The following is a 54111-nucleotide window of genomic DNA, read 5'->3' on the forward strand; positions in this document are numbered from 1 at the left end:
ATATTATTAGTTAGTATTAGTAGTTAGTTCACAATGGGCTAGCCCCTGTCCAGTTTGGCAAAAAGTTATGTCTGTGTGACCACCTAACTGAAATAAGTTCAAGGTTTACTTTAATCATCCTTTCCTTTCAGTACAGAGGCATCAAAGCTGGGGGCGAGAGACTGAAAAACAGCTTCAAGGCCATCAGACTGTTAAACAGCCATCACTACCCGGCTACTCATCCCGCACCTTCGAGGCTGCTGCCCCCTATACATAGACATGGAATCTCTGGCCACTTTAATAATGGAACACTAGTCACTTTAATAAATGTTTACATACAGTTTACTCATTTCATATGTACTGTATGTACTGTATACTAGTCAATGCCGTTCTGACATTGTTCATCCTAATATTTAGATATTTCTTAATATAGTCTTACTTTTAGGTTTGTGTATTGTTGTGACTTGTTAGATATTACTGTACTGTTGGAGCTAGAAACACAAGCATTTCACTACACCCGCAATAACATCTGCTAAATAAGTGTATGTGACCAATAGAATTTGATTTGATCAAGGCTTTTACTAATTCCAAGTTTATTATCAAGTTCTTAGAAAACATACAAATGATGTCACAGCTTCAGGTCTTCAGGCACGGGTCAGTCATGATAGACAGGTACACTGACCAATTAGATCTTTTCTTCTGGCCCTTAGCTTTCGAAGAGTTATGGCAGATGACAGGAAAGGTATTTTACAGTCACTCAGAGACCACAGCATACACATTTGAATGTAATGAACTCAGAATCACAGGTTGTCTGTGTCTCCCGTGTTTACAGCTACATTCATTTCACCAGTATACTAACTGTTATATGATCGTGGGTCAGGTTCAGTAGGAGCCATTTCAAACCCACTGCGTATGTCACAATGAGAGAACTGTCAGTTCTTTTTTTGGGGGGTTGCAACAAATGCAGATTTATGTGATGTCAGAAATAGGTGTGACGTTGTGAGGTCACAAGAGAGAATTACCATTTTATGTGATGTCACAGAAAGCATTGACAGGAGAGTCTGGGTGCATCACAATAGTCTGAAATAGCTTCCTCAACTCCTTTCAGATATCTGCACTTGTTACGTAGTAGCAATCCAAAGCCACATGGTATTGCTTTCTCCAGTATTCTCTCATCAGTGTAGTTGAAGGACAGGAAGACACTTCAGACCCTTGAGATTCCATGTCTTAACTAAATACAAGTTACATCAAAAATCAACATAAGGGATTTGGCCAGCTTCTGGTTTCCATGCTGTCACGCCACCCACCCACCCACCCACCCCCCACCACCACCCACCCACCCACCCACACACACCACACACACACACCACACACACACACACACACACACACACACACCACACACACACACCCACACACACCACACACAATAACTGTTTATAACACACTACTTGTAAACAATACAAGAAAAAAAGGGGGAAAAGTATATTTAAAAAACAAGCCTTTTCTTTGTAAAATGAAGAGGCGGCGGTGAAAACACTATTTACAATGGCACTTTTTCCTGCAGAGGAAAGGTACAAACCAATGTCCCAGACAGGGTGTTTTTGAGTCTGTGTCAGTTTGCAGATACTTCTGAGGCCGAGGAGGTGGCAAAGCTTAGAGTAACAGAACAACTGGTGCAAAGCTTAGAGTAACAGAACAACTGGTGCAAAGCAGAGTAACAGAACAACTGGTGCAAAGCTTAGAGTAACAGAACAACTGGTGCAAAGCTTAGAGTAACAGAACAACTGGTGCAAAGCAGAGAGTAACAGAACAACTGGTGCAAAGCAGAGTAACAGAACAACTGGTGCAAAGCAGAGAGTAACAGAACAACTGGTGCAAAGCAGAGAGTAACAGAACAACTGGTGCAAAGCTTAGAGTAACAGAACAACTGGTGCAAAGCTTAGAGTAACAGAACAACTGGTGCAAAGCAGAGTAACAGAACAACTGGTGCAAAGCTTAGAGTAACAGAACAACTGGTGCAAAGCTTAGAGTAACAGAACAACTGGTGCAAAGCAGAGAGTAACAGAACAACTGGTGCAAAGCAGAGTAACAGAACAACTGGTGCAAAGCAGAGAGTAACAGAACAACTGGTGCAAAGCAGAGAGTAACAGAACAACTGGTGCAAAGCTTAGAGTAACAGAACAACTGGTGCAAAGCAGAGTAACAGAACAACTGGTGCAAAGCAGAGTAACAGAACAACTGGTGCAAAGCTTAGAGTAACAGAACAACTGGTGCAAAGCTTAGAGTAACAAAACAACTGGTGCAAAGCAGAGTAACAGAACAACTGGTGCAAAGCTTAGAGTAACAGAACAACTGGTGCAAAGCAGAGAGTAACAGAACTACTGGTGCAAAGCTTAGAGTAACAAACAACTGGTGCAAAGCAGAGAGAGTGAAAAGAAACAGAATCCAGAAGACTGGAAGAGGTCTCTGCTTTCTGCTTCCAAACCCTGCATGTCAAAGACGAGGAAGACGCAGTGGAGACAGCAAAGAGATTCCATGGCCATCTCTTTGTCTCAGTCTGTCCTATACTGGGACGATTGGCATATTCACAGACCTAGTGGCCAACTCTGCCATTACTCATGACTTTCAGTGGGTCCTGACCAATAGGGGCTACAGGAGGAGGGTTCCTGCCCCCCCCTCCGACCCATGGAAAGTTGGACATTGTGTGATGGGCCAAGTTTGATTTTTGAAAGTGTAGTGCAGCCGATATCGGTGCTCTGTTCTGCTGACGTGTGTTATGACGACGTCACAACAGAAGGCAGGTTAGGCTCTGCTGATGTCAAAGTGACAGAGGGTTGTTGTGTTGATGTCACAATGACACAGAACTCTTTCACTGTGATGACGCAAGGAGAGAACAATTCTGAAACTCTGGCATCTTTCTAGAACTCCGACTTTCCGTGCTGAAGATCACAGACATCATGATTTGACCCAGATTTGACCTAGCTCCTCCCACAGGATCATGATGTAATAGTAAGATGATGTAACAGTGGCACAACAAACAGGAGCAGGAGGAGCAAAACTGAATCTCAAATGGCATTCTATCCTCCACATATTCGTATAATAGACCAGTGTACTATATGGGGAATAGGGTGTGATTTGAGACTTGGCCAGAGCCTGCCGTGCCCTCTCTACATGATCTTCAGAGTGCTACCCTCTCCTACATGATCTTCAGAGTGCTGCCCTCTCCCTACACATGATCTTCAGAGTGCTACCCTCTCCTACATGATCTTCAGAGTGCTGCCCTCTCCTACGTGATCTTCAGAGTGCTGCCCTCTCCTACATGATCTTCAGAGTGCTGCCCTCTCCTACATGATCTTCAGAGTGCTACCCTCTCCTACATGATCTTCAGAGTGCTACCCTCTCCTACATGATCTTCAGAGTGCTACCCTCTCCTACGTGATCTTCAGAGTGCTGCCCTCTCCTACGTGATCTTCAGAGTGCTGCCCTCTCCTACATGATCTTCAGAGTGCTACCCTCTCCTACATGATCTTCAGAGTGCTGCCCTCTCCTACGTGAGCTTCAGAGTGCTGCCCTCTCCTACATGATCTTCAGAGTGCTACCCTCTCCTACATGTTCTTCAGAGTGCTGCCCTCTCCTACATGATCTTCAGAGTGCTGCCCTCTCCTACGTGATCTTCAGAGTGCTGCCCTCTCCTACGTGATCTTCAGAGTGCTGCCCTCCCTACGTGATCTTCAGAGTGCTGCCCTCTCCTACGTGATCTTCAGAGTGCTGCCCTCTCCTACATGATCTTCAGAGTGCTGCCCTCTCCTACGTGATCTTCAGAGTGCTGCCCTCTCCTACGTGATCTTCAGAGTGCTACCCTCTCCTACATGATCTTCAGAGTGCTACCTCCTCCTCCTACATGATCTTCAGAGTGCTACCCTCTCCTACATGATCTTCAGAGTGCTACCCTCTCCTACGTGATCTTCAGAGTGCTGCCCTCTCCTACGTGATTTTCAGAGTGCTGCCCTCTCCTACATGATCTTCAGAGTGCTGCCCTCTCCTACATGATCTTCAGAGTGCTGCCCTCTCCTACGTGATCTTCAGAGTGCTACCTCTCCTACATGATCTTCAGAGTGCTGCCCTCTCCTACGTGATCTTCAGAGAGCTGCCGTAGGTCTGCTGTACCACCACCTGCACGTTATCCAGGATGAGTTCAAAGGCCATGCTCCATACAGACTCCACAGACTGCTTGCAATCAACCTGCCATGACATAGATATGGCCTTAGGCCTAACACACTTGAATCTAATAAACTAAACACACATGAGAAAAAAGAGGAAAGCACTAATTGAAATGGAATCTCAACAACGGGGGTAGAATGATCCTCGATCCCCAAACAGGTCCTATTTGACCATGGCCGAGTGGTTCCCTCACTGAGACAGAGGTGAAGAGGGAGAGTTAGACCACAAATGGGACTGTACCTCTTCATGTACTTGATGATCAGGTCAATTTTCTCTAGGTTTTTGTCGTTGATCAGATCAGTGCAGTACTTGATTTCCTGCAGAATGTCCTCCTCCATGGGGTCTGAGGGGGGGAAAGTACTTAGAAAAACGCAGTACTAACATCTTCAACACAGTCAAAAACACAACTACAGTTGTGGCAAAAAAGTTGAGAATGACACAAATATTAATTTCTACAAAGTTTGCTGCTTCAGGGTCTTTAGATATTTTTGTCAGATGTTACTATGGAATACTGAAGTATAATTACAAGCATTTCATAAGTGTCAAAGGCTTTTATTGACAATTACATGAAGTTGATGCAAAGAGTCAATATTCGCAGTGTTGACCCTTCTTTTTCAAGACCTCTGCAATCGCCCTGGCGTGCTGTCAATTAACTTCTGGGCCACATCCTGACTGATGGCAGCCCATTCTTGCATTAACAATGCTTGGAGTTTGTCAGAATTTGTGGGTTTCTGTTTGTCCACCCGCCTCTTGAGGATTGACCACAAGTTCTCAATGGGATTAAGGTGTGGGGAGTTTCCTGGCCATGGACCCAAAATATCAATGTTTTTTGGTTCCCCGAGCCACTTAGTTATCACTTTTGCCTTATGGCAAGGTGCTCCATCATGCTGGAAAAGGCATTGTTCATCACCAAACTGTTCCTGGATGGTTGGGAGAAGTTGCTCTCGGAGGATGTGTTGGTACCATTCTTTATTCATGGCTGTGTTCTTAGGCAAAAATTGTGAGTGAGCCCGCTCCCTTGGCTGAGAAGCAACCCCACACATGAATGGTCTCAGGATGCTTTACTGTTGGCATGACACAGGACTGATGGTAGCGCTCACCTTGTCTTCTCCGGACAAGCTTTTTTCCGGATGCCCCCAAACAATCGGAAAGGGGATTCATCAGAGAAAATGACTTTACCCCAGTCCTCAGCAGTCCAATCCCTGTACCTTTTGCAGAATATCCGTCTGTCCCTGATGTTTTTTCCTGGAGAGAAGTGACTTCTTTGCTGCCCTTCTTGACACCAGGCCATCCTCCAAAAGTCTTTTGCCTCACTGTGCGTGCAGATGCACTCACACCTGCCTGCTGCCATTCCTGAGCAAGCTCTGTACTGGTGGTGCCCCGATCCCGCAGCTGAATCAACTTTAGGAGACGTCCTGGCGCTTCCTGGACATCTTGGGCGCCTTGAAGCCTTCTTCACAACAATTGAACCGCTCTCCTTGAAGTTCTTGATGATCCGATAAATGGTGATTTAGGTGCAATCTTACTGGCAGCAATATCCTTGCCTGTGAATCCCTTTTTGTGCAAAGCAATGATGACGGCACGTGTTTCCTTGCAGGTAACCATGGTTAACAGAGGAAAAACAATGATTCCAAGCACCTTTTGAAGCTTCCAGTCTGTTATTCGAACTCAATCAGCATGACAGAGTGATCTCCAGCCTTGTCCTCGTCAACTCTCACACCTGTGTTACGACGAGAATCACTGACATGATGTCAGCTGGTGCTTTTGTGGCAGGGCTGAAATGCAGTGGAAATGTTTTTGGGGGGATTCAGTTCATTTGCATGGCAAAGAGGGACTTTTGCAATTAATTGCAATTCATCTCATCACTCTTCATAACATTCTGGAGTATATGCCAAATTGGCATTATACAAACTGAGGCAGCAGACTTTGTGAAAATTAATATTTGTGTCATTCTCAAAACTTTTGGCCACGACTGTACTATGGCAGCAAATGTCCCCCTTTTCCATAGATGGTAGTAAACGACCCACTCCCCCCATTCTGTACCTGATATGGTAGTGACCCATTCTCTGATTAGTGTTCGGATGTCCATGAAATCACAGGCTCCAGCGAGGGTGGGTTCGGGCGAGGGGTGAACTTGGACAGAGTCTCTGGGTCGTCCTGCTGTAGGGAGGAGGTGGAAGGTCCAGTCTCCAGCTGGATGGGGGTCAGTTCAGGCCAGTTCAATCACTATGCATCATTACTTAAACAGAAAACAGAAAACTTACCTTGGATAAGTGCTTAGGGGCTCACCTTGAGGCATTGGGTAGGTCCCTAGATCTGAGCACGTGTGGTAGGTCTTTGGCCGGGCTGTTTCCTGGTGGGCGGGGCCTCTTTAGAGGGGAGGGGCCTTTCTTGGCAGGGCTATTGTTGGCATTCTTCTTGTAGCAGCGCTTCATCCGACCCACCCCCACATGCTTCAGATGCAACAGGGGGTTCCTTGGTCTGCTACAGAGAAAGAGAGATGGGAGGGGTGGACAAGCAAGGCGAGGGAAGGAGTGAAAGGTAGAGAAGGAAAGAGAGAGATAAGGGGGCAATGCAATGAAAGTTTAATTTGATCATTAGTCGGTTTCTCCGGTTCTTTCCAGTGTATTGCTAAATGGCATATATATTTCTATATTATATTATTATATACACTGAGTGTACACAACATTAAGAACACCTGCTCTTTACATGTCAGACTGACCAGGTGAATCCAGGTGAAAGCTATGATCCCTCATTAATGTCACATGTTAAATCCACTCAATCAGTGTAGATGAAGGGGAGGAGACAGGTTAAAGAAGGATTTTTTAAGCCTTGATACAACTGAGACATGGATTGTGTATGTGTGCCATTCAGATGGTGAATGGGCAAGACAGAAGATTTAAGTGTCTTGAATGGGGTATGGTAGTAGGTGCCAGGCACACTGGTTTGAGTCAAGAACTGTAATGCTGCAGGGTTTTCACACTCAACAGTTTTCCCGTGTGTATCAAGAATGGTCCACCACCCAAAGGACATCCAGCCAACTTGACACAACTGTGGGAAGCATTGGAGTCAACATGGGCCAGCTCCCTGTGGAACGCTTTGGACACCTTGTAGAGTCCATGCGCGACGAACTGAGGCTGTTCTGGGGTGGGGGGGTGTGGACCATTCTTCTTAGGAAGGTGTTTCTTAATGTTTGGTAAACTAAGTGTATATTATTGGATAGATATACTGTATTCTGCACTACTTTGGTCTGCAGTCTTACCCATGATCCCCTGGGCCTGGGCGTCTCTCTACGGCCGTACGCTGAACGCAGCTCCTCCTGGAGTTCTCTGGGGAGTGCTGCAAACACCTCCGGGTCAACCTACACACACACACACAGACAGACACACACACAGACGCACACACACACACAGACACACACACACAGACACACACACACAGACCACAGACACACACAGAGAGACAATATGTGTGTGTTTATAGGGGGTGTTGGCGTTTAATGAGAATGTTTGTGGGTGTGTGTGTACCAGGGAGAAGTCAGGCAGTTCCAGGATGATGCCTGTGGAGCCGGTCTGCCCAGGCTGGTTGGGGATCTGAATCACCAGTGCTCCTACAGGAGGGGCAGCGAGGGAGGAGGAGAGGGTAGAGGGGAAGATGAACAGGAAGAGAGAGGAGAAGAGGGTGCCGGGGGAGGAGGGGTACGGGTGAAGGGGGTGTTGGTGTGACCTGTTGTGGGTTCTCTCTGTGTGTCTGTGGGTCCAGGAGTGCTCCACCTGTTCTCTCAACTCTGCAGGCAAGGCCTCCAACACTGACCGGTCCACCTGACATGGACACAGACACACATGGACACACATACAACATGTATCCTGGGAAACCTGTGTGTGAGGGTGATTTACTGGCCAAAAGGCTCCTTTCCAGCTTCTACCTCCAAGCCATAAGACTGCTGAACTATTCATCAAATGGCCACCTGGGACTATTTACATTGACCTCCCCCCCTTGTTTCTACACTGCTGCTACACTGTAAGGTCTATACCTGTGTATTCGGAGCATGTGACAAATACAATTTGATGGACTTGAAATTATGCTTCAAAAACATAGCCAACCGAATGTTTTTTTCAATAAGAGCAATGCACTGTTGAACTAGGGGTGAGGTACCTGTGAGGGGGGGAGACCTCGATGCTGAGGTTAAGGTGTGCGTTCATCCACCTCTGGCCTGCTCGCCTCCCTACCTCTGAGGAAGCACAGTTCCCGCTCAGCCCAGTCAAAAACTGTTCGCCGCTCTGGCACCCCAATGGTGGAACAAGCTCCCTCACGATGCCAGGACAGCGGAGTCAATCACCACCTTCCGGAGACACCTGAAACCCCACCTCTTTAAGGAATACCTGGGATAGGATAAAGTAATCCTTCTAGAGGGTGGCGGCTCTACTTTACTCGTCCCTGGGATTGGCTCAGCAGGCGATGTAGGGCAGGGAGTGGAGAAGGGGGGCAGGACTCTGGCAGAGGAACTCTTCTCCTGATTGGTGCATGTGTCTGTAATGGCGGTATTAGGTAGCGAATCTGAAGGGAGAGAGACAGCAGAGGGCGTTCTATGGCTCGATGACTGGCTCCTTGAGGTAACCACTAACAAGAGCTCACACACACACACACACACACACACACACACACACACACACACACACCTGTGTGGTTATGTTGGGCGGGGGGGCGCTGGGCCAGCATCTTGTCTCTGATGGAGCATGTTTTAGGACACGAGGGGTCCTTGGGGACGGAGTGGGCCCCCCTTAAGGAGCTGCACCTGGAGGCCCACCCTCATGTCCTGCACCTTCAGCCTCATTGTGTGGAACAGCTTGATGACCTCACTGGCTATCAGATGACCACAGTCTGTAAGCTGGGCCAGGGTCACTGACCTGAGAGAGGGGGAGAGAGGAGAGGAGGGTAGAGGAGAGGCAGGTAAAGGAGAGAGGAAGAGGAGAAGAGAAAAGAGGAGCGAGAGAGAAGAGGAAGACGCTCAATTATGTCCCCTCAGTGTGTTCCAGGAACAGTGTCTGAAATCTGTCTTGCCTACTATTTACTAAAACTACATACTGTGTACTAATTGTACTACAAACTATTTAGAACATACTTTTTTTTATAAAAACAAAAAACAAATGCAATCCTAGGCTGATCCATACTGAGAATGAGCAAAAATAACATCCTAGGCTGATCCATACTGAGAATGAGCAACAGATAAAATCCTAGGCTGATCCATACTGAGAATGAGGAACAAATAACTTCCTAGGCTGATCCGTACTGAGAATGTTGCAAGAAATAACATCCTAGCTGATCCGTACTGAGAATGAGCAACAAATAACATCCTAGGCTGATCCCTACTGAGAATGAGCAACAGATAACATCCTAGGCTGATCCGTACTGAGAATGAGCAACAAATAACATCCTAGGCTGATCCATACTGAGAATGAGCAACAAATAACATCCTAGGCTGATCCGTACTGAGAATGAGGAACAGATAAACATCCTAGGCTGATCCATACTGAGAATGAGCAACAAATAACATCCTAGGCTGATCCGTACTGAGAATGCCTCATGTAATATTCAACTGCGTTGATTTCCTGCCCATTCGTTATTTAGTAGAGCATGTCCTCTATTCTGATTATCAACTTGTTCAAATACACGTGAGGGTGAAAAGACGATGCTCTTCCTCAACAGTGTGCAGCTAAATGTACTAGATGAAGAGCTGAAATGAGTATGACATCCTGGTATTTAAAGCATACTTCATTTTACATACTATAAATGTAACATTTAAGAGCCTACTATTTATGGGCATTCGGACACGGCCACCGTGTCCATTTGTCTCGCTCACCTAGCCAAATTGTCACAGGTGCCATGACCACTGTACTTGGATGGCTCCAACGGGGCCCCTGCCTTACAGACCATGACCTTTAGGGTCAGCCTGCGACCCCTAAGTCCCGCCCACTGCAGACGCTTCTGCACCTCAATGGACAGGTTGGTCAGGAACGACTCCGCCTCGTCCACCTGGTGAGATAGAGAGAATTTAGAGAAAGAGAGAATGGAGAAAAGTGATAGAAAAGCCTGTCACTTTGAACAGGCAAAGAAGAATGTCTGCTCTTCAGGAAATATCCCATTCTGAACAATCTGAATATTCTGCCTCCTTGAATAAGCCCCAGTTCTGATCAGTATAAACCAGTTATGACCTGCGTGGACCAGATCAAACAAGCTCTTACCAGTGTACACCGGATTAAACAGGTACGGACCAGTGTAAACCGGATTAAACAGGTACGGACCAGTGTAAACCGGATTAAACCGGTACGGACCTGTGTGAAGCGGATGTTGTAGTTCATCTCAGCCGAGACAGACTTCCTCTCCTTCTCGCTACGGACGGGCCGGTCGTCCAGACCTCGGCAGAACCTGAAGAGGGTCTGACCGGTGCGAGGGCCAAACTCCTTCTGCAGCCGCTGCAGAGACACCTGCTGCAGGTCCCCACATGACCTCACACCCAGAGATGCCAGTTTACCACCCATAGAACGGCCCACACCTGAGGGAGAAGAGGGGAGAGAATAGAGGGATGGGTGGAGAAGGAGAGATGGAGGGTGTAGAGAAGGACAGTTTATATTTTGGAGATGCACAAGAAAGATAATCATCAGTTGCAGAGTACTGTGTGTGTGATGTGTGTGTGGTTGGTGTGTGGTGTGTGTGTGGTGTGTGTGGTGGTGTGTGGTGTGTGTGTGGTGTGTGTGGTGTGTGTGCGGCCAGCAGGTGCTGCTGTAGTGCCTCACCTGGTAGGCTGGTCACCGTCTGGTCCCTGATGAAGTCGTCCACTTCCTCTGACCTCAGGAAAGTACTGTCCGTTCGGCTTAGCCTTCCGGGTAGCCATTCTCGCCAACAGGATGTTGGACCATGGACAGGTCAGAGGTCACAGAGGGTTAGACAGGGTGTGTTACAGTGGGAGGGAAACATTTCCAAATGCTTCCTCCCTTGTTGTGCCAACAGAATCACTGGCATAATGCACTTTAACCTCCTCTGGTTTCCTATACGGAGTCAACCCAGACAGTCTTTCCTGAGATATTGTGCGTTACATGTCCATTGCGCTGCACACAATTTAAACGTAGTCTTGAATGATGCATGCCAAGATACACCAGAGATAAGGGACTGTTGATATTGTGATCACACAACTCAAACGCCGGTTCACCAGTATGAACCAAATCACAAACCTATTTTTTTCTTCAAACCCTCAAGAACTGTTGTCTGCTAGAGATGTTTCCAATTTGCCAATTTATTGGCTGTCCAGTATCCAGACGACCTGTCCCCAGATTCCAATACAGTTCACCTCTTTCCGTAACGTGTTGAGGCCGGCAATTAAGGAGAATGAGAGGCTGAATTAAAGATGTTACAGAACTGCTGTATTTGAATCACCACTCCCTCCTGTCCAGTTCCCCTGATACGGATATGACAATCTGTTTACCATCCCTGAAAACTGTCGCTTCTGTCCAGTTCCCTGATACGGATATGACAATCTGTTTACCATCCCTGAAACTGTCGCTTCTGTCCAGTTCCCTGATATGGATATGACAATCTGTTTACCATCCCTGAAACTGTCCCTCCTGTCCCAGTTCCCTGATATGGATTGACAATCTGTTTACCATCCCTGAAACTGTCGCTTCTGTCCAGTTCCCTGATACGGATATGACAATCTGTTTACTATCCCTGAAACTGTCCGCTTCTGTCCAGTTCCCTGATACGGATATGACAATCTGTTTACTATCCTGAAACTGACGCTTCTGTCCAGTTCCCTGATACGGATATGACAATCTGTTACCATCCCTGAAACTGTCGCTTCTGTCCAGTTCCCTGATACGGATATGACATATCTGTTTACCATCCCTGAAACTGTCCCTCCTGTCCAGTTCCCTGATACGGATATGACAATCTGTTTACCATCCCTGAAACTGTCGCTTCTGTCCAGTTCCCTGATACGGATATGACAATCTGTTACCATCCCTGAAACTGTCCCTCCTGTCCAGTTCCCTGATACGGATATGACAATCTGTTTACACCATCCCTGAAACTGTCGCTTCTGTCCAGTTCCTGATACGGATATGACAATCTGTTTACCATCCCTGAAACTGTCGCTTCTGAGGAGAAATTATTTTCTAAACAAAAAACTCCTAACTAACTAAAGAAGAATTAGTCTAATGCACTTTAGAACAGCCAAGTCAGCTCCACTCATTGCTCTGGCACCGTCGCTGCCTTCACGGCATTTAATCACCCATATCTCTTTCTACTTCAATCAGTTAAACCTTTTCTTTTCAAGGCCTGAGGCACAATTCATTCACATTCCTGAAGACCAACAAACACTTAGCTTAGCTTTCTAGTCCATATGGAAATGAAAAAGGTTCATGAATAACTTTTTGTAGGGTTACTGCCAAAAGGTTTTATTAAATAAATAAAAAATAGACATTGATGACAGGCGTATGGGCCCCCAAAGCATTGCAGGGGTCTACAGGGTTGTCCAGTACACCAGAGTACACAATGTGACTCAGGTGTGCAGAGGAAGGCACTACTTACCCATGCCCACTGAGGCGGAGCACCCAGTCCTCTCCCTGACGTCTGCCCGGATGGCACTACTCACCCAGTCCTCTCCCTGACGTCTGCCCGGATGGCACTACTCACCCAGTCCTCTCCCTGACGTCTGCCCGGATGGCACTACTCACCCAGTCCTCTCCCTGACGTCTGCCCGGATGGCACTACTCACCCATGCCCACTGAGGCGGAGCACCCAGTCCTCTCCCTGACGTTCTGCCCGGATGGCACTGCAAGTTCATCTGGTGTAACCACTCAACTCGGCCAGCAGGCGGGAGCTATCCACCCAACGCCTCGTCACAAACTCAGGGCCTCGATGTCGTGAGAATAACTACAGAGAGAGACAGAGAGAGACAGAGACAGAGAGATACAGAGGGCAGAGGAGAGGGAGAGAAGAGATAAATAAAGAGAAAAGTTAAATCAATTGTTGTCTAATAGATGAGATTGTGCTACAATCTACCAAGTAACTAATAGTCATAGCTGACAGGTATAGAGAGAGAGAGTGAGTGAGTATCTGTTCATCCATGCGTACCTGGCGAGGGTCTCGTACATGGCCAGGGTACCCTTCTGTAGGCCTGGAAGTCATAAGGACCTGACTGCCAGGAGGACACAGCTGTTTGGCCTGGCCAAAAAACATCCCGTTCCTCACCCCCGCCTGCCTGAAAGAACCGAAGAAGCAAGAGACCACATATTTACTATAGGGTAGAGTGTACGTGTGTCTCTGTGTGTGTGTGTGTGTGTGTGTGTGTGTGTGTGTGTGTGGGTGTGTGTGTGTGTGTGTGTGCGTATATGTGTTGTACCTGGCCTCATAGCTACAGGAGGCGATCTCAGCCATAGAGAGGGCAGCAGTACCCTGGTCAACACTGTTGCCATGGGAGATGTGACTCTCCGTCTCTGATGATGTAATTTCCTCCAGGTCCCCATCCTTCCTCTCTGACACAGCTGGATAGTCATATTTTTTCTGGTAGTACTGCAGCTCCAGCTGGCGGTCAACACCAGGTCTCTGGGCCACTCTGCCTGAACCACGGTTACTGGTCACCGCTACAGACTTCCCTGGGGGGAGGAGAGGAGGGGGTGCGGTTAGTGGGCACATAGGACTAGAATAGCAAATATGATAGAAATACTTGAGTTTTTGCGTGTATACCTTTGAGGTCTGGTCGGTTGTCTGATCCCCACGGATGACACAGAAAACAGTCCATGTCCACATGCAGGATACAGGACTGAGGTCCAGGAGCAGCTGACAAACCTGGTCGACAGACAGACAGACAGACAGACAGACAGACAGACAGACAGACAGACAGACAGACAGAAAGTGTTAATACCCCTTGACTTATTACACATTTTGTTGTGTTACAGCTTGAATTCAAAATTGATGAATTTTTTTCCCCCCCTCACCCTACACACATAGCCCATAATGACCAAGTGAAAACATGTTTTTAGAATGTTTTGAAAATGAAATACAGAAATATCTCATTTACATATGTATTCACACCCCTTTGCTATGAAACTCCAAATTGAGCTCAGGTGCATCCAATTTCCTTTGATCGTCCTTGAGATGACACTACAACTTGATTGGACATGATTTAGAAACATGTCAGAGCAGAAACTATACCATGAAGTCCCAGGAAGTGTCTGTAGATCGCCAAGATAGAATTGTGATGAGGAATATATCTGGGAAAAGTATAAAACAACTTCTAGAGTGTTGAGCTCTACAGCAGAGTCTCACAACTCAATCGCTGGTTGAAAACTGTTTTCTGCCCCTCCCAAAAGATAGAATTTGTAGATAATTGGCCCTCTTTCTGGGACTCACCCACAAACAGGCAGGAGTGACAGACTCCATCCTAGCTGGAGGGGTGCTCTCATCTTATCTACAAACATAGACAGGGCTCTAAACTCCTCTAGCTCCACAATGAAATCGGGTGCAGGCCAGGCAGCAGGCTGTCAGCCAGCCTGCCAGCTTAGTTGAGTCTGCCACTAGCACAGTCAGTGTAGTCAGCTCAGCTATCCCCATTGAGCCCGTGTCCTGTGCCTCGACCTAGGTTGGGCAAAACTAAACATGGCGGTGTTCGCCTTAGCAATCTCACTAGAATAAAGACCTCCTCCATTCCTGACATTATTGAAAGAGATCTTGATAGCTCACATCTCAAAATAGGGTTACTTAATGTTAGATCCCTCACTTCCAAGGCAGTTATAGTCAATGAACTAATCACTGATCATAATCTTGATGTGATTGGCCTGACTGAAACATGGCTTAAGCCTGATGAATTTACTGTGTTAAATGAGGCCTCACCCCCCTGGTTACACTAGTGACCATACCCCCCATGCATCCCACAAAGGCGAGGTGTTGCTAACATTTACAATATCAAATTTCAATTTACAAAAAAAACAAACACAGTTTTCGTCTTTTGAGCTTCTAGTCATGAAGCCTTCTCAATCACTTTTTATAGCTACTGTTTACAGGCCTCCTGGGCCATATACAGCTTTCCTCACTGAGTTCCCTGAATTCCTATCAGACATTGTATTCATAGCAGATAATATTCTAATTTTTGGTGACTTTAACATTCACATGGAAAAGTCCACAGACCCACTCCAAAAGGCTTTCGGAGCCATCATCGACTCAGTGGGTTTTGTCCAACATGTCTCTGGACCTACTCACTGCCACAGTCATACTCTGGACCTAGTTTTGTCCCATGGAATAAAATGGTGTGGATCTTAATGTTTTTCCTCATAATCCTGGACTAATCGAACCACCATTTTATTACGTTGCAATCACAACAAATAATCTGCTCAGACCCCAAACATGGAGCATTAAAAGTCGTGCTATATATTCTCAGACAACCCAAAGATTCCTTGATGCCCTTCCAGACTCCCTCTGCCTACCCAAGGACGTCAGAGGACAAAAATCAGTTAACCACCTAACTGAGGAACTCAATTTAACCTTGCACAATACCCTAGATGCAGTTGCACACCCAAATCGAAAAAAACATTTGTCATAAGAAACTAGCTCCCTAGTATACAGAAAAAACACGAGCTCTGACGCAAGCTTCCAGAAAATTAGAACGGAAATGGCCCCACACCAAACTGGAAGTCTTCCAACTAGCTTGGAAAGACAGTACCGTGCGGTATTGGAGAGCCCTCACTGCTGCTCGATCATCCTATTTTTCCAACCTAATTGAGGAAATTAGAACAATCCGAAATGTATTTTTGATACTGTCGCAAAGCTAACTAAAAAGCAGCATTCCCCAAGAGAGGATGGCTTTCACTTCAGTAGTAATAAATTCCTTAACTTCTTTGAGGAAAAGATCATGATCATTAGAAAGCAAATTACAGACTCCTCTTTAAATCTGCGTATTCCTCCAAAGCTCAGTTGTCCTGAGTCTGCACAACACTGCCAGTATCTAGGATCAAGGGAGACACTCAAGTGTTTTAGTACTATATCTCTTGACACAATGATGAAAATAATCATGGCCTCTAAACCTTCAAGCTGCATACTGGACCCCATTCCAACTAAACTACTGAAAGAGCTGCTCCCTGTGCTTGGCCCTCCTATGTTGAACATAATAAACGGCTCTCTATCCACCGGATGTGTACCAAACCCACTAAAAGTGGCAGTAATAAAGCCTCTCTTGAAAAAGCCAAACCTTGACCCAGAAAATATAAAAAACTATCGGCCTATATCGAATCTTCCATTCCTCTTTAAAATTATAAGAAACAGTTTTTGCACAGCAACTCACTGCCTTCCTGAAGACAAACAATTTATACAAAACGCTTCAGTCTGGTTTTAGACTCCATCATAGCACTGAGACTGCACTCGTAAAGGTGGTAAATGACCTTTTAATGGCGTCAGACTGAGGCTCTGCATCTGTCCTCGTGCTCCTAGACCTTAGTGCTGCTTTTGACACCATCGATCATGACATTCTTTTGGAGAAATTAGAAACCCTAATTGGTCTACGCGGACAAGTTCTGGCCTGGTTTAGATCTCATCTGTCGGAAAGATATCAGTTCGTCTCTGTGGATGGTTTGTCCTCTGACAAATTAACTGTAAATTTCGGTGTTCCTCAAGGTTCCGTTTTAGGACCACAATTGTTTTCACTATATATTTTACCTCTTGGGGATGTCATTCAAAAACATAATGTTACATTTCACTGCTATGCGGATGACACACAGCTGTACATTTCAATGAAACATGGTGAAGCCCCAAAATTGCCACGCTAGAAGCCTGTGTTTCAGACATAAGGAAGTGGATGGCTGCAACGTTCTACTTTTAAACTCGGACAAAACAGAGATGCTTGTTCTAGGTCCCAAGAAACAAAGAGATCTTCTGTTGAATCTGACAATTAATCTTGATGTTTGTACAGTCGTCTCAAATAAAACTGTGAAGGACCTTGGCGTTACTCTGGACCCTGATCTCTCTTTTGAAGAACATATCAAGACTGTTTCAAGGACAGCTTTTTTCCATCCACGTAACAAAAGCTGATACAGACATACCCAAGAGACTCAAAGCTGTAATCGCTGCCAAAGGTGCTTCTACAAAGTATTGACTCATGGGTGTGAATACTTATGTAAATTTGATATTTCATTATTAATACATTGCAAAATTTTCTAAAACATGTTTTCACTGTCATTATGGGGTATTGTCTGTGAGAATTTTATTGTATTTCATCCATTTTGAATTCAGGCTGTAACAACAAAATCTGGAATAAGTCAAGGGGTATGAATACCTTCTGAAGGCTCTGTACACAGCTATTTATGGTCTGCAAAATGCATCACACTCAAACAAACCCTGATGACATTAACAACATGCAGAATTTTCCCTATGACATTTAAGAGAGGAGAGCGAGAGGAGTGTGTGTGTGTGAGTGAGAGAGAGAGAGAGCGAGTGAGATAAGAGAGGAGTGTGTGAGCGAGAGAGAGGACAGACAGACAGATGGACATGACTGGACTGAGTTATCAGAATTCACATACCATCAGACAGAGACTATCCAATCCATCCCTTCCAAACACCAGCCTACAGCTCCTTACCCTCTCTCCTCTGGCGTCTGAGCCTGTCTCTCCCGGGGAAGGTGGTACCCCCCTGTGGCCCTCCTCCTGCTCTGCAACATGTTGACATACTCAGAGAACTCACTCCTCCACGTGGAGATGTGGTGGAGACGAGAGTGGGAGTAAAACTCTGAGATGATCCCCCCGGTCTTTACCTTTGCTGATTGTTGGTCGTGTTGCGGAGGAGCGGAGTTTGAGGGAAAGGGGTTGGCTGATAAGTTGTTGGTTTCCAGGGGGGTGGGGTTAGAAGGAAAGGCGTTGGCTGATAGGTTGTTGGTTTCCAGGGGGGCAGGGTTAGAAGGAAAGGCGTTGGCTGATAAGTTGTTGGTTTCCAGGGGGGTGGGGTTAGAAGGAAAGGCGTTGGCTGATAGGTTGTTGGTTTCCAGGGGGGCAGGGTTTAGAAGGAAAGGCGTTGGCTGATAAGTTGTGGTTTCCAGGGGGGTGGGGTTAGAAGGAAAGGCGTTGGCTGATAGGTTGTTGGTTTCCAGGGGGGTGGGGTTAGAAGGAAAGGCGTTGGCTGATAGGTTGTTGGTTTCCAGGGGGCAGGGTTCGAGGGAAAGGCATTGGCTGATAGGTTGTTGGTTTCCAGGGGGGTGGGGTTAGAAGGAAAGGTGTTGGCTGATAGGTTGTTGGTTTCCAGAGGGGCAGAGTTCGAGGGAAAGGCGTTGGCTGATAGGTTGTTGGTTTCCAGGGGGGTGGGGTTAGAAGGAAAAACATTGTGGTGGCTGCCATTCAGACAGGACAGGGGAAGGGGAGGGGTTTGGGTTAGCAGGGGGGAGTGGTTTCTCAGGAGGGAAATCTGATTGAGGCGGGAGATCTAGGGGGCGGGATGCAGAGGCAGCCATGGCCTCCTGATAGGTGGGCGGAGGGGGCTTGGGTCTCTGTTCATTGGCTGGTTGTGCGTGGTGTCTGTGGTGAGAGACAGGGGGAGGTCTGGGGGTGTCATGTTGGATAGGGGGTTTGGATAAGGGGCTGTCAGGCTGTGGGGGTATGGATTGGAGAGTATGGGGTAACCCCCTGTCTGTAGTGGGTGTGGGTCGTGTGGGGAGAGGTCCAGAGGCTTTATGGCACCATTCACAGGATGGGCGTGACCGTTGGTCAGAGTGGGGTCCTTCACCCCTCTGGGAGTTTTGACAGGGGTCCTCACCACCCAACTCTTGGACCCAGTTCATTTTGCCGCTACCAGTCTTTTCATAAGAGGTCAGTAATGATCCATTCCTATCGGACAGAGAGAGAAGTGAGAATTAAGAATCACAACATGGAACCAATGTTCTTTCTGTATTGGCTTTTGTATGTTATTATGCCAGGACAATACACAAACATGCACCAATATACAGTGCCCCCCACTTAATATTCATTCAATACTTTGTGCAACCTCCCTTTGCCAAGATAACAGCTCTGAGTCTTCTCCTATAATGCATAATGAGGTTGTAGAAACATCTCTAGATCGTTCAGATTCCAAGGTCCACGCTTGTGGACTATCCTCTTCAGCTCAGCACACAGGGTTTCTATGGGGTTTAGGCCAGGGGACTGGGATGGCTATGGCAAAACCTGGATTCTGTGGTCAGTGAACCATTTTTGTTTTGATTTTGAGGTGTGCTTTGGATTATTGTCCTGCTGGAAGATCCAACCATGGCCCAGTTTAATCTTCCCAGCAGAGGCAGTCAGGTTTAGATTTAATATCTTCTGGTACTTGATGGAGTCCATGATACCATGTATCCTAACAAGTTGTCCAGGGCCTTTGGAAGAAAAACAGCCCCACAACATAAAAGATCCACGGGTTCGTGCCTGTGGGGGGGGGGGGATCATCGTGGCTAAACTCAGCCTTGTCTCAGGATAGTAAGTGAGTGGTTTGAAGGTATCTCTCTAGTGGTGTGGGGGCTGTGCTTTGGCAAAGTGGGTGGGGTTATATCCTGCCTGGTTGGCCCTGTCCGTCGGACAGGGGCACAGTTTCTCCCGACCCCTCCTGTCTCAGCCTCCTGTATTTATGCTGCAATAGTTTGTGTCGGGGGGCTAGGATCAGTCTGTTATATCTGGAGTATTCTTCTGTCTTATCCAGTGTCCTGTGTGAATTTAAGTATGGTCTCTCTAATTCTCTAACTCTGAATGCTCGGCTATGAAAGCCAACTGACATTTACTCCTGAGGTGCTGACCAGTTGCACCCTCTACAACCACTGTGATTATTATTATTTGACCCTGTTAGATTGTTTTGAACATCTTGGCCATGTACTGTTATAATCTCCACCCAGAAGAGGAATGGCCACCCCTCAGAGCCTGTTTCCTCTCTGTTTCTTCCTAGGTTTCTGCCTTTCTAGGGAGTTTTTCCTAGCCACCATGCTTCTACACCTTCATTGCTTGCTGTTTGGGGTTTTAGGCTGAGGTTTCTGTATAGTGCTTGTGACATCGGCTGATGTAAAAGGGCTTTATGAATACATTTCCTTGATTGTTTGATCCACCACCATACTTCACAGTGGGATGAGGTACTTTTCTGCATGGCTATCTTCGGTCTACGTCAAACCCACCTCTGGTGTTTGTTTCCAAAAAGCTCTATTTTGGTCTCATCTGACCATAGAACCCGGTCCCATTGAAAGTTCCAGTAATGTTTGGCAAACTGTAGGCGCTTGAGTTTGTTGTTTGATGACAGCAAAGGCTTTTTTATGGCAACCCTCCCAAACAACTTGTGGTTATGTAGGTGGCGTCTGATTGTAGTTTTGGAGATTTTCTGACCCCAAGACCAACTAACGTCTGTAATTCTCCAGCTGTGATCCTTGGAGATGTTTTTGGCCACTCTAACCATCCTCCTCACTGTGCGTGGGGTCAATATAGACACACGTCCTCTTCCAGGCTGATTGTTAACATCTCCAGTTGCTTTAAACTTCTTAGTTATTGCCCTGATAGTGGAAATGGGCATTTTCAACCATTGAGGACATCTTCTTATAGCCATTTCCTGATTTTCTGCAGCTCAATAACCTTTTGTCGCCACATCATTTACTCTATTCTCAGGTCTTTCCCATAGTGCATGGATGACCATGGAACTTGGCCTGTATGTCACCTCATATTTATACCCAGTGAAACAGGAAGTCATGGCTTACCACTTAAGTGTTCCTAATCACTCAGGTGAATCTTAAAAACCGTTAAAATATGAATGGGAATAGAATTCAGTTAGATTTTACTCATAAGAATTTCTAGGGGTGCCAATAATTGTGGCACACATGTTTAGTAGAACAATATTTATTTCGCATTTATTTTTCAATAATTTTACTTCAATTAAAGGTTCGATTTTTGTGAATATTTTGAATGAAAGACCAAGGAGATAAACAGCAAATAAATAAAAAATTCACAGCCCGTTATGCTCATATTTTCTAAGGGTGCCAATATTAGTGGAAGGCATTGTACAAATATCAAAATACACCTAAAACACACTCACAGTCTGAAGTCCAGCTCCCGGTAGCTGTGCTGGAGGTGACTGGAGATGCAGAGGATGGAAGGAGGTTGTGCCTGTCCAGGTTTAGAGAGCTTGTGGCTGGGGTTTGCAGGGACGGGACCAGGGGTCTGTGGGTGGGTATAGGCTGAAGGAGGAGGCTGGATGCAGCCTAACTTGGGTTTCCCGTGCCTGGGTGGGTGGTGGGTGATGTGCCCTGGGTCAGAGTAAAGGTGGTTGGAGGAAAAGGGGCCGAGAAGGCTGGGTCCTAGAATGAGGTGGCTAGGCTGGGGGCCGAGGTGGCTGGGGCTGGGGGCCGAGGTGGCTGGGCTGGGAGGCCGAGAGTGGCTGGGCTGGGGGCCGAATTTGACTGGGCTGGGGGCCGGAGTTGACTGGGCTGGGGGCCGAGGTGGCTGGGCTGGGGGAGGGCACTGGGCTGGGGGCCGAGGTGGCTGGGCTGGGGCGAGGTGACTGGGCTGGGGCCGAGCTTGACTGGCTGGGGGCCGAGTTTGACTGGGCTGGGGGCGAAGTTGGCTGGGCTGGGGGGCCGGAGGTGGGCGGGCTGGGGGCCCGAGTGGGCTGGGCTGGGTGGCCGAGTGACTGGGGATTGGGTTCCGAGTTGACTGGGCCTGGGGCCGAGGTTGACTGGGCTGGGGGCCGAGTTGGCTGGGCGGGGGCCGAGGTGGCTGGGCTGGGTGGCCGAGGTGGCTGGGCTGGGGGCCGAGGTGGCTGGGCTGGGGGCCGAGTGACTGGGCTGGGGGCCGAGGTGGCTGGGCTGGGGGCCGAGGTGGCTGGGCTGGGGGCCGAGGTGGCTGGGCTGGGGGCCGAGGTGGCTGGGGAGAGAGTGGCTGGGCTGGGGGCCGAGGTGGCTGGGCTGGGGGCCGAGGTGGCTGGGCTGGGGGCCGAGGTGGCTGGGGAGAGAGTGGCTGGGCTGGGGGCCGAGGTGGCTGGGGGGGGCCGAGGTGGCTGGGCTGGGGGCCGAGGTGGCTGGGCTGGGGGCCGAGGTGGCTGGGCTGGGGGCCGAGTTGACTGGGCTGGGGGCCGAGTTGACTGGGGGGGGCCGAGGTGGCTGGGCTGGGGGCCGAGGTGGCTGGGCTGGGGGCCGAGGTGGCTGGGCTGGGGGCCGAGGTGGCTGGGCTGGGGGCCGAGTTGACTGGGCTGGGGGCCGAGGTGGGGCTGGGGGCCGAGGTGGCTGGGGAGAGGGTGGCTGGGCTGGGGGCCGAGTGGCTGGGCTGGGGGCCGAGGTGGCTGGGCTGGGGGCGAGGTGGCTGGGCTGGGGGCCGAGGTGGTGGGAGAGGGTGGCTGGGCTGGGGGCCGAGGTGGCTGGGCTGGGGGCCGAGGTGGCTGGCTGGGGGCCGAGGTGGCTGGGGAGCGAGGGGCTGGGCTGGGGGCAGAGGTGGCTGGGCTGGGGGCCGAGGTTGGCTGGGCTGGGGGCCGAGGTGGCTGGGCTGGGGGCCGAGTTGACTGGGCTGGGGGCCGAGGTGGCCGGGCTGGGGGCCGAGGTGGCTGGGCTGGGGGCCGAGGTGGCTGGGCTGGGGGCCGAGGTGGCTGGGCTGGGGGCCGAGTTGACTGGGCTGGGGGCCGAGTAGTTGACTGGGCTGGGGCCGAGTTGGCTGGGGCTGGGGGCCGAGGTGGCTGGGCTGGGGGCCGAGGTGGCTGGGCTGGGGGCCGAGGTGGCTTGGGCTGGGGGCCGAGTTGACTGGGCTGGGGGCCGAGGTGGCTGGGCTGGGGGCCGAGGTGGCTGGGATGGGGCCGAGGCTGGTGGGCTGGGGGCCGAGGTGGCGGGAGAGAGTGGCTGGGCTGGGGGCCGAGGTGGCTGGGCTGGGGGCCGAGGTGGCTGGGCTGTGGGGCCGAGGTGGGCTGGGGAGAGAGTGGCTGGGCTGGGGGCCGAGGTGGCTGGGCTGGGGGCCGAGGTGGCTGGGCGGGGGGCCGAGGTGGCTGGCTGGGGGCAGAGGTGGCTGGGCTGGGGGCCGAGTGTGACTGGGCTGGGGGCCGAGTTGACTGGGCTGGGGGCCGAGGTGGCTGGGCTGGGGGCCGAGGTGGCTGGGATGGGGGCCGAGGGGCTGGGCTGGGGGCCGAGGTGGCTGGGCTGGGGGCCGAGTTGACTGGGCTGGGGGCCGAGGTGGCTGGGCTGGGGGCCGAGGTGGCTGGGGAGAGGTGGCTGGGCTGGGGGCGAGGTGGCTGGGTGGGGCCGAGGTGGCGGGCTGGGGGCGAGGTGGCTGGGCTGGGGGCCGAGGTGGCTGGGGAGAGGGTGGCTGGGCTGGGGGCCGAGGTGGCTGGGCTGGGGGCGAGGTGGTGGGCTGGCGGGCCGAGGTGGCTGGAGAGAGTGGCGGGCTGGGGGCCGAGGTGGTGGCTGGGCTGGGGCCGAGGTGGCTGGGCTGGGGGCCGAGGTGGCTGGGTGGGGGCCGAGGTGGCTGGGCTGGGGGCCGAGTTGACTGGGCGGGGGCCGAGGTTGCCGGGCTGGGGGCCGAGGTGGCTGGGCTGGGGGCCGAGGTGGCTGGGCTGGGGCAGAGGTGGCTGGGCTGGGGGCCGAGTTGACTGGGCTGGGGGCCGAGTTTGACTGGGCTGGGGGCCGAGTTGGCTGGGCTGGGGGCCGAGGGGCTGGGCTGGGGGCAGATGTGGCTGGCTGGGGGCCGAGGTGGCTGGGCTGGGGGCCGAGGTGGCTGGGCTGGGGGCCGAGTTTGACTGGGCTGGGGGCCGAGGTGGCTGGGGCTGGGGGCGAGGTGGCTGGGCTGGGGCCGAGGTGGCTGGGGAGAGGAGTGGTGGGCTGGGGGCCGAGGGTGGCTGGGCTGGGGGCCGAGGTGGCTGGGCTGGGGGCCGAGGTGGCTGGGCTGGGGGCCGAGGTGGCTGGGGAGAGAGTGGCTGGGCTGGGGGCCGAGGTGGCTGGGCTGGGGGCCGAGGTGGCTGGGCTGGGGGCCGAGGTGGCTGGGGAGAGAGTGGCTGGGCTGGGGGCCGAGGTGGCTGGGCTGGGGGCCGAGTTGACTGGGCTGGGGGCCGAGGTGGCTGGGCTGGGGGCCGAGGTGGCTGGGCTGGGGGCCGAGGTGGCTGGGCTGGGGGCCGAGTTGACTGGGCTGGGGGCCGAGGTGGCTGGGCTGGGGGCCGAGGTGGCTGGGCTGGGGGCCGAGGTGGCTGGGGAGAGAGTGGCTGGGCTGGGGGCCGAGGTGGCTGGGGAGAGAGTGGCTGGGCTGGGGGCCGAGGTGGCTGGGGAGAGAGTGGCTGGGCTGGGGGCCGAGGTGGCTGGGAGAGAGTGGCTGGGCTGGGGGCCGAGGTGGCTGGGGAGAGAGTGGCGGGCTGGGGGCCGAGGTGGCTGGGAGAGAGTTGGCTGGGCTGGGGGCCGAGGTGGCTGGTCGGAGAGTTGCTGGGCTGGGGGCCGAGGTGGCTGGTCGGAGAGTTGCTGGGCTGGGGGCCGAGGTGGCTGGGGAGAGAGTGGCTGGGCTGGGGGCTGAGGTGGCTAGCTAGGGGGTTATAGTGGTTGGGTTGGTGGTGTAGATTGTCTGTGTGTAGATGACTGTGGCTGGATGTAGGAGTGTGGTGCCTGGATAGGGGCTGCCCAAGGCTAGGGGCTTGGGTTGTGGTTATTGAGGCTGGGTAAAGGGAGGCTGTGGCTGGGTAGGAGGTGCCCATGGAGGGGTCCTGCAGGCTCTTGGCCCTGGTGAACAGGACACACTGGGAAGCTCAGGCCTTTCTGCTTGGCATAGAGCTGGTACTGCAAGTAGGACAGGAGATGGCCAGCCTTGATACTGATGGAGGGAAAGAGGTATGTTCAAACACTAAGTATAATGTAGATTACACTACACTTAGACACAACACAACACAACACACACACACACACACACACACACACACACCTGTCAGTGATCCACTCTGGCCGGACCACCTTCTGGTCCCTCAGCTCCTGTATCTTACTGTTGGGCAGGTTGGTAGCGATGATGTGGGTGGTGTTAGAGTGGGAGTAGTACACGTGGAACTGACCCCCATGCAGATTCATCAGCCTGCGCAGCTCGTCCACACTGGGCTCTGGGCATAGAATTAGAATTAGAATGAATAGAACTAACTCTGAAATGCAGACTCTACTCATTGTAATCCTATGGGTCTGTGGCTCTGTGCACACACACAAGCAGGGTCGAGAGTAAGAACAGGGACAGGCATATCTACGTCTGGACATATTATTATTGAATCCAGCCGTGACGGACCCTCCACCTCCACCTCCAAATCAATCCCGCACCAGAATACAGGCCTCGGTGTAACTCTCATTCCTTCGATGATAAACGCGAATCCGACTATCATCCCTGGTGAGACATAACCGCGACTCATCAGTGAAGAGCACTTTTTGCCAGTCCTGTCTGGTCCAGCGACGGTGGGTTTGTGCCCATAGGCGACGTTGTTGCCGGTGATGTCTGGTGAGGACCTGCCTTACAACAGGCCTACAAGCCCTCAGTCCAGCCTCTCTCAGCCTATTGCGGACAGTCTGAGCACTGATGGAGGGATTGTGCGTTCCGATCCTGTGCAGGTGTTGTTACACGTAGTCTGCCACTGCGAGGACGATCAGTTGTCTGTCTCCCTGTAGCGCTGTCTTAACGTCTTACAATACAGACATTGCAATTTATTGCCCTGGCCACATCTGCAGTCCTCATGCCTCCTTGCAGCATGCCTAAGGCATGTTCACGCAGATGAGCAGGGACTCTGGGCATCTTTCTTTGGTATTTTTCAGAGTCAGTAGAAAGGCCTCTTTAGTGTCCTAAGTTTTCATAACTGTAACCTTAATTGCCTACCGTCTGTAAGCTGTTAGTGTCTTAACAACCCTTCCACAGGTGCATGTTCATTAATTGTTTATGGTTCATTGAACACGCATGGGACACAGTGTTTAACCCTTTACAATGAAGATCTGTGAAGTTATGTGGATTTTTACGAATTATCTTTGAAAGACAGGGTCCTGAAAAAGGGACATCTCTTTTTTTGCTGAGTTTAAATGTAGTTGTGAACATACAGGTTGTTCTTTAGCATTAGCGGGTCTTTTGTGTAGCAGTTCATCTCGTGTTTTACCCAATGCCAAATTAAGAGCTTCATCCACACATTGTGGCGAATAGCCTCTTCTTAGAAATCTAGTGCGCATCTCCGCTGCTTTTTCTAGATAATCCTCTGTGGAGTGGCATATACGGCGCAGTCTGAAAAACTTGCTTCTAGGAAGTCCTCTTCTTAATGGCTCAGGAAGGAAGCCGTCCCCCTGTAATAGAGTATTTCTGTCCATTTCTTTTCTATACAGAGTTGCATTTGATTTCTCAATCCACATATCGAGGTAATGAACACAGTGTCACATTCAATAGTGAATTTGAGATTTGGGTCAATGCCATTGAGTAATGCCATGAAGTCTGACAGCACTTCTCCATATGCAAAAAATGTCCTAAACATATCGATACCACTTCAAGACTTTATTCAAAATGATTTTCATTTTCATTATTAACAAAAGGTTCTTCAAAAAGACCCAGGAGGAGTAGCATAGCTCGGAGCGAATGTGGAGCCCATCGATGTTCCATTCGTTTGGAGATAGAATTCATCATTAAACCTGAAATACAGTTGAAGTTGGAAGTTTACATACACCTCAGCCAAATACATTTAAACTCAGTTTTTCACAATTCCTGACATTTAATCCTAGTAAAAATTCCCGATCTTAGGTCAGTTAGGATCACCACTTTATTTTAAGAATGTGAAATGTCAGAATAATAGTAGCGAGAATGATTTATTTCAGCTTTTATTTCCTTCATCACATTCCCAGTGGGTCAGAAGTTTACATACACTCAATTAGTATTTGGTAGCATTGCCATTAAATTGTTTAACTTGGGTCAAACGTTTCGGGTAGCCTTCCACAAGCTTCCCACAATAAGTTGGGTGAATTTTGTCCCATTCCTCCTGACAGAGCTGGTGTAACTGAGTCAGGTTTGTAGGCCTCATTGCTCGCACATGCTTTTTCAGTTCTGCTCACACATTTTCTATGGGATTGAGGTCAGGGCTTTGTGATGGCCACTCCAATACCTTGACTTTGTTGTCCTTAAGCCATTTTGCCACAACTTTGGAAGTATGCTTTGGGTCATTGTCCATTTGGAAGACCCATTTGCGACCAAGCTTTAACTTCCTGACTGATGTCTTGAGATGTTGCTTCAATATATCCACATAATGTTCCTTCCTCATGATGTCATCTATTTTGTGAAGTGCACCAGTCCCTCCTGCAGCAAAGCACCCCCACAACATGATGCTGCCACCACCGTGCTTCACGGTTGGGATGGTGTTCTTCGACTTGCAAGCCTCCCCCTTTTTCCTCCAAACATAACGATGGTCATCATGGCCAAACAGTTCTATTTTTGTTTCTTCAGACCAGAGGACATTTCTCCCAAAAAGTACGATCTTTGTCCCCATGTGCAGTTGCAAACTGTAGTCTGGCTTTTTAATGGCTGTTTTGGAGCAGTGCCTTCTTCCTTACTGAGCGGCCTTTCAGGTTATGTCGATATAGGACTTGTTTTACTGTGGATATAGATACTTTTGTACCGGTTTCCTCCAGCATCTTCACAAGGTCCTTTGCTGTTGTTCTGGGATTGATTTGCACTTTTCTCACCAAAGCACGTTCATCTCTAGGAGACAGAACGCGTCTCCTTCCTGAGCGGTATGATGGCTGTGTGGTCCCATGTTGTTTATACTTGCGTACTATTGTTTGTACAGATGAACGTGGTACCTTCAGGCATTTGGAAATTGCTCCCAAGGATGAACCAGACTTGTGGAGGTCTACAATTTTTTTTCTGAGGTCTTGGCTGATTTCTTTTGATTTTCCCATGATGTCAAGCAAAGAGGTACTGAGTTTAAAGGTAGGCCTTGAAATACATCCACAGGTACAACTCCAATTGACTCAAATTATGTCAATTAGCCTATCAGAAGCTTCTAAAGCCATGACATAATTTTCTGGAATTATCCAAGCTGTTTAAAGGCACAGTCAACTTAGTGTATGTAAACTTATGACCTACTGTAATTGTGATACAGTGAATTATAAGTGAAATAATCTGTCTGTAAACAATTGTTGGAAAAATGACTTGTGTCATGCACAAAGTAGAAGTCCTAACCGACTTGCCAAAACTATAGTTTGTTAACAAGAAATGTGTAGAGTGGTGAAAACGAGTTTTAATGCCTCCATCCCAAATGTATGTAAAGTTCCGACTTCAACTGTAGTTATACGTCAAAACATATTCAGCCAGCTCTAGAATAAAGTAGGTATTCGTTAGTATCTCCGTCTCTCAGATAGTGGGCTGAAGGATGTGGGTGGGGCTAGGTCTACATAAGGGTGCTAATTAAAAAAACTCACAAAAGCTCTGACGAAGGCAGTGAGGCCGATACGTAAAGCTTATTAAAGAGCAGTGATACTATCAAGGGCAGTGTGCACATCAAAGTTTATTTGTCACGTGCGCCGACAACAACAGGTGTAGACATTACAGTGGAACGCTTACTTACAGGCTCTAACCAATAGCACAATTTTTAAAAAAGGTATTAGGTGAACAAGGTAAGTAAAGAAATAAAAACAACAGTAAAAGGCAGTGAAAATAACAGTAGCGAGGCTATATACAGCAGCAAGGCTATAACAGTAGTGAGGCTATATACAGGCACCGGTTAGTCGGGCTGATTGAGGTAGTATGTACATGTAGATATGGTTAAAGTGACTATGCATATATGATGAACAGAGAGTAGCAGTAGCGTAAAAGAGGGGTTGGCAGGACACAATGCAGGTAGCCCAGTTAGCCAATGTGCGGTCGCACTGGTTGGTCGGGCTCGCAGTGGTTGGTCGGGCTAATTGAGGTAGTATGTACATGAATGTATAGTTTAAAGGGACTGCATATATGATAAACAGAGAGTAGCAGCAGCGTAAAAAGTGGGGTTGGGGGGGCACACAATGCAAATAGTCCGGGTAGCCATTTGACTACCTGTTCAGGAGCCTTATGGCTTGGGGGGTAAAAGCTGTTGAGAAGCCTTTTTGTCCTAGACTTGGCACTCCGGTACCGCTTGCCATGCGGTAGTAGAGAGAACAGTCTATGACTGGGGTGGCTGGTGTCCTTGACAATTTTTAGGGCCTTCCTCTGACAGCGCCTGGTGTAGAGGTCCTGGATGGCAGACAGCTTAGCCCCCAGTGATGTACTGTGCCATACACACTACCCTCTGTAATGCCTAAAGGTCAGAGGCCGAGCAGTTGCCGTACCAGGCAGTGTTGCAACCAGTCAGGATGCGCTCGATGTTGCAGCTGTAGAACCTTTTTGAGGATTTGAGGACCCATGCCAAATCTTTTTAGTTTCCTGAGGGGGAATAGGCTTTGTCGTGCCCTCTTCACGACTGTCTTGGTGTGTTTGGACCATTCTAGTTTGTTGGTGATGTGGACACCAAGGAAACTTGAAGTTCTCAACCTGCTCCACTACAGCCCCGTCGATGAGAATGGGGGCGTGCTCTGTCCTCTTTTTCCTGTAGCCCACAATCATCTCTTTAGTCTTGGTTACGTTGAGGGATAGGTTGTTATTCTGGCACCACACGGCCAGGTCTCTGACCTCCTCCCTATTGGCTGTCTCGTTGTCGGTGATCAGGCCTACCACTGTTGTGTCGTCAGCAAACTTAATGATGGTGTTGGAGTCGTGCCTGGCCATGCAGTCGTGGGTGAACAGGGAGTACAGGAGGGGACTGAGCACGCACCCCTGAGGGGCTCCAGTGTTGAGGATCAGCGTGGCAGATGTGTTGCTACCTACCCTCGCCACCTGGGGGCGGCCCATCAGGAAGTCCAGGATCAAGTTGCAGAGGGAGGTGTTTAGTCCCAGGATCCTTAGCTTAGTGATGAGCTTTGAAGGGACTATGATGTTGAACGCTGAGCTGTAGTCAATGAATAGCATTCTCACGTAGGTGTTACTTTTGTCCAGGTGGGAAAGGGCAGTGTGGAGTGCAATAGAGATTAGAGGTCGACCAATTATGATTTTTCAAAGCCGATACCGCTTATTGGAGGACCAAAAAAGCCGATACAGATTAAAAATCGGCTGATTTTTATATTTGTAATAATGACATTATGAACCCTTTTATTTTAACTTAATATAATACATAGATTGTATTTATTTAGTCTCAAATAAATAATGAAACATGTTCAATTTGGTTTAAATAATGCAAAAACAGTGTTGGAGAAGAAAGTAGAAGTGCAATATGTGCCATGTAAAAAGCTAACGTTTAAGTTCCTTGCTCAGAACATGAGAACATATGAAAGCTGGTGGTTCAATATTCCCAGTTCTTCAATATTCCCAGTTAAGACATTTTAGGTTGTAGTTATTATAGGAATTTTGACGCATCGACTATTTCTCTCTATACCATTTGTATTTCATATACCTTTGACTATTGGATGTTCTTATAGGCACTTTAGTATTGCCAGCCTAATGTCGGGAGTTGATAGGCTTGAAGTTATAAACAGCGCTGTGCTTCAAGCATTGCTAAGATCTGTTGGCAAACACAGTAAAGTGCTGTTTGAATGAATGCTTACGGGCCTGCTGCTGCCTACCAACTGCTCAGTCAGACTACTCTATCAAATATCAAATCATAGACTTAATTATAATAAACACAGAAATACGAGCCTTTGGTCATTAATATGGTCAAATCCGGAAACTATCATTTTGGAAAAGTTTATTTTTTCAGTAAAATACAGAACCGTTACGTGTTTTATCTAACGGGTGGCAACCCTAAGTCTAAATATTGCTGTTACCTTGTACAACCTTCAACGTTATGTCATTGCACTGAACGTAAGAGAAGTGACACAATTTCCCTAGTTAATATTGCCTGCTAATATGCATTTATTTTCAGGATAGGGGGCAGTATTCGGATGTTCGGATGACGGACATGCCCAAAGTAAATGCCTTTACTCAGGCACAGAGGCTAGGATATGCATATAATTGGTTAGTATTGGATAGAAAACACTCTGAGTTTCTAAAACTGTAAAATAAATGTCTGAGTATAACAGAAACTGATATGGGGAGGCAAAAACCCGAGGAGAATCCATCCGGAATTATTATTATTCCTCCCAAGATAGCAGTTCCTATGCTTCCACTAGATGTCAACAGTCTTTAGAAGGGTTTCAGGCTTGTTTTTTGAAAAATGAGCTAGAATTTGTAGTTTTTCAGGTGGCTCTCATTTTGACTGTAGTGTTGGTGGCGCGCACTTCATTATTATCTCCGGTATTGAACACACTATTCTCATCTTAAATTTCATCATTTATTTACATATTAGGGTACTGAGGATTATTAGAAACGTTGTTCGACTCGTTTGGACGAAGTTATTGGTAACTTTTAGAATTCCTTTGTATGCATTTCGAATGAGTGGAACAGGTGGATTACTGAATCAAGCGCGGCAACAAAACTGACTTTTTGGGATATAAAGAAGGTCTTTATCGAACAAAATGACCATTTGTTATGTAGCTGGGACCCTTGGGATTGCAAACAGAGGAAGATCTTCAAAAGGTAAGTGATTTATTTTATCGCTATTTCGGACTTTTGTGACGCCTCTGCTGGTTTGGAAAATGTTTTTAATGCTTTTGTACGCGGGGCGCTGTCCTCAGATAATCGCATGGTATGCTTTCGCGGCTGGATTAACAAGAAGTTAAGCTTTTAAATGATGTATGACACTTGTATTTTCAAGAATGTTTAATATTACGATTTTTGTATTTGAATTTCGCGCTCTGCAATTTCACTGGACCTTGTCGAGGTGGGTTGCTAGCGGCACGTCTAGCCCAAAGAGGTATTTTAACTAAATATGTATGTTTAAAAAAATATACTCCTGTGTATTGATTTTTAAAAAGGCATTGAGGTTTATGGTTAGGTACATTTGTGCAACGATTTCGCGAAATGTGCTTTTGTTAAATCATCACCCGTTTGGCGAAGTTGAAGTAGGCTGTGATTCGATGATAAATTAACAGGCACCACATTGATTATATGCAACGCAGGACAAGCTAGTTAACCTAGTAATATCAACCATGTGTAGTTCAACTAGTGATTATGTGAAGATGGATTGTTTTTTTATAAGATAAGTTTAATGCTAGCAAGCAACTTACCTTGGCTCATTGCAGCCACAAGGTCCTTTTCACGCTGCACTCGCGTAACAGGTAGTCAGCCTGCCACACAGTTTCCTCATGGATTGTAATGTAATCAGCGTCCAAAAAGGCTGTTTACCGATTGTTATGAAAACGTGAAAAATCGGCCCTAATTAATCGGCCGACCTCTAATAGAGATTGCATCATCTGTGGATCTGGGCGGTATGCAAATTGGAGAAGGTCTAGGGTTTCTGGGATAATGGTGTTTCAAAGCACTTCATGGCTACGGACGTGAGTGCTACAGGTCTGTAGTCATTTAGGCAGGTTGCCTTCGTGTTCTTGGGCACAGGGACTATGGTGGCCTGCTTGAAACATGTTGGTATTACAGACTCAATCAGGGACATGTTGAAAATGTCAGTGAAGACACCTGCCAGTTGGTCAACACATGTCCGGAATACACGTCCTGGTAATCCGTCTGACCCCGCAGCCTTGTGAGTGTTGACCTGTTTAAAGGTCTTACTCACATCGGCTACGGAGAGCGTGTCGTCCGGAACCAGTCGTCCGGAACAGCTGATGCTCTCATGCATGCCTCAGTGTTGCTTGCCTCAAAGCGAGCATAGAAGTGATTTAGCTCGTGGTAGGCTCGTGTCACTGGGCAGCTCGCGGCTGTGCTTCTCTTTGCAGTCTGTAATAGTTTACAAGCCCTGCCACATCTGACGAGCGTTGGAGCCGGTGTAGTACGATTCAATCATAGCCCTGTATTGACGCTTTGCCTGTTTGATGGTTTGTCGGAGGGCATAGAATGATTTCTTATAAGCTTCCGGGTTAGAGTTCTGCACCTTGAAAGCGGCAGCTCTACCCTTTAGGTCAGTGCGAATGTTGCCTGTAATCCATGGCTTCTGGTTGGGGTATGTACGTACAGTCAGTGTGGGGACGACGTCCTCGATGCACTTATCGATAAAGCCAGTGACTGATGTGATGTACTCCTCAATGCCATCAAATATACTTAAGTATCAAAAGTAAAAATCATTTCAAATTACTTATATTAAGCAAAGCAGACGGCCACATTTTCTGGTTTTTATTTATTTATGGATAGCCAGGGGCACACTTCAACACTCAGACATCACTTACAAACAAAGTATTTGAGTCCGTCAGATCAGAGACAGTAGGGACGACCAGGGATGTTCTCTTGATAAGTATGTGAATTAGACCACATTTTCCTGTCCTGCTAAGCATTTAAAATGTAACGAGTACTTTTGGGTGTCAGGGAAAATGTATGGAGAAAAAGTACATCATTTTCTTTAGGAATGTAGTGAAGTAAAATGTGTCAAAATATAAAATAGTAAAGTACAGATACCCCAAAAAATGACTTTAGTACTTTAAAGTGTTTTTACTATAGCACTTTACACAACTGGGAAGGAGAGGGGAAAGGGGGAGGAAACAGAAAGTTAAACATACAACACATTTAAGAACTGAACACCACATGAACCATGTCTATTATCTAGTAATACACACACATTAAAGTAAAATTGCACAGAGAGTGTAGTCAAGTAGCTATATGAGGGATCACGCTAGGATCAGTGGGGTAGGGGTGGGTATCGGTTAATTCCCATTTGTCTCACCTGTGTACCCGTTGACATAGATGGCCACCCCAGTGAAGATGCTGGAGCAGGCGCCATCTTTCGGCTTCTCTTCGGGGCGTCCAGCTTTAACTGCTCATCCAGCTTGGACACCTTGGCAGCCATGTATCCACCCTGCGCGCGCGCACGCACGCACGCACACACACACTACGCACGCACGCACACACACACACACACACACCACACACACACAAACGCAACAACCTTAGAATTTGTTCTAGCCCCACATTTCAGACTGATATGAACATGCACAACTATGAAAAGCTGGGTCCTCTTATCATGTCCGACACATACAGAGTCCTCTCATCATGTCCAACACATACAGAGTCCTCTCATCATGTCCAACACAGAGTCCTCTCATCATGTCCAACACATACAGAGTCCTCTCATCATGTCCAACACATACAGAGTCCTCTCATCATGTCCAACACAGAGTCCTCTCATCATGTCCAACACATACAGAGTCCTCTCATCATGTCCAACACAGAGTCCTCTCATCATGTCCAACACAGAGTCCTCTCATCATGTCCAACACATACAGAGTCCTCTCATCATGTCCAACACATACAGAGTCCTCTCATCATGTCCAACACAGAGTCCTCTCATCATGTCCAACACATACAGAGTCCTCTCATCATGTCCAACACATACAGAGTCCTCTCATCATGTCCAACACATACAGTCCTCTCATCATGTCCAACACATACAGAGTCCTCTCATCATGTCCAACACAGAGTCCTCTCATCATGTCCAACACATACAGAGTCCTCTCATCATGTCCAAGACATACAGAGTCCTCTCATCATGTCCAACACATAGAGCACGTCCTCTCTTGCTTTATAGTCTTAACCTCTCCTTCCTCATCAGCAGGTAAGTACACGTACACTGTATATAATCACACAGGTAACTGAACTAAATGACTATCGCCCCGTAGCACTCACTTCTGTCATCATGAAGTGCTTTGAGAGGCTAATTAAGGATCATATCCCCTCCACCCTAACTGTCATCATAGACCCACTTCAATTTGCATAACGCTCCAATAGATCCACGGATGATGCAATCGCCATCACACTGCCCTATCCCATCTGGACAAGAGGAATACCTATGTAAGAATGCTGTTCATCAATTACAGCTCAGCATTTAACACCATAGTACCCTCCAAACTCATCATTAAGCTGGAGGCCCAGGGTCTCAACCCCGCCCTGTGCAACTGGGTCCTGGACTTCCTGATGGGCCGCCCCCAGGTGGTGAGGGTAGGAAACAACACCTCCACTACGCTGATCCTCAACACTGGGGCCCCACAAGGGTGCATGCTCCCCTCCTGTACTCCCTGTTCACCCATGACTGTGTGGCCACGCACGCCTCCAACTCAATCATCAAGTTTGCAGATGACACTACAGTGGTAGGCCTGATTACCAACAGGACCAGACAGACTACAGGGAGGAGGTGAGGGCCCTGGTGGAGTGGTGCCAGGAAAATAACCTCTCCCTCAACGCCAATAAAATGAAGGAGCTGATCGTGGACTTGAGGAGACAAGAGAGAGCATGTCCCCATTCACATCGACGGGACCGCAGTGGAGAAGGTGAAAAGATTCAAGTTCCTCTACGTACACATCACTGCCAATCTGAATGGTCCACCCACACAGACAGTGTGGTGAAGAAGGTGCAACGGCACTTCTTCAACCTCAAAAGGCTGAAGAAATTTGGCTTGGCCCCTAAGACCCTCACAAACTTTTACAGATGCACCATTGAGAGCATCCTGTCGGGCTGTATCACCGCCTGCTACAGCAACTGCACCAATGTATGGTACAGCAACTGCACAGTCCGCAAACGCAGGGCTCTCCAGCGGGTGGTGCGGTCTGCCTAATGCATCACCTGGGGTACACTGCCTGCCCTCCAGGATATCTACAGCACCCGATGTCACAGGAAGGCCAAAAAGATCAAAGGACCTAAGCCTCCCGAGCCACGGCCTGTTCACCCTGCTATCATCCAGAAGGCGAGGTCTGTACAGGTGCATCAAAGCTGGGCCCAAGAGAGTGAAAAACAGCTCCTATCTCAAGGCCATCAGATTGTTAAATAGCCATCACTAGCCGGCCTCCACCCAGTGCCCTGCCCTGAACTTAGTCACTGTCACTAGCTGGCTACCACCCGGTTACTCAACCCTGCACCTTAGAGGCCCTATGTAAACTATATATACAAAAGTATGTGGACACCCCAAATTAGTGTATTTGGCTATTTCAACCACACCCGTTGCTTACAGGTGTATAAATTAGAGCGCACAGCCATGCAATCTCCATAGACAAACATTGGCAGTAGAATGGCCTTACTGAAGAGTTCAGTGACTTTCAACATGGCACTGTCATAGGATGCCACCTTTCCAACAAGTCAGTTTGTCAAATTTCTGCCCTGCTACAGCTGCCCCAGTCAACTGTAAGTGCTGTTATTGTGAAATGGAAATGTCTAGGAGCAACAACAGCTCAGCCGCAAAGTGGTAGGCCACACAAGCTCACAGAAGTGCTGAAGCATGTAATAATCGTCTGTCCTTGGTTGCAACACACCTTGGTGTAGAGTGGCTGGAGTGGTGTAAAGCTCGCCGCCATTGGACTCTGGAGCAGTGGAAACGCGTTCTCTGGAGTGATGAATCATGCTTCACCATCTGGCAGTCCAACGGACAAATCTGGGGTTGGCAGATGCCAGGAGAACGCTACCTGCCCCCAATGCATTGTGCCAACTGTACAGTTTGGTGGAGGAGGAATAATGGTCTGGGGCTGTTTTTCCATGGTTCGGACTAGGCCCCTTAGTTCCAGTGAAGGGAAATCTTAATGCTACAGCATACAATGACATTCTAGACGATTCTGTGCTTCCAACTTTGTGGCAATAGTTTGGGGAAGGCCCTTTCCTGTTTCAGCATGACAATGCCCACATGCACAAAGCGAGGTCCATACAGAAATGTTTTTTCGAGATCGCTGTGGAAGAACTTGACTGACCTGCACAGAGCCCTGACCTCAACCCCATCGAACACCTTTGGGATGAATTGGAATGCCAACTGCGAGCCAGGCCTAATCGCCCAACATCAGTGCCCGACCTCACTAATGCTTGTGGCTGAATGGAAGCAAGTCCCCACAGCAATGTTCCAACATCTAGTGGAAAGCCTTCGCAGAAGAGTGGAGCCTGTTATAGGCTGGTATAGCCACAAAAGGGGGACCAACTCCATATTAAAAATGTCCATGATTTTGGAATGAGAGGTTCGGCTTGTATTGTAATTAGTGATGTACACAGGGAGATGTACATCAGCCCCACCCTATATAACAGTGTATGTGGGAGTTGGTGTTTCCTTAAGCTGACTATATATCCTTTCACCCTCCTTGGTCTCTTTGTCCCGAACACACACACACACACACACACACACACACACACACACACACACACACCACACACACACACACACACACACACGTGTTGCTCTCCCCCATTTTCTCACCCGATATCATGAGTGCCTCTTTCTCTCTCAGAAGGTGTGACTACGGTGAAACAATCCTCACCCTCTCTCTTATTATGTTCTTTTTCCAATATCCCTCTGCACACTTTAGTTCTGGCCTTGAGAATCATAGCTCTCTTCTCACACTGAGGCCTCCTCAAACCCCTCCTCTAACGGCGTTAGAGTCCATCTGCTTGTCTGTGGTCCAATTTGACATGAGGCGGTTTCCGGTGCTCAAGGAGAGCTCATCAATTGTAGATTTTGGAGTGTACTCTCCCTTTAGCACCGACTCCAGTCTCAGTCAGCAACCCACTACCAACTGAGCCACGTCTGTTGAATGAACAGAGACACAGATACAATCACTGTCAAACCTGCTGTGATTGAAGCATGTCACTTAGATCCTGCCAGGGCCAGAAGCTCAAATCATGCAAATGAGCAGGAGCAGGAAGAACACACTCAGGTCAGTTCAAAAGGGAGGAGACGTCACACAAGAAGACTTCAGAAAGGAAGAGAAGTAGGCTGAAACGAAAAAGGAGGATGGAGAAATGCTATGGACACAGAAAATCCAACTCATCCGCCTGTCGGCCGTCCGTATCTGTGGTGGAAAGTGGCAGAACTACAGCACTGTTTGTCAGACCAGGAGACATCCTGAAAATCTGTCTTCTCACAAAAACATCTGTATCGTCCGAACGATTTGGCCTACAATCTACAATGAACAAAAATAAACGCAACATGCTACAATTTCAAAGATTTTACTGAGTTACAGTTCACATAAGGAAATCAATAAATTCATTAGGCCCTAATCTATGGATTTCACATGACTGGGAATACAGTTAAGAAGGGGCGTGGATCAGAAAACCAGTCAGTTTCTGGTGACCACCATTTGCCTCAAGCAGCACGACACATATCCTTTGCATAGAGTTGATCAGGCTGTTGATTGTGGCCTGTGGAATGTTGTCCCACTCCTCTTCGATGGCTGTGCGAAGTTGCTGGATATTGACGGGAACTGGAACACGCTGTCGTACACGTTGATCCACAGCATCCCAAACATTCGCAATGGGTGACATGCCTGGTGAGTAGGAAGGCCATGGAAGAACTGGGACATTTTCAGCTTCCAGGAATCATAGAGATCCTAGCCACATGGGGCCGTGCATTATCATGCTGAAACATGAGGTGATGGCGGCGGATGAATGGCACGACAATGGGCCTCAGGATCTCGTCCCGGTATCTCTGGGCATTCAAATTGCCATCGATAAAATGCAATTGTGTTCGTTGTCCGTAGCTTGCCTGCCCATACCATAACCCCACCACCACCATACTGCACTCTGTTCACAACGCTGATATCAGCAAATGAAGAGCACACTTCTCCAGCATGCCTGTGGCCATCGAAGGGGAGCATTTGCCCACTGAAGTCGGGTACGATGCCGAACTGCAGTCAGGTCAAGACCCTGGTGAGGACGACGAACACACAGATGAGCTCCTCGAGATGGTTTCTGCAGAATGTTTTGGGGTTGTGCAAATCCACAGTTTCATCAGCTGTCCGGTGGCTTGTCTCAGACAGCCTATAGGGAGGAGGTCAGAGACCTGGCCGGGTGGTAACCAAGACTAAGGAGATGATTGTGGAAAACAGGAAAAGGAGGACCGAGCACACCCCCATTCTCATCGACGGGGCTGCAGTGGAGCAGGCTGAGAGCTTCAAGTTCCTTGGTGTCCACATCACCAACAAACTAGAATGGTCCAAACACACCAAGACAGTCATGAAGAGGGTAGAACAAAGCCTATTTCCCCTCAGGAAATGAAAAAGATTTGGCATGGGTTCCTCATATCCTCAAAAGGTTCTACAGGCTGCTCCATCGAGAGCATCCTGACTGGTTGCATCCCTGCCTGGTATGGCAATTGCTCGGCCTCTGACCGCAAGGCCTACAGAGGGTAGTGCGTATGGCACAGTACAATCACTGGGGCAAAGCTGCCTCCTATCCAGATCTCTACACCAGGCGGTGGTCAGAGGAAGGCCCTAAAATTGTCAAAGACACCAGCCACCCCAGTTCTAGACAGTTCTCTCTACTACCGCATGGCAAGCGGTACCGGAGTGTATATAGCCTCACTACTGTTATTTTGCACTGTCTTTTACTGTTTTTATTTCTTTACTTACCTTGTTCACCTATAGCTTTTTATAATTTTTTGGGGAAACTTGCGCTGTTGGTTAGAAGCTGTAAGTAAGCATTTCAACTGTAAGGTCTACACCTGTTGTATTTCTTATCTCCTAGATATAGGAAGGACCCTTCAAACCTTCCTCATGATTTATTTTTTTACTGTCCTCTTTGGCCTTTTTATTAATGTGTTATTCAATGAGTTTCTATGGGCTATAGTAGTACAGGCCCAATTCAATGTTGTCAAATCATTTTTTTTATATAATAAAAATGTATACCTCCATGGGTCCTAAAATTGTAAATGAAATAGCATAAAATTACCCATTGTATGACCATCTTAAAACAGTTCCATGTTAGGGGGGTTCTACCAAACTAACTCCAGACTCTTCCTTTTTTATCAAGCTGTTAGATATGTATGGTAACAGTGACTAACTAACACTGCTCTTCCTCACTGACTCCAGCTGTTAGATATGATGTACAGTAGCTAACTAACACTGCTCTCCTCACTGACTCCAGCTGTTAGATATGATGTACTGTAACTAACTAACACTGCTCTCCTCACTGACTCCAGCTGTTAGATATGATGTACAGTAGCTAACTAACACTGCTCTCCTCACTGACTCCAGCTGTTAGATATGATGTACAGTAGCTAACTAACACTGCTCTCCTCACTGACTCCAGCTGTTAGATATGATGTACAGTAGCTAACTAACACTGCTCTCCTCACTGACTCCAGCTGTTAGATATGATGTACAGTAGCTAACTAACACTGCTCTCCTCACTGACTCCAGCTGTTAGATATGATGTACAGTAGCTAACTAACACTGCTCTCCTCACTGACTCCAGCTGTTAGATATGATGTACAGTAGCTAACTAACACTGCTCTCCTCACTGACTCCAGCTGTTAGATATGATGTACAGTAGCTAACTAACACTGCTCTCCTCACTGACTCCAGCTGTTAGATATGATGTACAGTAGCTAACTAACACTGCTCTCCTACTGACTCCAGCTGTTAGATATTATGTACTGTAACTAACTAACACTGCTCTCCTCACTGACTCCAGCGTTAGATATGATGTACTGTAACTAACTAACACTGGCTCTCCTCACTGACTCCAGCTGTTAGATATGATGTACAGTAGCTAACTAACACTGCTCTCCTCACTGACTCCAGCTGTAGATATGATGTACAGTAGCTAACTAACACTGCTCCCCTCACTGACTCCAGCTGTTAGATATTGATGTTCAGTAGCTAACTAACACTGCTCTCACTCACTGAACTCCAGCTGTTAGATATGATGTACAGTAGCTAACTAACATCTGCTCTCCTCACTGACTCCAGCTGTTAGATATGAGTACTGTAACTAACTAAACACTGCTCTCCTCACTGACTCCAGCTGTTAGATATGATGTACTGTACCTAACTAAACTGCTCTCCTCACTGACTCCAGCTGTTAGATAGATGTACAGTAGCTAACTAACACTGCTCTCCTCACTGACCCCAGCCTACTGTACTGAAAATGATTAAAGCAACTAGGTACTGGGGTCACGCTTGCAGGCCTTGCTGGAGTTGGTTACAGATATAACCAGTCCCTTCTCTAACTAACCCTCCTCCATGCTTCCTCCCTCCTCGATCTGAACACAAACAGTTATTAGTGACCTGCATGGCGAGAACTGGCTGTGGCTTGACCACACTGTACATGTGTGAAACAGGACAACTATAAGTACCCCCTATTTGACCTTTTGATAAACAACAAACTGTAGCTAGCTAACAGAATGAATCGTGTCGCAGCACCACACTCTGCACATATCATGTGTACAGTGGGGACACGTTGCTTACGTCCAAATCCTGTTACGTAATTAACCAACAGAGGTGCACGAGTGCGCTACAAAGTGTCCACACGCACTCTGCACAGTTCCCATTGTAAACGCGGTAGTCACTTAGTACTCACCTTTTCTCTCTTTTATTGACTTGTCCTGAAGCAAGCAGCTAAATGTCGCTCTCGCAGGCTTCTAAAACGTCTAGGAGGCAGTGGAGTTATTCCTTATTTATAGTTTAGGTGTAACTGTCGTGGTCTTCCGAGTTTGACATCCTCTCGTGGTTCTTGCATTATTTTCGATCACCCTTCTCGTGTACTCCTCCATTTTCAGCAAGCCTGGCTGCCTTTTTTCCTCTCTGGCTCTACCTCTCAACTGCCCGGTTTCTCCCGTCACTGTTTACGGTATGAACCGTCCTCCCTGTCAGGTCGGTGAAAGCTGGCTGGGGTTTATCGTGCCACCCAGTGGCGACTCAACAACACTACATTTGACGCAGCGCTGTGAAGGGACAAGTTCCATTTCATTGCCCATTTCCCTTAGCCCTTAAATCCTCGGTCTCCACAGCAGAGAAAAGTGGCGATTCCTCAGTTTAGACACCGGAGAAGGGGTCTAAAAATCTAAATAGGATTTGGCCCAAAGGGATTAGGGACGAGCGGATGTGGTGGGCTACTATCGACCACCCACATATCCTCTCACGCACGCACGTCCTCCTTGAATGGGCTTGTGTTTTTACTGTTACTGCATCCAGCCTATTGGTCCCCTAATACATGCACGCACACTGAGAGAGGGAGAGAGAATTGAATTGAGAGAGCACAAAGCAGAAAATGGTCTGGACTGGAGTGTAGACTGGTAAGACAGTCTGCATTATCTATAGTAGGCCTATATTAGGACTCTGGTGAAGAAAAGACTGGGGTAGTCTAGGCCGAGTGTGACAGCGACAAAAAAAGAGCACTTTTTTTGGTTCTCTTTTGTCTCGTGCTTTGATGCAGACTGCCGCTGTGCCACCAGCCAGTGTCCTCAGAAAACCTGGCACGTGCACAGATGTAGGCTACAGCCTGCTGCTATGGTTCCAGACAGCGGATGTTGAGGCTTGCCATGGCAGTCTTCCTATTGGTGGAAAGGGCAGCAGTAATAAGGGATGAAGAATTAGCTTGGGGGGGGGGGGGGGTCAGAAAGAAAGAGGCTAGGGAGTCAGTCAGTCAAAGACAGGGAGAGGTGGAGGAGAGGGGGGCAGAATGAGAGATCTCTGCATGTTGGCTAGGGAGTTAAGAGCAACAGTCTGAGCAGAAATACAGCTAGGCCTATATAACGGAATACACACACACACACACACACACACACACACACACATCTACATATGGAAAGTTGAGTGAGACAAATAGAATTTTGGAAATATCTGAGAGATCACTAAGTAGAAATCTATCTGGTTCATCATCAGATAGATAAAACATCAGGGACACCTTCCTAATATCCAGTTTGCCCACAGAACAGCCTCAATTCGTCAGGGCAGGAACTCTACAAGGTCAACAAAGCTTTCCACAGGGATGCTGGCCCATGTTGACTCCAATGCTTCCCACAGTTGTGTCAAGTTGGCTGGATGTCATTTGGGTGGTGGACCATTCTTGATACACACGGGAAAACTGTTGAGTGTGAAAAACCCAGCAGCGTTGCAGTTCTTGACACAAAACCGGTGTGCCTGGCACCTACTACTATATCCTGTTTAAAAGCACTTATATTTTTTGTCTTGCCCATTCACCATCTGATGGCATACGTACACAATACATCTCAATTGTCTCAAGGCTTAAAAATCCTTCTTTAACCTGTCTCCTCCCCTTCATCTACACTGATTGAAGTGGATTTAACAAGAAACATCAATAAGGGATCTTAGCTTTCACCCGGTCTATGCCTATACCGGTCGTCCATATATTTATATGTATATATTCTTATTCCATCCCTTTACTTAGGATTATGTGTATTAGGTAGTTGTTGTGGAATTGTTAGATCACTTGTTAGATATTGCTGCACTGTCAGAACTAGAAGCACAAGCATTTTGCTACACTTGCACATTAACATCTGCTAACCATGTGCATGTGACCAATAAAATGTGATTTGGTTTGGTCAGTCTGTCATGGAAAGAGCAGATGTTCCTAATGTTTTGTACACTCACTGTACAGATTCTGCTTCAATAAACAAGGAGATAGACTCCTACATACAATTTGCAATATCAAAAAGACATTTATGAAACACATTTTGGTATGTAACTTTTGATAAACACATCAGGACGATATTATAAATAATAATTTTGCAAAGACAGGAACATGAATACTGGCCAAAAAAACGACATCTAAATGCTCTAGTTTTGGTATTTTTGTAAAAAATGAATGGTCTGACACACACAGTGCACATAAAAAAGTGAAAGGTATCTCAAAATGTCCTTAAAAAGGCCATCACACAGTGGAGTCATGAAAGCAAAAGCTGCCGGTAACTTGATCTACCCTTTGGGATGAGTGGTCTGACAATCCAAAAGAAAACTCAAAATCCCAACTTCACCTTTCCCATGATGAATACATTCGTCCTGTAAAGGCTCACGGGAAATTGTAGTCCAGAAATGCAGTCCAGGTCTCTTCCCACTGGCACAAGCTGGTTGAATGAATGTTGTATCCACGTCATTTTAACAATAACAATCAATGTGATGACGTTGAATCAACATGGAAAAACTGATTGGATTTGTAAAAAGTCATCAACGCAAGGGAATTTTGTATTTTTTTCCAATTGACTTTTAACCTAAATCCAATAACATGGTGACATTTTTTGTTTATTCACGTTGAATTCACGTTAGTAGACAACTCAACCAAACATAAATCAAAACTAGACATTGAACTGGGCGTCTATGCCCAGGGGACAGGAAATGGCTTTTTGAGGAAATGGTCACTGGTTTCCACAGTGGCTTTTTGCAACGGAGGCTAGTTAGAGTTTTACTGTGGTTGAATGCTTTGTATTCAGAAATGTAGTCCAGGTCTCTTGATCTTTTACAGTCTGTTTTGTACAGTAGAAGAATCATAAAGTCCTCACTGGTGCACTGTGCCATGTTTCTCTTAAAATGTCCTTGTTAGACAGTTTCTGTGTTTGTTTCATCATCACGTGGCACATTTGGCAAAGCAGCAGTTTAAAGGCTTTAAATCCATGTGGCACTTTGTAGATCTGCACTGACAATCCAAACAGGAAGAGGAAAGAGATACCAAGACAGTTCGCTCTGCTTGTATTGTAGGAATAACAACACCTTCCCCCAATCAAGAATAAAGCACAGGTTAGAGCGTCACCACTGTGTATAAATCCAATCCATCATTTACGGTACATGCTGAGAATTGAAGCATAATAATAATCCTGACGACGTGGAATGCAGGGGGAATCCTCCACTTATAATCCCACTGGTTGTGTCACTCTCTCCCTCCTGCCACTAGCCCACAGTTGGCACTGATTGCGTATCCACTGCAGACCCTGTCTGGTGTACTGGGACTGCATGAGCAATACTACTGTGGAGAGTCAACGGCCCTGACAGTGTAGTTCAGGTAGTTAAAGAACTCTGGATAGAGGAGAGACAGAAAGAGGGAGACAGTGAGAAGGAGAGGGAGGAGAGGAGAGAGAGGGAGGAGAGGAGAGGAGAGAGAGGGAGGAGAGGAGGGGAGGGGAGGAGAGGGAGGAGAGGAGAGGAGAGAGAGGGAGGAGAGGAGAGAGAGGAGAGGAGAGGGGGAGGAGAGGAGAGAGGGAGGGAGGAGAGGAGGGAGGAGAGGAGAGAGGGAGGAGAGGAGAGGAGAGGAGAGGAGGAGGAGAGGAGGAGAGGAGAGGGAGGAGAGGAGAGAGGGAGGGAGGGAGGAGAGAGGGAGGAGAGGAGAGAGGGAGGAGAGGAGAGAGAGAGGAGGGAGAGGGAGGAGAGGAGAGGGAGGAGAGGGGAGAGGGAGGAGAGGAGAGAGAGGGAGTAGTGGAGGAGAGGGAGGAGTGGGGGAGAGGGAGGAGAGGAGAGAGGGAGGGAGGAGAGAGGGAGGAGAGGGAGAGGGGAGGAGAGGAGAGAGGAGGAGAGGAGAGGGAGGAGAGGAGAGAGGAGGAGAGGTGAACAGAGGAGAGAGGGAGGAGAGGAGGAGAGAGAGGGAGGAGGAGAGAGGGAGGAGAGGAGGAGGGAGGAGAGGAGAGAGGGGGAGGAGAGGGAGGAGAGGAGAGAGAGGGAGGAGAGGGAGAGAGGGAGGAGAGGAGAGAGGGAGGAGAGGAGAGGAGAGAGAGGGAGGAGAGAGAGGGAGGAGAGAGAGGGGGAGGGAGAGAGTTAGATCAAATCAAGTAAAGCAATGAAACCTAGTATCGACAACCTGAGCAAGTGAAAAAAAAATGAAATAAACAATCAGAAATCAATAGTAATATTACACTCACAATAGTTTCAAAAGAATAGACATTTAACATGGTAGATTATTGTCTATGTACAGTGTTGTAACAATATTCACATTCTCTCTCCAAAAAACCACAGATGTCATTTCAGTCCATCTACGCATTGGCTAATAATGGGGTAGTCTCTCTCACCATTGTTGTCTCTGACCAGGCTTTCTGCTAGCTCCCAGTACTCGTAGCTGTAGAGGACATTGTTGGTGATGTTCAGGTGGTTTGCTGCCATCTGGTGGATACGTAGGGGAATGTTGATGAGGGAAGTGGGGGAGCTGCCCAGGGGGAGGGCTGAGGGGGGGGGAGAGAGAGGAGGGAGGCCCCCCTGTGCCCTGTGGATGAGAACACCACAATGATGCTTCACTGGGGAGAATCAAATCAACCTAATACCATATACACATTCACAAATACATTGCAGAGATTTAGAGGGAGGAAATAAGAGAGGGAGAGACTTACTTTCCTGAGTCGCTCCAGATGGGGGGTGTAGTTGGCACTTTGGGAGAACTCTGGAACGACATAAAACGCATGTTTACAATCTATCCAATTCAATTCGAATACATCTGCGTTTAATTGTATCACACCACATCTTGGTGCTGGTGAGGTTTGTACCTTAAAGTAGTCCAGTAGAGCTTTGGAGTACTCATGGCTTGGTCCTTCTTCAGACGAAACATCTGCCAGTACAGGAGAGCAAGGCACCGGAAACTAGGGAACGCACACACAGACACACATTTGAAATACATTATTCGAGTCCACAAATCACATTACAGTTGAGAAGGATTAAAATATTCGAAGGACACAGATATCCAGACACTTATGGATACAGAAAGCACCTTCTTCTCCATACAGCAAGGCTGCCCATGATAGCTGACACGGAGCAGTACCTCACTACCCAGCTAACAAATCTAGGGAGAGAGAACGTTTTTGTAATGTTCCCCGTGTAGCTCTCCGTATACATCCAAGGGCCAGCTGTTCTGCCCTGTTCTGAGTCAATTGCAATTTTCCTAAGTCCCTTTTTTGTGGCACCTGACCACACGACTGAACAGCAGTCCAGGTGCGACAAACTAGGGCCAGTAGGACCTGCCTTGTTGATAGTGTTGTTAAGAAGGTAGAAACTAGGGCCAGTAGGACCTGCCTTGTTGATAGTGTTGTTAAGACGGTAGAAACTAGGGCCTGTAGGACCTGCCTTGTTGATAGTGTGTTAAGAAGGTAGAAACTAGGGCCTGTAGGACCTGCCTTGTTGATAGTGTTGTTAAGAAGGTAGAAACTAGGGCCTGTAGGACCTGCCTTGTTGATAGTGTTGTTAAGAAGGTAGAAACTAGGGCCTGTAGGACCTGCCTTGTTGATAGTGTTGTTAAGAAGGTAGAAACTAGGGCCAGTAGGACCTGCCTTGTTGATAGTGTTGTTAAGAAGGTAGAAACTAGGGCCAGTAGGACCTGCCTTGTTGATAGTGTTGTTAAGAAGGTAGAAACTAGGGCCTGTAGGACCTGCCTTGTTGATAGTGTTGTTAAGAAGGTAGAAACTAGGGCCAGTAGGACCTGCCTTGTTGATAGTGTTGTTAAGAAGGTAGAAACTAGGGCCAGTAGGACCTGCCTTGTTGATAGTGTTGTTAGGTAGAAACTAGGGCCTGTAGGACCTGCCTTGTTGATAGTGCTGTTAAGAAGGTAGAAACTAGGGCCAGTAGGACCTGCCTTGTTGATAGTGTTGTTAAGGTAGAAACTAGGGCCTGTAGGACCTGCCTTGTTGATAGTGTTGTTAAGACGGTAGAAAACTAGGGCCAGTAGGACCTGCCTTGTTGATAGTGTTGTTAAGAAGGTAGAAACTAGGGCCAGTAGGACCTGCCTTGTTGATAGTGTTGTTAAGACGGTAGAAACTAGGGCCTGTAGGACCTGCCTTGTTGATAGTGTTGTTAAGAAGGTAGAAACTAGGGCCTGTAGGACCTGCCTGTTGATAGTGTTGTTAAGAAGGTAGAAACTAGGGCCTGTAGGACCTGCCTTGTTGATAGTGTTGTTAAGAAGGTAGAAACTAGGGCCTGTAGGACCTGCCTTGTTGATAGTGTTGTTAAGAAGGTAGAAACTAGGGCCAGTAGGACCTGCCTTGTTGATAGTGTTGTTAAGAAGGTAGAAACTAGGGCCAGTAGGACCTGCCTTGTTGATAGTGTTGTTAAGAAGGTAGAAACTAGGGCCTGTAGGACCTGCCTTGTTGATAGTGTTGTTAAGAAGGTAGAAACTAGGGCCAGTAGGACCTGCCTTGTTGATAGTGTTGTTAAGAAGGTAGAAACTAGGGCCAGTAGGACTGCCTTGTTGATAGTGTGTTAAGGTAGAAACTAGGGCCTGTAGGACCTGCCTTGTTGATAGTGCTGTTAAGAAGGTAGAAACTAGGGCCAGTAGGACCTGCCTTGTTGATAGTGTTGTTAAGAAGGTAGAAACTAGGGCCAGTAGGACCTGCCTTGTTGATAGGTTGTTAAGAAGGTAGAAACTAGGGCCAGTAGGACCTGCCTTGTTGATAGTGTTGTTAAGGTAGAAAACTAGGGCCTGTAGGACTGCCTTGTTGATAGTGCTGTTAAGAAGGTAGAAACTAGGGCCTGTAGGACTGCCTTGTTGATAGTGCTGTTGAGAAGGTAGAAACTAGGGCCAGTAGGACCTGCCTTGTTGATAGTGTTGTTAAGAAGGTAGAAACTAGGGCCTGTCGGACCTGCCTTGTTGATAGTGTTGTTAAGAAGGTAGAAACTAGGGCCTGTAGGACCTGCCTTGTTGTAGTGTTGTTAAGAAGGTAGAAACTAGGGCCTGTAGGACCTGCCTTGTTGATAGTGTTGTTAAGAAGGTAGAAACTAGGGCCTGTAGGACCTGCCTTGTTGATAGTGTTGTTAAGGTAGAAACTAGGGCCTGTAGGACCTGCCTTGTTGATAGTGCTGTTAAGAAGGTAGAAACTAGGGCCAGTAGGACCTGCCTTGTTGATAGTGTTGTTAAGAAGGTAGAAACTAGGGCCAGTAGGACCTGCCTTGTTGATAGTGTTGTTAAGAAGGTAGAAACTAGGGCCAGTAGGACCTGCCTTGTTGATAGTGTTGTTAAGGTAGAAACTAGGGCCTGTAGGACCTGCTTGTTGATAGTGCTGTTAAGAAGGTAGAAACTAGGGCCTGTAGGACCTGCCTTGTTGATAGTGCTGTTGAGAAGGTAGAAACTAGGGCCAGTAGGACCTGCCTTGTTGATAGTGTTGTTAAGAAGGAAGAAACTAGGGCCTGTAGGACCTGCCTTGTTGATAGTGTTGTTAAGAAGGTAGAAACTAGGGCCTGTAGGACCTGCCTTGTTGATAGTGTTGTTAAGAAGGTAGAAACTAGGGCCAGTAGGACCTGCCTTGTTGATAGTGTTGTTAAGGTAGAAACTAGGGCCTGTAGGACCTGCCTTGTTGATAGTGCTGTTAAGAAGGTAGAAACTAGGGCCAGTAGGACCTGCCTTGTTGATAGTGTTGTTAAGGTAGAAAACTAGGGCCTGTAGGACCTGCCTTGTTGATAGTGTTGTTAAGACGGTAGAAACTAGGGCCAGTAGGACCTGCCTTGTTGATAGTTGTTAAGAAGGTAGAAGAAACTAGGGCCAGTAGGACCTGCCTTGTTGATAGTGTTGTTAAGACGGTAAAACTAGGGCCTGTAGGACCTGCCTTGTTGATAGTGTTGTTAAGAAGGTAGAAACTAGGGCCTGTAGGACCTGCCTTGTTGATAGTGTTGTTAAGAAGGTAGAAACTAGGGCCTGTAGGACCTGCCTTGTTGATAGTGTTGTTAAGAAGGTAGAAACTAGGGCCTGTAGTACCTGCCTTGTTGATAGTGTTGTTAAGAAGGTAGAAACTAGGGCCAGTAGGACCTGCCTTGTTGATAGTGTTGTTAAGAAGGTAGAAACTAGGGCCAGTAGGACCTGCCTTGTGATAGTGTTGTTAAGAAGGTAGAAACTAGGGCCTGTAGGACTGCCTTGTTGATAGTGTTGTTAAGAAGGTAGAAACTAGGGCCAGTAGGACCTGCCTTGTTGATAGTGTTGTTAAGAAGGTAGAAACTAGGGCCAGTAGGACCTGCCTTGTTGATAGTGTTGTTAAGGTAGAAACTAGGGCCTGTAGGACCTGCCTTGTTGATAGTGCTGTTAAGAAGGTAGAAACTAGGGCCAGTAGGACCTGCCTTGTTGATAGTGTTGTTAAGAAGGTAGAAACTAGGGCCAGTAGGACCTGCCTTGTTGATAGTGTTGTTAAGAAGGTAGAAACTAGGGCCAGTAGGACCTGCCTTGTTGATAGTGTTGTTAAGGTAGAAACTAGGGCCTGTAGGACCTGCCTTGTTGATAGTGCTGTTAAGAAGGTAGAAACTAGGGCCTGTAGGACCTGCCTTGTTGATAGTGCTGTTAAGAAGGTAGAAACTAGGGCCAGTAGGACCTGCCTTGTTGATAGTGTTGTTAAGAAGGTAGAAACTAGGGCCTGTCGGACCTGCCTTGTTGATAGTGTTGTTAAGAAGGTAGAAACTAGGGCCTGTAGGACCTGCCTTGTTGATAGTGTTGTTAAGAAGGTAGAAACTAGGGCCTGTAGGACCTGCCTTGTTGATAGTGTTGTTAAGAAGGTAGAAACTAGGGCCTGTAGGACCTGCCTTGTTGATAGTGTTGTTAAGGTAGAAACTAGGGCCTGTAGGACCTGCCTTGTTGATAGTGCTGTTAAGAAGGTAGAAACTAGGGCCAGTAGGACCTGCCTTGTTGATAGTGTGTTAAGAAGGTAGAAACTAGGGCCAGTAGGACCTGCCTTGTTGATAGGTTGTTAAGAAGGTAGAAACTAGGGCCAGTAGGACCTGCCTTGTTGATAGTGTTGTTAAGGTAGAAACTAGGGCCTGTAGGACCTGCCTTGTTGATAGTGCTGTTAAGAAGGTAGAAACTAGGGCCTGTAGGACCTGCCTTGTTGATAGTGCTGTTGAGAAGGTAAACTAGGGCCAGTAGGACCTGCCTTGTTGATAGTGTTGTTAAGAAGGTAGAAACTAGGGCCTGTCGGACCTGCCTTGTTGATAGTGTTGTTAAGAAGGTAGAAACTAGGGCCTGTAGGACCTGCCTTGTTGATAGTGTTGTTAAGAAGGTAGAAACTAGGGCCTGTAGGACCTGCCTTGTTGACAGTGCTGTTAAGAAGGTAGAAACTAGGGCCTGTAGGACCTGCCTTGTTGATAGTGTTGTTAAGAAGGCAGAGTAACACTTTATTATGGACAGACTTCTCCCCATCTTAGCTACTGTTGTATCAATATGTTTTGACAATGACAGTTACAATCTTGTGTTACTCCAAAGAGTTTAGTCATCTCAACTTGCTCAAGGTTTAGGTTTAGGTTTTATTGAGTGTTTTGTTCCAAGTACAATACTTTTAATTTTAGAAATATTTAGGGCTAACTTATTTCTTTCCACCCACTCTGAAACTAACTGCAGCTCTTGTTGAGTGTTGCAGTCATTTCAGTCACTGTAGTAGCTGATGTGTATAGTGTTGAGTCATCCGCATGCATAGAAACTCTGGCTTTACTCAAAGTCAGTGGCATTTTGTTAGTAAACATTGAAAAAAAAGCATGTTTTGGTGTTAAAGTTAGGAGAACAAACTGATCTAGAACGTGGTTACAATGTTTTCAGAACATACTGCTACACCACCAGGTCTGTTGGAGTTAATGTTTGATTTGACTTCTATCATGGAGTTGATTTACTTATTTCAAGGGCTTTCTGTATAGTCTAATATTGGTGGGGCATTAAACCTGTTTTAATGATACTCCTCAATCACTAGGATCAATCAATATTTCCTTGAGTGTACTTTTACCAGAGCTGATATTTACTTCAAAGTGCATTCACCCTATTGCTTCCACATATCCAGTTGTTTAGATCTGAACAAGTGCCTAGGGAGGAGGGGTTAGGGTTTATTTGGACAGGGCCTAAACTATACTGCCCCAAAAAGCACATGTCCTAGAGCAGTGATCATCAACTAGATTCAGCCACGGGATAATTTGTTTCTTGAACAGATGGTAGAGGGGCCGGAACATAATTACAAATATTTTGTAGACGGCAAATTGACTGCAAGAAGCCCAAACAGAGACAATTTGACTTAAACATAATAATTTCAAACCTTTCTTATTTGTCTCTCTACTATGCGTGGGAATATTTTAACAGATTTCCAAAATTCAAAATCACTTGGAGCTGATATCCTGGTGTTATACAGTCTTATGTCCAACAATGAAAATTCCCCAAAATAAAACGTTATTGTTTTTTTTCTCAGAAAACTTGGGGGGCCAAATAAAACCACCTGTGTGAAATTGGGGAACCCTGCTCTAGCGCTACATCTTATTGGGACAGTGGTTAGGGTGTTTGTCATTGGTGCTGGTGGCCTGGGTTTGAGTCCTGATAGGGAAGTAACCCGACTCACATTCTTAGAAATATACAGTATGTTAATGTAATTATGGCCACACACCTATTTGATCTAATAGAAATGAGTTTCTATTTGGGAATCGGTAGAATTCTAGATGTAAGAGTGTAGGTCCCTCTCTTCGCCCCAACCCGGGCTCGAACCAGGGACCCTTGCACATATCAACAACTGACACCTCACGATGCATCATTACCTATCGCGCCACAAGAGCCGCGGCCCTTGCAACGCAAGGGGAACAACCACTTCAGGTCTCAGAGCGAGTGACGTCACTGATTGAAATGCTATTAGCGCGCACCACCGCTAACTAACTAGCCATTTCACGTCGGTTACATAGATACATAGATAGCTGAGCATCTCAAAGAGAACTCTATTGTCTTTATGGAATTCGCACCCACACATACAGAACCATGTAGAACAAACATGTCTCCGAATAGGAATCACATCAACTCTCGTCTTTGCTTTTCTAGCTGTAACATTGCTAATTAGTCGTCGAAACATTACCCCCTGGGCTGTGTTGCTTCTGATAGAAACATTACCCCCTGGGCTGTGTTGCTTCTGATAGAAACATTACCCCCTGGGCTGTGTTGCTTCTGATAGAAACATAGCCCAGGGGGTAGTGTTGCTTCTGATAGAAACATAGCCCAGGGGGTAGTGTGCTTCTGATAGAATATACCAGGACATGGTTGCCATATTCTCAGAAATGTGTATATTAAAGTAGCATTCCTGTACTCTCACATTTGCCTTTTAAGCAAAGGTGATGATGCCCGTTAAACCAAAACAATACATAACACAGAGTGCCATCTCTAAGTTTTAATGTGGAAAAACAGACACATTGCAACAGAATCACTTGGGACAAATCACAATATGTTAAAAGGGCAATCTGGGGCGGTGGTGCAGTGGTCTTAGGCACTGCATCGCAGTGCTAGCTGTGCCAGTAGAGATCCTGGTTTGAGTCCAGGCTCTGTCGCAGCGGGAGATCCATGGGGCGGCGCACAATTGGCCAGTGTTGTCTGGGTTAAGGAAGGGTTTGGCAGGCAGGGATGTTCTTGTCCCATCGCGTACCAGCGACTCCTGTGGTGGGCCGGGCGCAGTGCATGCTGACACGGTCCTCCGACACATTGGTTAAGTGGGCACGTGTCAAGAAACAGTGTGGCTTGGTTGGGTCGTGTTTCGGAGGACGCATGGCTCTCAACCTTCGCCTCTCCCAGGTCCGTACGGGAGTTGCAGCGATGGGACAAGACTAAATACCAATCAGATACCAAGAAATTGGGGAGAAAAAAAGGCGGGAAAAAAATACAACAGAAAAAAAGGGCAATCTGCAGTTGCTACACACATTGCTGAACTTCTAAATGAATGATATACATGGAGAGAAGCTCAGCTATATATAAATCACAAATACTGATAACTTATGAGGAGGGGAAATGTGGTCATAATTCATGCTCAAGGAGTAATCCTACAGATTCTTTCAATGAGAAACTTATTTTAATTAGGTCAGATAAGTGTGTTGTAACTATTGATAATGACATTAACATATATTGCTAAGAACGTGACAGTAGGGTGACTCCACTAGCAGGTCTCGAAGCCAGGCCCCAATGACAAACGCCCTAATCACTGTCCAATCAGGGATATCTCTACGACATGTGCTTTTTGGGGAGTATAGTTTAGGCCTGTCCAGAATAACCCTAACCCCTCCTCCTAGGCACTTGTTCGATCTAACAACTGGATATGTGGAAGCAATAGGGTGATGCACTTTGAAGTAAATATCAGTCTGGTAAAAAGTACACTCAGGGAATTATTTGATTGATCTGTGATTGCTATCGTGATTGATCTAGTGATTGATCATAGTGATTGATCATAGTGATT

At 47.5% G+C, this 54111-nt stretch overlaps 1 long non-coding RNA gene and 1 pseudogene across 1 annotated transcript; both read right to left on the bottom strand.

Moving 5' to 3' along the window:
- Positions 1-4482: 4482 nt before the first annotated feature.
- LOC115189505 (uncharacterized) lies at positions 4483-6322 on the bottom strand. Its single transcript, XR_003876928.1, has 2 exons — positions 6247-6322; positions 4483-4546 (listed from the first exon to the last, which is right to left on the bottom strand). It is a non-coding gene; the product is annotated as an uncharacterized LOC115189505 (long non-coding RNA).
- Positions 6323-6488: 166 nt separating this feature from the next.
- Positions 6489-34086, bottom strand: LOC115189504 (DNA repair protein REV1-like; annotated as a pseudogene).
- Between the last annotated feature and the right edge of the window lie 20025 nt (positions 34087-54111).

The sequence above is a fragment of the Salmo trutta genome, unplaced genomic scaffold (assembly GCF_901001165.1).
Source record: "Salmo trutta unplaced genomic scaffold, fSalTru1.1, whole genome shotgun sequence".
Lineage (NCBI taxonomy): Eukaryota > Metazoa > Chordata > Actinopteri > Salmoniformes > Salmonidae > Salmo > Salmo trutta.